This window comes from Lathyrus oleraceus, chromosome 2, assembly GCF_024323335.1.
Source record: "Lathyrus oleraceus cultivar Zhongwan6 chromosome 2, CAAS_Psat_ZW6_1.0, whole genome shotgun sequence".
NCBI classification, from domain to species: domain Eukaryota; kingdom Viridiplantae; phylum Streptophyta; class Magnoliopsida; order Fabales; family Fabaceae; genus Lathyrus; species Lathyrus oleraceus.
The window spans coordinates 260,575,417-260,647,505 of record NC_066580.1 but is presented as its reverse complement, the minus strand read 5'-3'; positions in this window follow the sequence as shown (position 1 = coordinate 260,647,505).

Sequence of the window (72,089 nt, the reverse complement as noted above, 5' to 3'; positions counted from 1 at the left end):
CGACATTTCCCTCAATTGGTCCCTGTCTAGAGCCATATCCACATTATATTTGTACTGCTTTACATAGGCCTCTCTTAGATCGTTGACAGTGCGGATGCTTGCACTCTCCAACCCCATATACCACCGGAGCGCAACACCTGTCAAGTTATCCTGAAAGTAGTGAATCAGCAATTAGTCGTTGTCAGTCTGTGTTGACATATTGCGAGCATACATCATAAGATGGATGAGCGGACATGTATTTCCCTTATACTTCTCAAAGTCAGGTACTTTGAATTTAACAGGGATTTTAACGTTGGGCTCCAGGCACAACTCAGCAGCATTTTTCCCAAAGAGGTCCTTACCTCTCAAAGTCTTTAGTTCCTTGCGCAACTCAAGGAATTGATCTTTCATTTCATCCATTTTTTCATATACATTTGGGCCCTCAGGTGGCTCGGAATGATAAATGGTGTCTTCAATGCATGGGAGAATGTGCACAACAGGAGGTGGCACAGACAGGACCGGGCTAGATGTCGGCATAGAAGCAAGAGTAGGAGCAAAACCCTCTGGCATGAAATTGGATGGCATTCCCCATGGGAACCCAACTGGCATAGTCGGAGCGAAATGGACTGTTGCAGTAGGCACCGTTGAAGTAGGTATTTCAGATATGACCGTCCTTGCGGGAGGAGTTGAAGGAGTTGGTGAAGCCTGACTTTGTGTGGCCAGAACTGACTCCATCATGGCAGTCAGCCTAACAATCTCTTCCTTTAAGTCCTTGTTCTCTTGCTCGAGATGTTCCATTATCTTCGGATGATTGGCTCTGGTATTAAACTAGTGTGTCAGTTTGTCTTCAAAATAAATGTGGAGCAAAGAGTTCGACCACTGATCAAGAGCTTGGAACAAAATCTTCTTATGCATATGATGCATGCAATGTTTGTGCATATGGTTTATTTTTTGTTAGAGGAACTTTATAGAGATCTATTTGCAAATATTTGAAAATATTTAACTTTTAAGACATATATGGAATACTCATAGCAATAATATTTGGAAACTTTTTACACCAAAGAAGTAATACAGTTTTGGTAACCAAATACAATACAAGAGAAAAGGAGAATGAACATCCTATGGAGCCCTAGAAACAATCGTCCAAAGCCTTCGAGATCGGAAGATAAGTTGCACGAAGCCTTTTCACCTCTCTCTGATAAGCTTCTTCCATATCGGCCTTCTCCTTAACGAGCTGATCATACTTCCTCTTACAAAACCTAGATGAGTGAGGAAGAAGAGAAGTAACCACATCATCAGGCTCATCAATAACCTGATGCTCTAGAAACTCTATCACTGCATCCTTATCTTTGAGCTGCTGAAGAATTTCCTCACGCTCACGAACCCATGCACGCGGCCGGTCTTCATCTCTCAACTCCCCTACTCCTTGCCTAGGGAGGGTTGAAGGCCCAACCATAACCATATGGGTAGGTCTCGGGTATTCGTACGGCATACGGTACTCAAGATCTCTCTTCCTCGCCCTAGAGGTGTAGGGTTTCAAAGCAATGCAATTCTTTGGACCAAGCTCATTCCTCCCTTTCCTATGAACTCTGCACCAGGCGCGAACCCTCATATCCTTCAAGTTCTGGGGATATTTACCCTCTTGAAAGAACAAGCCTTCCAACAAAATATTGTTAGGTTTATCCTTTAATGGGAACCCAAGCTGACGGCGAGCCCCTGGTACGAAAGTTTGGCAAGAGTGGATTTTGGCAATACATTGAGTGATGATCTTGTGTCCACTAACACATTGGACAAGGCATCATCCTTACAGTTCATAGATATATCTAAAGCCAAATTGTGGTCTTTTCCCTCCTCGAGAATATCAGCATCACAGAAGGTCAAATTGTTGCAGGCAGTTATATTTGCAACAATGCTATCAAACTGCTTGATTGTGACATCGTGATCCACATATGCCATGTCCAACACCCTCTGCAAAGCTTCATGGTGTGGCTCGGAATTCATCAACAAAGATAAGACAGATATCTCTGATGGAGTTTGAAGCAATTGATCAACAACATTATATTCACTCCTTTTAATGAGCCTCATCATCTCATCACCATCCTCTTTCACAATGCCAGACTGGCCAACCGGGATAGGAGTATTATTATTTTTAACAGTAATAGGGTCACCACCCTTAACAGCAGGAAAAAAATTATTTGGGGAAGAAGTCCCCACGTGACCGGCAGGATTAACAACAATTCTTTTCACAATGTCTTCATGGGATTTCGGCTGAGCCGAGAAAACACGACCATTACGGGTGACTCCACTGACATCTGAAAGGCTCACCACAGAAGTTAAGGGCAACAACACCTCCTTTCCATCCTCCAGCATGACTGCGTTATATCGGTAGGGAACAACTTTGTCTGATACATAAGGGATAGGGCCTGTTGGCTTAATCACAAGAGCTGGCGATACCTTCTTCTTGCTGCCATCATACTTGATAATGACAGGCTCAGGAATTTGAAACACGAGGGTGATAACATCAAATTCGTCCTCATTACGATTCTGAAGTATCTCAATCATCCCTTGATCTATCATCTCTTGGATGTCCATTCTCACTTGACGGCATCCTCTCTCATTGATGGTGCATACCTGGCACCTATCATGGTCATGCTCGTAGTGGCTGTGTTCACACAATAGCTTATGCATCTCGACTAAGGATTGCCATATGTCATTCACATAAAGGACTTTGTATTTGTCAGGGCATCCCTGGACCATGTTAACAACTACTTTCCCATGCTCGGGCAATGGGTTCTTCTTTACATTTGGACCTACGTCCTCAAAAAAAAAATATCCCACTTCTCACAAGGTCTTACACCTTGGTCTTCAATTGATTACAATTCTCCACATCATGTCCGGGAGCCCCAGAATGATACACACAATGATGTTCAGGATTATACCACCATTGAGGATTGGTTGGTACAGCGGGAGGATCTCGTGGAGTTATCAGCTTCCTACCAATCAAGGAAGGATAAAGCTAAGCATACATCATCGGAATCGGGTCAAAAGTTACCCTCTTCCTCTCGTAGTTGCTGGTGCTGGTGTTATTGTTGTTGCGAGGCTGGTGGGTTTGTTGTTGTTGGCGATGTTGTTGTTGTTGTTGATGATGAACTTCTCGGAAAGCAGATGCTATATGAGCCACCTGGTGTTGGTTGATAGTCGGACGGACTTCCTTCCTCCTTACAGAGGGCCTTCTTTTGACATGAGAGGACACATCATGAGTCTCTTCCTCTTTCTTCCTAGCAAAGCCTCCATACTTCTTTGCTGTGGAACCGTCATCTCGAGATAAACGTCCTTCACGAACCCCCTCTTCTAGTCTCATCTCCATATTCACCATTTTGGTGAAGTCTGAGGGGGTGCTAGCAATCATTCTCTCATAATAGAAAGAGCTCAAAGTCTTCAGGAAGATCTTTGTCATCTCCTTCTCCTCCAGGAGTGGCACTACCTGAGTTGCCAGTTCTCGCCATCTCTAGGCGTACTCCTTGAAGGTCTCCTTATCCTTCTACGACATTTCCCTCAATTGGTCCCTGTCTAGAGCCATATCCACATTATATTTGTACTGCTTTACATAGGCCTCTCTTAGATCGTTGACAGTGCGGATGCTTGCACTCTCCAACCCCATATACCACCGGAGCGCAACACCTGTCAAGTTATCCTGAAAGTAGTGAATCAGCAATTAGTCGTTGTCAGTCTGTGTTGACATATTGCGAGCATACATCATAAGATGGATGAGCGGACATGTATTTCCCTTATACTTCTCAAAGTCAGGTACTTTGAATTTAACAGGGATTTTAACGTTGGGCTCCAGGCACAACTCAGCAGCATTTTTCCCAAAGAGGTCCTTACCTCTCAAAGTCTTTAGTTCCTTGCGCAACTCAAGGAATTGATCTTTCATTTCATCCATTTTTTCATATACATTTGGGCCCTCAGGTGGCTCGGAATGATAAATGGTGTCTTCAATGCATGGGAGAATGTGCACAACAGGAGGTGGCACAGACAGGACCGGGCTAGATGTCGGCATAAAAGCAAGAGTAGGAGCAAAACCCTCTGGCATGAAATTGGATGGCATTCCCCATGGGAACCCAACTGGCATAGTCGGAGCGAAATGGACTGTTGCAGTAGGCACCGTTGAAGTAGGTATTTCAGATATGACCGTCCTTGCGGGAGGAGTTGAAGGAGTTGGTGAAGCCTGACTTTGTGTGGCCAGAACTGACTCCATCATGGCAGTCAGCCTAACAATCTCTTCCTTTAAGTCCTTGTTCTCTTGCTCGAGATGTTCCATTATCTTCGGATGATTGGCTCTGGTATTAAACTGGTGTGTCAGTTTGTCTTCAAAATAAATGTGGAGCAAAGAGTTCGACCACTGATCAAGAGCTTGGAACAAAATCTTCTTATGCATATGATGCATGCAATGTTTGTGCATATGGTTTATTTTTTGTTAGAGGAACTTTATAGAGATCTATTTGCAAATATTTGAAAATATTTAACTTTTAAGACATATATGGAATACTCATAGCAATAATATTTGGAAACTTTTTACACCAAAGAAGTAATACAGTTTTGGTAACCAAATACAATACAAGAGAAAAGGAGAATGAACATCCTATGGAGCCCTAGAAACAATCGTCCAAAGCCTTCGAGATCGGAAGATAAGTTGCACGAAGCCTTTTCACCTCTCTCTGATAAGCTTCTTCCATATCGGCCTTCTCCTTAACGAGCTGATCATACTTCCTCTTACAAAACCTAGATGAGTGAGGAAGAAGAGAAGTAACCACATCATCAGGCTCATCAATAACCTGATGCTCTAGAAACTCTATCACTGCATCCTTATCTTTGAGCTGCTGAAGAATTTCCTCACGCTCACGAACCCATGCACGCGGCCGGTCTTCATCTCTCAACTCCCCTACTCCTTGCTTAGGGAGGGTTGAAGGCCCAACCATAACCATATGGGTAGGTCTCGGGTATTCGTACGGCATACGGTACTCAAGATCTCTCTTCCTCGCCCTAGAGGTGTAGGGTTTCAAAGCAATGCAATTCTTTGGACCAAGCTCATTCCTCCCTTTCCTATGAACTCTGCACCAGGCGCGAACCCTCATATCCTTCAAGTTCTGGGGATATTTACCCTCTTGAAAGAACAAGCCTTCCAACAAAATATTGTTAGGTTTATCCTTTAATGGGAACCCAAGCTGACGGCGAGCCCCTGGTACGAAAGTTTGGCAAGAGTGGATTTTGGCAATACATTGAGTGATGATCTTGTGTCCACTAACACATTGGACAAGGCATCATCCTTACAGTTCATAGATATATGTAAAGCCAAATTGTGGTCTTTTCCCTCCTCGAGAATATCAGCATCACAGAAGGTCAAATTGTTGCAGGCAGTTATATTTGCAACAATGCTATCAAACTGCTTGATTGTGACATCGTGATCCACATATGCCATGTCCAACACCCTCTGCAAAGCTTCATGGTGTGGCTCGGAATTCATCAACAAAGATAAGACAGATATCTTTGATGGAGTTTGAAGCAATTGATCAACAACATTATATTCACTCCTTTTAATGAGCCTCATCATCTCATCACCATCCTCTTTCACAATGCCAGACTGGCCAACCGGGATAGGAGTATTATTATTTTTAACAGTAATAGGGTCACCACCCTTAACAGCAGGAAAAAAATTATTTGGGGAAGAAGTCCCCACGTGACCGGCAGGATTAACAACAATTCTTTTCACAATGTCTTCATGGGATTTCGGCTGAGCCGAGAAAACACGACCATTACGGGTGACTCCACTGACATCTGAAAGGCTCACCACAGAAGTTAAGGGCAACAACACCTCCTTTCCATCCTCCAGCATGACTGCGTTATATCGGTAGGGAACAACTTTGTCTGATACATAAGGGATAGGGCCTGCTGGCTTAATCACAAGAGCTGGCGATACCTTCTTCTTGCTGCCATCATACTTGATAATGACAGGCTCAGGAATTTGAAACACGAGGGTGATAACATCAAATTCGTCCTCATTACGATTCTGAAGTATCTCAATCATCCCTTGATCTATCATCTCTTGGATGTCCATTCTCACTTGACGGCATCCTCTCTCATTGATGGTGCATACCTGGCACCTATCATGGTCATGCTCGTAGTGGCTGTGTTCACACAATAGCTTATGCATCTCGACTAAGGATTGCCATATGTCATTCACATAAAGGACTTTGTATTTGTCAGGGCATCCCTGGACCATGTTAACAACTACTTTCCCATGCTCGGGCAATGGGTTCTTCTTTACATTTGGACCTACGTCCTCAAAAAAAAAAATATCCCACTTCTCACAAGGTCTTGCACCTTGGTCTTCAATTGATTACAATTCTCCACATCATGTCCGGGAGCCCCAGAATGATACACACAATGATGTTCGGGATTATACCACCATTGAGGATTGGTTGGTACAGCGGGAGGATCTCGTGGAGTTATCAGCTTCCTACCAATAAGAGAAGGATAAAGCTAAGCATACGTCATCGGAATCGGGTCAAAAGTTACCCTCTTCCTCTCGTAGTTGCTGGTGCTGGTGTTATTGTTGTTGCGAGGCTGGTGGGTTTGTTGTTGTTGGCGATGTTGTTGTTGTTGTTGATGATGAACTTCTCGGAAAGCAGATGCTATATGAGCCACCTGGTGTTGGTTGATAGTCGGACGGACTTCCTTCCTCCTTACAGAGGGCCTTCTTTTGACATGAGAGGACACATCATGAGTCTCTTCCTCTTTCTTCCTAGCAAAGCCTCCATACTTCTTTGCTGTGGAAACCTCATCTCGAGATAAACGTCCTTCACGAACCCCCTCTTCTAGTCTCATCTCCATATTCACCATTTTGGTGAAGTCTGAGGGGGTGCTAGCAATCATTCTCTTATAATAGAAAGAGGTCAAAGTCTTCAGGAAGATCTTTGTCATCTCCTTCTCCTCCAGGGGTGGCACTACCTGAGCTGCCAGTTCTCGCCATCTCTAGGCGTACTCCTTGAAGGTCTCCTTATCCTTCTACGACATTTCCCTCAATTGGTCCCTGTCTAGAGCCATATCCACATTATATTTGTACTGCTTTACATAGGCCTCTCTTAGATCGTTGACAGTGCGGATGCTTGCACTCTCCAACCCCATATACCACCGGAGCGCAACACCTGTCAAGTTATCCTGAAAGTAGTGAATCAGCAATTAGTCGTTGTCAGTCTGTGTTGACATATTGCGAGCATACATCACAAGATGGATGAGCGGACATGTATTTCCCTTATACTTCTCAAAGTCAGGTACTTTGAATTTAACAGGGATTTTAACGTTGGGCTCCAGGCACAACTCAGCAGCATTTTTCCCAAAGAGGTCCTTACCCCTCAAAGTCTTCAGTCCCTTGCGCAACTCAAGGAATTGATCTTCCATTTCATCCATTTTTTCATATACATTTGGGCCCTCAGATGGCTCGGAATGATAAATGGTGTCTTCAACGCATGGGAGAATGTGCACAACAGGAGGTGGCACAGACATGACCGGGCTAGATGTCGGCATAGAAGCAAGAGTAGGAGCAAAACCCTCTGGCATGAAATTGGATGGCATTCCCCATGGGAACCCAACTGGCATAGTCGGAGCGAAGTGGACTGTTGCAGTAGGCACCGTTGAAGTAGGTATTTCAGATATGACCGTCCTTGCGGGAGGAGTTGAAGGAGTTGGTGAAGCCTGACTTTGTGTGGCCAGAACTGACTCCATCATCGCAGTCAGCCTAACAATCTCTTCCTTTAAGTCCTTGTTCTCTTGCTCGAGATGTTCCATTATCTTCGGATGATTGGCTCTGGTATTAAACTGGTGTGTCAGTTTGTCTTCAAAATAAATGTGGAGCAAAGAGTTCGACCACTGATCAAGAGCTTGGAACAAAATCTTCTTATGCATATGATGCATGCAATGTTTGTGCATATGGTTTATTTTTTGTTAGAGGAACTTTATAGAGATCTATTTGCAAATATTTGAAAATATTTAACTTTTAAGACATATATGGAATACTCATAGCAATAATATTTGGAAACTTTTTACACCAAAGAAGTAATACAGTTTTGGTAACCAAATACAATACAAGATAAAAGGAGAATGAACATCCTATGGAGCCCTAGAAACAATCGTCCAAAGCCTTCGAGATCGGAAGATAAGTTGCACGAAGCCTTTTCACCTTTCTCTGATAAGCTTCTTCCATATCGGCCTTCTCCTTAACGAGTTGATCATACTTCCTCTTACAAAACCTAGATGAGTGAGGAAGAAGAGAAGTAACCACATCATCAGGCTCATCAATAACCTGATGCTCTAGAAACTCTATCACTGCATCCTCATCTTTGAGCTGCTGAAGAATTTCCTCACGCTCACGAACCCATGCACGCGGCCGGTCTTCATCTCTCAACTCCCCTACTCCTTGCTTAGGGAGGGTTGAAGGCCCAACCATAACCATATGGGTAGGTCTCGGGTATTCGTACGGCATACGGTACTCAAGAGCTCTCTTCCTCGCCCCAGAGGTGTAGGGTTTCAAAGCAATGCAATTCTTTGGACCAAGCTCATTCCTCCCTTTCCTATGAAAGAACAAGCCTCATATCCTTCAAGTTCTGGGGATATTTACCCTCTTGAAAAAACAAGCCTTCCAACAAAATATTGTTAGGTTTATCCTTTAATGGGAACCCAAGCTGACGGCGAGCCAAAGCAGGATTGCAGTTAATTCCACCGCATGTACCAAGAAGAGGCACATTGGAGAATTCACCACAAGAGTCAATAATCTGAACGCCATCATAAACACGGTTATACCAAGAGATATCATCATTAGTGAGAGACATGAGTCTCGTGGACCACCGTATACATCCCTTGTTTTCCTTGAAGGCAAGCGTCTGAGGCAAGTGTGAAATAAACGACTTGTACAACAGAGGCAGACAACACACAATGGAACCACCACCCTTTGCATTTCTCATATGCAAAGAGAAATAAGTGTCACCCAATAGATTCAGAACGGGATTAAGAGAAGAGAAAATCCTAATAGCGTTCACATCCATGAAATTGTCGATGTTGGGAAATAACACTAGGCCATATATGAGGAGTACAAATATGGCTTCAAAAGCTTCCTCACTCATGGCCTTCCCAAATAAAGTAGCTTTGGCTACGAGAAAATCAGATGGGAGACCTTGAATTCCACCTTTGGTAGTCATATTAGCAAAAATGTCAAATACATCCACATGAAGCATATCAGGAATCTCTTGAGAAGACGGAATCTTCTCTAAGCCACTAAACGGAAACTGGTCAAGAATAGGTATACCCACATGATAGGCATACTCCTCAAGCGTAGGCAAAAGCTGGAAATCCGGAAAAGTGAAGCACTGATACAAGGGATTGTAGAACTGTACCAACACACTCATCAGACCTTCATCCACCTTGGTAGAAAGAATAGACAGAAGCTTCCCATGGCGAGCTTTGAACTCCAAGGGCTCTAATACATAAGATGTCAAACTCCTTAACTCTTTTAAGTCGGGTTGTCTGAAACTGTACTTCTTCGTATTCCTTCTTTCCTTATCCATGTCTGAAAATTTGTAAATAGACCTCTTAAGTTCCTTGAAATTTTTTATTGTTGATGGTATGGATGCATATGAATGCATGAATGCATGGATGAAACAATCACACTCAAGTATCAAGCAAGTCACACCACACAAAAGTCACGGGATGGCTCACGTCATCGTCAATATCAATCATCCATTTTGGTGGATTATGGTTTACACCTTATCAACACCCAAGTTCCATTGATATTGAGGATATACGAGAATGGATCAATCGCGAATCAAGGGTTTGTTGTAAGTCACGAGCATGGAGTCTCGGTTAAGAACCACCCAAAGGGAGTGTAGTATGGTTAAACCTGATAATCATGTTCTAAAAGGGTCCCCATAGTCATTATCCCATCTTTCGGATATTATCGGATAAAACGACTACTCGTCCTCCAAAAATATTCTCAAGAGAGATTCTTATGAGTGTAGTATCGCGTAACAATCGCCTCAAGTCTTACACTTGAACGACTTTCGCAGTACGTCCTAAAATAAGCCAAGATGGGCTAGGTATCTAAGTTCCTTGGCTTCTAAGGTTTATATTGGAAAGAGTAATGCCTAACCACGACTACTCGTGTGACATTATTGATCCCAATAAAACCTCCACCAAGTGAATTCACTTCCAAGTTAACTTGTAAAAGAATAACTCCACACAAGTCAACAAGACTATGCCATTCTCCTATCATAAATGCACTCGAGTTCGGGTATAGAACTCATCTCACAAGAAACCACCAAGAATACAAGCAATTAATATATCAAGCAATTCATACATTACAAATAATACAGTCATCCCAAATTTGCACAAAAATATGTCACCAATAAATATAAACATACAACACACATAAGCAAAAAGTAGGCTAAACCCACTAGGAATGCTATAGAATCTCCCCAGCAGAGTCGCCACTTTTCTATAGCGGGGTTTTCGTTACCTTTAGGTTTATTGACTAAACCAAAAGTAAACATATAATTCGAGTCACCACCGCACTTTTATTTGTCCAAAGGAAAGGCTAAAAAGCGAACAAAAGCCAAGGTAAGAAGTTTTTCAAATCAAAAACTAATAAAAATGTCAAAGATCTAGGTAAGGGGGTTGGTTATGAGATGGGAAGGTTTTACGCACCCAAAACATCCTTAGTACTCTAAGGGAACCCTTTTTGAAAATATGTGTTGTAGGTAGGTATTTGTGAAAATATCTGCAAAAGATTGGAGGGATGAGAAGAGAATAGATTATATTTATAAATTTTGTTTTTTGAATGGATGAACCCATTGCCTACGTACCATCACAAAGGAGGATCAAAACCTCGTAGTTCGGGGTAAAAATCACAAAGATTGGTGAATTGATTTGATCAAAAGCCTTAAGGTCTTTTGTTATCAAAGGGAGAAAATTCAACCTAAACCATCAATCCACCATGTGAGAAAAGCTTCAACATACTAGTGAGGGGTTAACCCTATAATAAGTATGGAAGACTTATAATTCAATCACTAAGGATAAGGTGAGACTTACATCAACCACTATGATAACTCAAACCTATGACTAATGTCTTATAAAAAGGTTTTAGCAAAGGTGGCCATTGGAACCACAAAAACAACTTGAAATGAGTTATATTTACAAGTTAATTTATTTACAAAATGAAGTCAAAGTTGGATTAAGATTTATTCACAATGAGTATTTATGAAAAGAATTTGAAAGGTCAAAGGCATAAGGCCTAGGTTTCTAGTTTGAAACAAGGTCAAAGTTTGCAAAAAAAGATTTTGGCTTGGTTAGAGTGAGGAGAAGAAGAGAAGGGTTGGTCCTAAAGCATACATAGATGAGAGAGAAAAGATAAACCCTTGGAGTTCCTTTTCTTGAAATCAAAGAGATGATTCAAGATGCTCCTTTCCTTTGGACTTAGCAAACAAACAAGTAATCAAACAACTTGGATTCAAGCTCCTAGGATCTCCATTTGGCTTGTCTCTCTTAACTTGTCTACTTATGACAATGGTCCTCTTTACTATCTCAAGATGGAATCCCTATCACACAAGAGCAAACATCAAAAAGTTCACAACACAATAAGAGGAATGGACAAAGAATAAGTTTAGATGAGAACTCATTTAAAGTCAACTTTGAAATTTAACATTCTAAAGGCATGAGACCTAGTTGCTCTTGAACTCCTTTAAGCATGGGTATGTCCTAATTCTAAGTCCTTTCTCTTTTTTGCATTAGGTTCACACAAAACAAAGACAAAGCAATCACAAGACAACAATATATATAATAATGAGCTCAAATGAGCAAAAGAAAAATGACATAAACATAAAATATGTGCTCAAGTGAGAAAAATGAAAAGTAATATGAATAAATGAGCAAGAAATCAATTTCACTAAAGTAAGTTGCAAGAAATTAAATGCTCAAATTAAAGTTAGTAATTAGTATGGTTATGTTAGTTTGTCATAAGACAATGTAGCGCTATGTTAAGCAATCGTAAGTGGACTAATGTAGTAGTTGAAGGTGAGAAAAACAAGAAAGGGGGGTTTGAATTGTTTTTGGAAAATAAGCGCTTTTTCAAATAAAAACCACACAAGGAATTTATACTGGTTCGCTTATAACACAAAGCTACTCCAGTCCACCCGGCCAAGGTGATTTCGCCTTCAACAAGGACTTAATCCACTAATCTTGAAAGATAGTTTACAACCAACGTCTAAGAGAAGGATCTCTTAGTCCTCTCAAGTATACAGACTGCGCAGAGTCACTTGAGGAAATAAAACAATAGATAAAAAGACAATGTAATCTAGAGTGCTTCTAGGATAAGCAAATATTACAACAGTAAGATCAAAAGAATGTTTCATGTTCTAAGCAAAAGCTTCGTGAAAGATTGAGAGAGAGAGAGAGTAAGACGTTTATGTGCGTTGGTGTGTCTCTCAATGCTGTTTGCTGTCCTTTATATAGGGGTGAAAGGAACGTTGAAATTGATGGCAGATGATTTGTCTTGAATAGGAATTAATGCCATAACTTCTGTTGTTTCTTGCCAAAACAACTTTGTCTCCCTGAATAACTTCTTTCCAATAATAGTTTCTTTCCATTTGAGATTGAAGTTGCCGTTACTCTTTCTATAAGGAAGTCCAATATCAGAGTCTGCGTGGCTCTGGGAATCTTGGAATCTTGCTATGAGGATTAGGAGCTTGATGTTGATCTTTAAGAGTTCTGATGATGTCTTCAGATGACGCTGAGAGCTTCTGGAATGATATACCGTTGTTCAGAGTCAGAACTTCTAGAGTGCACTCCTTCTTCAGATGCTTCTGATATTCTGCTGTTTTGCTCAGAGTTAGAACTTCTTGAGCGTGTTTCTACTTCAGATGCTTCTGATCTTCTGGTAATTTGTATCTGATATGATTTTGTATCTGATGACGCAATTAGATTCCTTTCTTTTTGTTTAGAGTCCTGCACACTTAGAAACTTTTCGTTAGAATGCCATTTTTGGTTTCATCCTTTGTTATCATCAAAATCTTGGAATCTGTTGTAGAACAGTTTTTGTTCTTACAATCTCCCCCTTTTTGATGATGACAAAACAAACTCAATTAGCAGATGAAACATTAAAAGAATCAGATCAGATAGAAGTGAGCTCCCCCTGAGATGGGCTAGGGAGTTCAGAAGTTCTTACCAGAGCTTCCAAGCAATGAAGTTTCGATACCTTCTGCAATTTCTTAAGTCCAATGTTAGAAATTTATTTTTAAGAAAAGTATGTTGCAGAGTGCTTAAGGAATTAGGCAATTTTTCATCAGAGCTATATTTGATTTCTCCCCCTTTTTGTCAGAATCAAAAAGACTTAAACAAAAATAATCAAGAAAAAGCATTTTATATATCCAGATAACAGACAACAGAGATAAGGACAAGAAAAACAAACATCAGAAACAAGGAAAACAAGGCAACAAACAAAAGATCCTAAGTGCCTAAGGGTTGGGAGGAGGAGGCATTCTCTGAAGCAGTTGAGCCAGCATGTTCTGAATATTATCGTTGACGGTGTCCTGTTTATCCATTCTGGCTCTGAGTTCCTTCTGGTCTTTCTGAAGTTCTTCAAGTGTCTTGAGAACCATAGGAATGACAAAAGAGGACTCCCCCTGAGTCAAGGCATTCTGTGCTTCAGCAGCAGCTTGTGCTTCAGCTTCAGCGGCAGCTAGTGCTTCAGCTTCAGCAGCAGTAGCAGCAGCAGCAAGTGCTTTGGCTTCAACTTCCTTGGCCCTTAGGATTTCTGCTTGTCGAGCTCTTTCTTCTTCTTGCCTTCTGGCTTCTTCTTCAGCTTGAGCAAAGGTTTCATTGTAGTCAATACCTTCTTGTTGACTGTAACCTTGAGCTACCAGTCGAGCTTTGTTTCTGACGACTTCTCCTTTCTCATTCAGCTTGTTTCTGAATACCCATCTGGTTCCAATGACGTGAGTGCCTCTGGGCTTGGGAACAAGATCCCAGACATCATTCTTTGTGAATTGATCTAGTTCTTCTTGCATGGCTGAAACCCAGTCGTTATCTTGAAGTGCTTCATCACAAGACGTAGGCTCGATCAGAGACACTAGTCCTAGAGGAGTATCTTCAGAGGTCCTGAAGGTAGATCTGGTTCTGACAGGTTCGTCCTTGTTACCCAGAATCAATTCTTCAGATACGTTGATACGACTTTTAGCTTTCTTGGGGATTATTGGGGAAATAATTTCCTCAGAGTTCTGAGTGGCAGTTGCTTCTGGAGCTTTATCAGATCCTGCAAGAGTGATTTCTAAATCTGCAAAAATTTCAACTAGCTTTGACTTTTCAGGGTCAAGCTTATCATCAAATCTGACATGAATTGATTCTTCCACAATTTTGGTTTCTGTGTTGTATACTCTGTAGCCTTTAGAGCGTTTTGAGTATCCTAACATAATACCTTTCTGTGCTTTGGAATCAAACTTGTTCAAATGTTCCTTAGTGTTTAAAATAAAGCAAGAGCATCCAAAAGGATGGAAATATGAAATGTTTGGTTTCCTTCCTTTACACAGTTCATAGGGAGTCTTTTCCAGAATAGGTCTTATAGAGATTCTATTCTGAATGTAACACGCTGTATTTACAGCTTCGGCCCAAAAGTGCTTAGCCACATTAGTTTCGTTGATCATAGTTCTGGCCATCTCTTTGAGTGTTCTATTCTTCCTCTCTACAACTCCATTTTGTTGTGGAGTTCTAGGGCAGGAGAAATCATGGGATATTCCATTAGAGTCAAATAATTCCTCAAAGGATTTATTTTCGAATTCCCCACCATGATCACTTCTGACTCTGATGATTTTAGAGTCAAATTCTTTTTGCACTTTGGAGTAGAAACTAGTGAATACAGAGTGAGACTCACTCTTGTGTTTGAGGAATTTCACCCATGTCCAGCGACTGAAATCATCAACAATAACTAGTCCGTACTTCTTTCCATTGACTGATGCTGTTTTCACAGGACCAAATAAATCAATTTGAAGAAGTTGCAGAGGCTTAGAGGTAGTAACAATAGTTTTCTTTTTGAAAGATGTTTTTGAAAATTTTCCTTTCTAACATGCTTCACATAGAGCATCTGAAGAGAACTTCAGTTTAGGTAGACCTCTGACTAACTCGAGTTTATTTAGCTGAGATAGTTTTCTCATGCTAATGTGGCCCAAGCGTCTATGCCATATCCATTGCTCTTCGTGAACAGACATCAGACATTTTACATTTTGTTCTTTTAAATCAGAAAGATTAATTTTATAAATATTGTTTTTCCTCTTGCTTGTGAATAGGACAGAACCATTGTTTTGATTTATGGCTTTACATGTTTTTTGATTAAAGATTACATCATATTCGTTATCACTTAATTGAGTTATGGATAAAAAATTATGCATTAATCCTTCTACATAAAGGACATCAGATATAGAGGGAAGAGTACCATTACCAATAGTTCCGGAGCCTCTGATCCTACCTTTCTGATCTCCTCCGAAGCCTATGAATCCAGCGTCTTTAAGTTCCAGGCTTTGGAACATAGACTTTCTTCCCGTCATGTGTCGCGAGCAACCAGAGTCCAGGTACCATGACTGGTGTTTGAACTTTGTTGCATAGGATATCTGCAACATAAACAATCTTATCTTTTGGTACCCAGATTCTTTTGGGTCCTTTCTGATTAGTTTTCCCAGAGTTTCTCATAACTTTGGGTTTTCTAGCATTTTCAAATTTTTGTTCATGTGTGTGTATAGTGATATGAAATTGGAGATTTAAGTTGGTCACTAGTAGAAGTTTTATCTTCCGTAGGATCAAACCCAATTCCCTTTTTATTGTTCTGACTAACTCCATAAATCATGGATGCCATAACACTCCTTCCTATCCCATTTTTCAAAAATTCTTGAAAGGCTTCTTCGTATTTATAAATTATTGTATTTGAAGTTTGTGGCACTTGAGACAATGCTTCTTCCAATTCTAAACATTTTTTATTTGCTCCATCTCTTTGTAATGTTAAAGATCTGATTTCATCTTCTCGTGCTAGAATTGTCATCTCAAGTTTGCCACATTCTTCAAATGTTTCTTCAAGACAGCCTTTTATATTTTTAAACTTTTGTTTTAATTTCTGATATGAGCTAAGAGTTTCTGACAAGCATGATTCTAGATCAGATCGAGAGAGTTCAGAAAATACCTCTTCAGATTCTTCATCTGAACTGTTCCTGGATGTGGTAGCCATGAATGCTATATTGGCCTGTTCATCAGAGTCAGATTCTGATGAGTCAGATTCGCTATCATCACAGGTAGCCATTAATCCTTTCTTTGTCCTGAAGGTATTTTTCTTGAAACTTTCTTTTCTGGAATTGTCTTTCTTTAGCTTGGGGCATTCATTCCTGTAGTGACCTGTTGTTCCTCTTTTTCCAGAGTTGTTTAACTCTTCTGGTCAGGTGGGACAATTCTTCTTCATCATCAGAATCTTCCGGTTCAGAGTCATCAGCATCTTCTGTTTCGGCCTGGAATGCTTTGGTTCTGTCAGATTTGCGTCTTTCAGATCTGGACTTTAATGCTACAGACTTGTTCTTCTTCTGAGGTTCATCTTCCTCTAGTTCTATCTCATGGCTTCTGAGGGAACTGACAAGCTCTTCAAGGCTGATGTTGTTCAGATTTTTAGACAGCTTCAGAGCAGTGACCATAGGTCTCCGCTTCTTTGGCAAGCTTCTGACTATCTTTTTGACGTGGTCTGCAGTTGTGTACCCTTTGTCTAGAACTTTGAGACCTGCAATAAGAGTTTGGAATCTAGAGAACATTACCTCTATGGCTTCGTCATCCTCCATTTTGAAGGCTTCATATTTCTGGATAAGCGCCAGAGCCTTTGTCTCTTTGACCTGAGAGTTTCCTTCATGAGTCATCCTCAGAGAGTCAAGTATTTCTTTGGCTGTTTCTCTGTTGGTGATCTTTTCATACTCGTTGTAAGATATAGCATTGAGAAGTATGGTTCTGGCCTTATGATGATTTTTGAAAATACGCTTTTGATCATCTGACATCTTACTTCTGGGAATTTCAACTCCATCCTCTGTGACAGGAGGTTGGTATCCATCTGTGACAATGTCCCAGAGATCAGCATCATAGCCTAGAAAGAAGCTCTCAATCCTATCTTTCCAGTAGTCGAATTTTTTCCATCAAAAACAGGAGGCTTAGCATTGTAACTGTCTCTTTCATTTGTGTGGGTCATGGTTTTTCTCGTTTTGGATCTCTCTACACTGTTAAGTGTTTGATTAGAAAATCAATAACAGAGTCGAAGCTCTGATACCAACTGAAGGTGAGAAAAACAAGAAAGGGGGGTTTGAATTGTTTTTGGAAAATAAGCGCTTTTTCAAATAAAAACCACACAAGGAATTTATACTGGTTCGCTTATAACACAAAGCTACTCCAGTCCACCCGACCAAGGTGATTTCGCCTTCAACAAGGACTTAATCCACTAATCTTGAAAGATAGTTTACAACCAACGTCTAAGAGAAGGATCTCTTAGTCCTCTCAAGTATACAGACTGCGCAGAGTCACTTGAGGAAATAAAACAATAGATAAAAAGACAATGTAATCTAGAGTGCTTCTAGGATAAGCAAATATTACAACAGTAAGATCAAAAGAATGTTTCACGTTCTAAGCAAAAGCTTCGTGAAAGATTGAGAGAGAGAGAGAGAGAGTAAGACGTTTATGTGCGTTGGTGTGTCTCTCAATGCTGTTTGCTGTCCTTTATATAGGGGTGAAAGGACCGTTGAAATTGACGGCAGATGATTTGTCTTGAATAGGAATTAATGCCATAACTTCTGTTGTTTCTTGCCAAAACAACTTTGTCTCCCTGAATAACTTCTTTCCAATAATAGTTTCTTTCCATTTGAGATTGAAGTTGCCGTTACTCTTTCTATAAGGAAGTCCAATATCAGAGTCTGCGTGGCTCTGGGAATCTTAGAATCTTGCTATGAGGATTCGGAGCTTGATGTTGATCTTTAAGAGTTCTGATGATGTCTTCAGATGACGCCGAGAGCTTCTGGAATGATATACCATTGTTCAGAGTCAGAAATTCTAGAATGCACTCCTTCTTCAGATGCTTCTGATATTCTGCTGTTTTGCTCAAAGTTAGAACTTCTTGAGCGTGTTTCTACTTCAGATGCTTCTGATCTTCTGGTAATTTGTATCTGATATGATTCTGTATCTGATGACGCAATCAGATTCCTTTCTTTTTGTTTAGAGTCCTGCACACTTAGAAACTTTTCGTTAGAGTGCCATTTTTGGTTTCATCCTTTGTTATCATCAAAATCTTGGAATCTGTTGTAGAACAGTTTTTGTTCTTACAGTAGTCACAAAAAATATTAATGGAAGTCACAAAAATAATTAAAAATCAAAATATGAAACTAGATTTTCAAGATTTTTTTTGGAATTGGTCTCATATTTTTGTGACTTCAAATAAATTTTCTATGAATTTTTTAAAATAAAAGGAATTAACTGAAATTAAAAGAAAATAGGAATAACAGAAAAAAGCGCAGCCACCAGATCAAACTCATTAACTGACGTGGCATAGATCAAAGGCTCAGAGGCGATGACGCATGGTAGACTTAAGTAAAGCGCGAAACATAATGCATTAAATCAAGTAATCACAATGGATGCTTAGGATTATAACATTGAGACACGATCCAAGGGCTGGGAAACACACACGTGGGGATGGTGGTGGAAACCAACATTTTCTCCGGTGAGATACCAGATTCCAGCCACCACGCACAGGGAAAGAATTTGTAACGAAAATAAAAAGTAAGGACATCAAAATGAAGCTCAGGTGATGTACATCACCACTGTATCCATGGATCTTCCTCACTCTTCCTATTTAGAGAGAAATGTGGGATGTAAGATCATGGTGTGTCAACTGGAAATGCATGAAATGAACAATTGAGACCACCACTGGCCTGCCTCAAGTGTGAGGACTTCAGAAAACCACATAAACCAAAGAAAATCACATTGAATAGCAAGATATAGATCCAAAAAGTTTGAAGTTCTACCTCTGAAATGGAGCTTCTAAGGCCACGAAATCTTCATGATGTTGATATGCTTTTGCTCTGGAGATGTAATGGAGATGATAGGTTGAGGAATTGAGCTTTGAAAATCAACTAATGATGTTAAATTTCAAGCTTGAAAAAAAGAGAAAAATCTGAAAATTCCTTTGGTAATGGTTGGGATTTCAATTCTGCAACACTTCAGGTCTCCACCAGGTTTTTGAAATGAATGAGATTGAGCTCTTATTTATAGCTGAAGAGGGTTGTGAAGCATGGTTCCCTCGTGTGCATGAAATTTGAACTTTGCTTGCATGGGCCTGTGCAAGGGTGTAGCAGGCCCAAAAATGAGTGAAACACCTTGCTGATACCTCATGGAATGGATTTGGAAGTCTAATTGAAATGGAATTGGCTTGCACATCAAGTTTCAACATGAAATGCAAAAATGAACATAAAGAAAGACCTCTTCGAAACTCACCAATGGAAAGTCCAAAAAAGTAATGTTAGTAATGGTTGGAAAGCCCTTGAAATAAGGAACAAAAGTCATGTTCGGAAAAAATTAATTTGGCATTTGGAAATTAGTGAAAACTGGTTGTGAATGTTTGGGCATAAAACATGTCTAAGTCACCCTTTGAAAATTTTCACCAAAACCAAGCCTCTTAAAGCCCCTCTGTTTCCATGATGAAAGCTTCAAATGGAAAAACCTCCAACATAAAAGTTGTAGATCTTTTTAATATGCTCAATGTAGACTTATATTTTGAATCATTTGAATTTTTCCTGAAAAATTTATGGGCATTTGAAGTTAGGCACTTTTTCAAATTCAATGACTTAGGTCCAAGGTGACCTATAATGTTTTGTATTATCACATGTATTTATTTTAGGATTATGAAATTTTGTCCAACATAACATTTGAATTAGACATCTTAAAATTTCCAATTCATTTGGTATCACCTCAAAATAATAAAAATTAAGGAAGTTAGGTCCTTGGGAAGTTGACCCAAAATTAGGGTTTTAGTCAAAATGACCTATAATGTTTTGAAATGAATGATGATCTTAAAAGTTTCAAATGGATTTTTGATGAACATGAAAGTTGTTCATATGGTTCTTAAGAACATTTTTTCTCTTGGGGTAATCTTCATTTGAGAAACACATCACAAGTTGTATCTCAGTGATTGTCAGTTTCATCAGATGACTTGACTGGTCAACTTTTCAAGGCCAAACTTCCAATCTTGATGAATAAATGATTGAGGGGCCTCACATAGGCTAATATATACATAAAATAATGAATTAAAGAACTTACCTTGATTAAATTTGATCATAGGTTGAGGTTGCTTCATGAGCAAGGCACAATCAAGGCACAGTTGAATTAGGGTTTCCTTGGGAAACAATCCTCAAGCCCCTTGGGTTATCTCGATCAAATTGGCAAATTGAGATACTTGGGAACATATATGATGATTAGGAACTTTGTGGATCATTGTCATGCTTTTTCTCATCTTCCTCTAGCTATTGCATTGAGCTTAGGAGCCTCATAGGAGCATGAGAGTGTCGCATAGCGAAAAACAACCCGCGGGAAAAAGCAAACAAACAGAGCCGCCACCGTGCGTTATTTATCCCAAAGGAGGGAAAGGAAATGCTCGAAGTAAACCTGGAAAGGAAATGGTCTTACGACCGGAGATTGCAAGGATCGGGAGTCGGTTACGCAAGGGGAAGGTATTAGCACCCCTCACGTCCGTCGTATTCGACGGGATCCACGCTCAAAAGAATAAAATAAGGTTGCTAAAAAAAACTGCTCAAAGAATGCACACACACTGGAATAAACAGATGAAAGAAGACGGAGGAAGGTGACTCGGCAGGATGTCGTATCCTGGGCCTACGTAGCTTGTCAGAAACAAACATCAGAGTCGACGTAGTTAGGGGAAATGGGAAACGGGCTCGCTAGGATATCGCATCCTATGCCTACGTATCTCATCTGGAATGAGAACCAGAGCTACCGTAGTTCGGCTAACGCACGCCGAAACAAAACACACGCAAAGACGCTGAGACGTCGAAAGAAACTCGCAAATGGAAACAGACTGCCAATCAATGGACTTACATCCGACTCCAAACAAACAAACACAAACAGGAAACTGAATGCCAATCGCTGGACTTACATCAGACTCCAAACACACCACAAACAGGAAATCGAATTCCAATCGCTAGACTTACATCAGAATCCAAGCACATAACAAATAGGAAACCGAATGCCAATCGCTGGGCTTACATCAGACTCCAAGCACACCACAAAAAGGTTATCAAACAGACAAGCTAATAGGGAGTCTGGAACTCGAGCCTAATAGCTGTACAGCAAACACCAAGAAGATGCTGAGACGTCAAAAGAAAAAAAAAAGGTTGAACACACAGACTAAAAGGGAGTCGGGAACTCGGACCTAATAGATGTCAAGCAAAACACACGCAAAAAACAAAAGGGTGCCCGGAGAGATCTCACACGATCTCCTGCCTACGTACCTCATCTGGTATGAGGATCAGGGCGACGTAGATCCCCTTAACAGGGAAGAAACTTTCTCTTAACCAGAGACCGGGAAATAACAACTAAAAGGGAGACTACGACTCGAGCCTAGAAGTTATCATGCAATCCACAATAGTCCTAGGTTGAGGTTTCTGACAAAAGTTTGACTCACACAGGCAGTGAGTCAACTCCAGTCTATCTCTACGTACATTCAACTTCCTTGAAAGTTGATCATACGACTCCTACAGAAAGGAGATGAGAAGCAAAACAGATAAACATCTAAAGCAATCGGCACACACTATACACAACCAAGGAGCTCAAGCAAGGTTCGGCTTTAGTCAAGGGGTCATATCGACCTTGACAAACAAGCCAGATACTAAAAGGGGTGGTCAGGCTCTTAACCTCTAACATTGAGAGTTAGGGTGAGCAGATGAAATGGAGATGAGGGTTATGCCTCATAGCTCTTAACCCAGGCCTAGGTGAGCTTGAATCAAAGAATGTGTGGGAGTCCAGAATGTGGGACTCTATTCCACATGACAGACACAACAAGATTTTGGGTATTTACTCAAAATGCATCAACACATGGTGTGAGCAAGATGAAAGACTCAACTGAATAGCAGGGGATGGATTGCACATCCCTTCTATCTGCCAATGCCTCTTCACTTAGGAGGTCTTTACATGTACAAGGCACAAAGATAAACAAGCACAAACATTGCCTCTTAAGGAGGGCTTCAGACAGGTGCCTGCCAAAATAACATGACAGGTCTTCCAGATTACATGGAGAATAGAAAGTTACCTAAGTGGTATGCCAACCATAAGCAAAACAAAGCAACTCAAATAATGAGTTAAAGCGGCTAAAGTACCTGTAAGAAAATCTAAACCATCAGTATTCTATTCAGACAAATCAAATAATCAACAAACTAACAACCAATATACACAATGCAACTTTACAACTCAAGTGAGTTAGCCACCCAAGGACCTACAACACAATCAACATTAGTTAAACAAAGCAAAATCAAAAGCTCAAATGAAGAAGCAACATCAACCATGGGGCTAAAGGCTTGATCCTGAAAGGCAAAACTCAAATTGTGAGTACAAACCCCTAGGGTAAAGCCTAGGGTCAAAAGTGAATCAAAAAGTCAAAACAGCAACCAATATTCAGCACAATGCAACTTTAAACACATGAGAACATGTCCTAAAAAGGACCAAATCAAAATCATCAAGCAAAGTCATTAATTGCACAAGATAAGGCAAAAGGTATACAAGGTGATCACACTTGGACATGAAGAATCAAAATTCCATATTAAAACAGAAATGACTCAAACAATTCTGGAAGTTTTCATGAGCACACAACATGTCAAATATAATCATCATGCAAAAAATCAGAATCAACAGAACTCAATTGACCTAGAAATAAAAATGCATAAGTAGGACATCAAATTGTGTGACACACATTGTCACACCATATTAGCACATGACTAAAACATCAATGGAAAATGAGAAAAATACACAACCAAGCCTCAAAAATCCATCAACATGTTAGGAATTAGCATGTAAAATTTCATGTCAATTGGATCATTATTGAGCATTTCACAAAAGAAAGAATGAAGTATGTCACAATTTGCACACATGATCAATCAACCAGTCACAATTCAAATTCCAGAGATGATAAAATCATGAAACCACCACCAAAAAATAATAGACAAACACATGAACATTTTGCAAAAAATTGGGAATTAATTGGATCATTTTTCAATTTGATATGAATTTTTGAAGTTGGTAAAAAAAATATGAATAAATGAAGAAACATGTACATATCAAGTTGGAGGGAAAAGAAAAATGTGAAGTGAATTTGAAAAAAATGTCTCATGCTGGAATCGAAGTGAGGAGCGCGTTCTGGCCAAAACACAGTCGTTACATTAATGCGTTGGCGTGCCAACGCAGTAGTCCAAGTACATGTGGACTCGGTCAAACGCATGAGAGCCTATCGCTCTGCCACTGGACGCTCGCGTGGACGTGACTGGACCAAGCCCTAACATAAAACCAGAGGGCGGCGCACACTGTACACGCACGGTGGAAACCACCGTCTTCTTCATGAAGACGGTGGATGAACAGTGTTCGTTCAAATTTTTTTCCAGAATTCCAAAATAATTATATCATTTGAAAGCTTATGCAACGTACATCAAGAATCCAGTATCAATTCATGCTAATTCATCACATACATTGTAAATCGAATCAAAACAGTTTGATGCATAAAACTTCAATCAAGCATATCTTAGTCAATAGGCCACCATTTCACACGAAATTTCCATCAGATTAATCAGCATGATAAGAACTACAAGATCATGGCAAAAGATTTGAGAATTAAGAGGTTCAAAAAACCTACCTCTTGAAGATCAACTTTTGGATTCAGCAATTTCCAGGCCTGGCAAGCTTCAAATCCACTCCTCTATCACTGTTATGAAGCTTTATGAAGAAATTGGAGCTTGTAGTGGCTTAGATCTTGCTCAAATCTGAACTTCCATACTTGTGTTCTTGAGCTTGCACCACACGAATCTTGGCCAAATGCTGCAATTAAGAGCTTGATCTACACCAAATCAATGTCACAGAACAAGAATATGCAAGAAAATAGTAAGGTTATGTGGAAGAAATTTGAATTTGGATTGAGAGAAGAATTTGGAGGGAAGAAGATTTTAGATCTAGAAATGGTGAATAATGAAAAATTCTGTTAGGATTTAGTATTTATATCATCTCCTAATCATGCTGAAACACTTAATTAAGCTTGGTTAATGGTAATTAGCAAAAATAAGGTGTGTGACCAAAAAATGAAAATTGGAGGTGTATGGAGCATGCATACGTGAACAGTACTAAATGCATGGTCAAATTCACTCAAAATCATTTTATCAACACAATGGTAATGGAAAATAGTTCATGTAATGCACCAATTTTGAATTTAGCATTTTCCCTCCAAAATAAGCATGAAAGAACAAATGATCATATGATGCAATTTCAAGCAATGTAATGAATGGTTTGGAAAGTTCATGTCATGACAAGCAAAATGCAAGAAGAGCCACTCAATTTGAAGTTATGAGTCAAAAGACATGGCCTTTTGAAGTTTCAAGCACACTTGGCAATGATTTGATCATATCTCCTCAACCATTCATCATAAATTCATGATCTTGGACTTTTTGGAAATGGGAGAGAAAGATATTCAACTTTCATGTTGGACAAAATTTCATTTGAAATTTCTTTGATGATGTAAGTTCAAGTTGAATTTGAACCAAAAACTTTCCATTTTTGGAAACTTTCAATTACAGGTCACTTTCCATTTTTGGAAACTTTTGCACTGACCTCAAATTCTTCAAGATATACATTTGACATGATGAATAAGCCTCTTTGGGATCTGAATGAGATGTTGAAACTCATTTCTCCACCTCCTAGCCCTCAGTTGACCTTCTGTTGACTTTCTGGTTGACAAATGACTTAGAAGTGCTCTGATCAGCTTGAGCCTCAACCACTTGAGGAATTGGCTCCAAAATGAAACCCTAGCTCTTGTAAGCTTCACATAATAATCATATGGTCCTCATCCAAGCAAATAACCTCATCTCCTTGAAAAAACCCTGACTGGTAGAATGGCACTGATTAGGGTTGACCAGAGGTCAAAACCCTAATCCCAAATAATCTGAGCATGAACAATGAGACCCTTGAGGATGACATAACCATGATGATGATGATGTACCCTTGCAATCAATATAATACTCAACCTTTTGAAGGATCAAGAAAACCCTAATTGAAGCACAAACCTCAGATGATTGATCATCAATTCAATAAGACCCTCAGGCATGAATCTCTTAACCTCTCTATCTTCTGAGAAAGACTTAGGAGGATGACTTATTTCTTTTCACATGATATGCAATATGCAAATGCCTAATGTCCTAAAAAAATGAAATGCAATATGCTAAGCTAGTCCCAAGAAAGGAGGGCAAATTTTGAGGTGTTACAGAGAGCACATGATCACTTAAGCTTCAAAACAAAAAGAGTTAGTGACATATTTTTGTGCTTTTGGTTAGTAATCAAAATAATAAAAGCAATAATATACAATACAAGCATGCTTGGTGGTCTCAAACCACTCACACAAGTCCCAACCCTAGGGTTAAGGAACCAAACATGATATGATCCTCGAGGCAATGCACTGAGCAATGATATGATGCCATGAGAAATATTAGGGTCAAAATTAGGGTCTTACAGATCCCAGTACATATCCTTAGTGTAAATAAAACCAAAAGAGGTACCTGCAAAAGGGTTAGAATAACCAGGTGCAGTGTGCGCAGATGGGTGAGGGGAATCATGAATGGGAGACATGTGTCTCTGCTCATACTCCTCATCGGTCCCATCATCCTCGACATTGACATTCTGAGGAATATCCATCAGCATCGGGCCGTTGTAAGGTGGGGCTTGCAAATCAAGTTTTCAGTTGGCCCTTTGATGTACATTTGTATCGGCGGGCCATGGAAAAACAATACTTATAATTCCATGGTTTCAGACCATGAGATGGTACCTTCATTCTCTACTTACTTGGGAAAGCCTCATATGCCTCATAAGATTGAGGTCCAAAGTACGAGGCAATAAGGGTTCTAGCTAAGCTAGCTCAGCATTAAGCCCTATAGCACGAGTGATGGAGGTAATCAATCCTACAAAAGAGATAGTCCCCTTATTTTTCACAATAGAACACATGTGAGCTATCATGAAAGGCACTGAATTCAGTTGCCGTTGTGTTAGAGCTGCCTACAGGTAAAGAAATTATTTTCCATTTAATTTATTAGAACTCTCCTGGCCGAATATAGTATCTGTCAACAGTTGACGGAAGATACGTATGGTCGGGTTATGGATATCAGAAGCCAGATTTCCTTTAAAGGAATCGGTGGTGAGACCTGTCCGATCTCTCCACAACTGGTATGCCTCAACTTCCCAGGTATTATCTAATGGTGCCTCACATAAAACACCTTCCCCGTGAGGAAATCCTAACAAACCTGCAAGTTGGTGGGTGGTAAATTCATATTCCACATTGAACATGTGGAACTTAATCGTGCCTACGGTGCCCACAGTGTTTGGTCTAATAGAAAACATGAGGGAACTCAAAAATTCCCTAGTCAGGTTCTCATAAGTGTTGTCTCTATGGTTAAACAGGTGTGGAGACTTAAGTTCTCTAACAAATAGTAAACACAATGGTAAATTCCTAAACTATATAAGCAGTTATTGTCGATATACCTTGTGGAGAAAACTTCTCGGGTCAGCAAATCTTGATATTTCTGCCTCTTCCTGTTTCCATCCCTTCCCTCCCAAAGGATAATTCCTCCGTCTCCCATGGCTGCCATTCTTGTGAAGAAATTAGGGTATTTTGGTGAAAATGGAAGAATGAGAGTTTTGAGGGTTTTGAGTGAAAATGAGGTATTTAAGAATGAGGAGTGGATGGATCGGTGGGGAACATAATGGGTATTAGAGTTTTTGTGATTGAATATGGGTAAGTGGGATTTGATATGGGTTAAAGATGAGAGAAAATGAGTTATATAAGGTTGAAGATGAGTTGAAATTAGGAAAAATGCGGTCTTTTTGGTTTTGTCCCGTGTTTTCACCCTTTAAACCCCATGGCGGACACCACATGGGGATGGAGAACGCCATCTTCATAAATTGGGCTTTTAGGCTTTGGCTGCAGATTTATGCTTCTCAGGGGTGTTTTTCCATTTCGATCTAAATGGTTGATTGATTAGCATAGATTGACCTTGAAATAGACATATTAAAAATAATATGATACATAATATAATAATAAAGAATAAAAATATGTTAAATGATGCATAATGGTAAAAATAATTTCTAGTAACAAAAAAAACTGAAAAGAAAATAAGTCTGAATAACATTAATAGTAATGATAACGGTAGAAATAAATTTTTCTTCCATCAGTGAATGCTACTCGTGAGACTAAAGTGGGTGTCTCGGGATCTGGGGTGGCCTGGAAGCTTGAGCTGTGTAACGTTTCCTCTCGCATGGATTGGGCCTTCCGTAGACCTAGTAACACCTTCAAGGTTGGCTATTAGGAAAGTTCCATATTCAACTGGTTCCGACTCGGCGATACGACATAGAAACAATAATTCTTCTGCACTAATAGGCTCGCTACCCTCACTCCTACCCCAGAAGGTTTGGGCTAAAATAATTTGGAAATACATAAGTGATAGGTTGTGGATGTATGCGGAGAACTGGGTGGATAGGTCGGGATCACCTTCTGTGGTAATAGATCCCTAGAAAGTATCTAGCTTATCTTGTGTATCCTTATCATAGGATACTTCGGCTACAACGGCTGGGCCATACTGGAATCCTAACAGTTTTGCAAACTCCCTATGGTTATAGGTATATTCATGTCCTAATAATCTGAATGTGATGTTTCCTCTGTTAAATCCATGACCTCTATAAGGATCGTAGGTAAGTGAACTCAGGAACTCAATAATAAGGTTCTGGTACGTAACATTTTTGCTCTCTGAATACTCATCCCAATCTAACTGGCTACACATGGATCTGATGTTAGGCTCGATCCCTAAGGTCTCTAGGCAGTGATGTTATACCCCAAAATTTACCCACTTATTTTCAACTCTAATTGGTTTATGTTTTATCATCATATACATTCATGCATGTCATTGGTTCTATGGTTATGGGATCAAGGTCTCTCTCTTTTGGCCTTCTTCAGGTTTTAGAAGAGAGGGAGGTGACAATCAGTGCAAGGAGGGTGAGATATCCTCAACTTCATGACTACTAAAGCTACAAGGGGTTTCTTATGCCCTAAGAAATATCAAATGCTCCATTACTTCTTCAGTTGATTGAGAGTTGCAAGAGAATAGAACTTGATCACACTCTCCTATCTTTTGGTCCCTGATTTAGGAGTGTTGATTATCTCAGTGTGGCATACACATGGACACAATTTTGAATCATATTTATCATATCATTATACAAGACATATTTGTTCAAAAGTTTCTCCACTTTCCTCAGACGAATCAGGGTTGTGAAGTTATGCACGCATCTCTTATCTTTTTGGACTGAAGTTAGGGTTTGTGATAAAATCAGTTTATTTCTGATTTGTTGATCAAGACTTGATTTCATAGTATTCTATGTGTCCCTAAGTGTTTATGTGTGAATAGTTGGCCATCAATTTTAATCAGAAAATGTTTAATTACTCAGATCATCAATAATTTGATTCATTTGGGGAAAAGGTCAACTAAGCAGATCAAAAAGTCAACTTTTGATTTTTTGGTCAAAATTGCGTTCTACAAGTCAAATTTGGTCTATGATTGAAATTTGAGCAAGAAAAGTCAATAGATTCATCAAAAATCAAAGATTATGAAATGTTGCCAAAAATGGAAATTAAGATTTTGAAGGAAAGTTACAATTTTTTGCTAGTTTAAAACTAATTTCAGTCAACTTCATGGTAATTTTTCACCTAGATTCAAGCTTTATTTCAAGACAACTTCAACATGAAAATTGTAGTGCAAAGTTTTCTCTTTCCAATGGTTCCAGGAACTCCTCATTTGGTTTAATATAACTCAAGATATTCTCCTTCCAAAGTCGAAGACGATAAAGTTGTAATTGGGCTTGTATTTAGTGAAATTTTGCTATGTGTTTAATCATCTTTAAGTAACTACTTTCGAGGCCACTTTTGAGCTTCTTTTTGGCTTCATTTCAAAACAACTTCAACATGAAAGTTGTAGATAAAATTCCCCTCTTCATTTTAGCTTCTGAAAGTTTCTCATTTGGTAGTTTAATGAGTAAGTTATAGAGCTGCAAAGTTAGGTCCTCAACGTTGTTAAAGGACCAATAACTTACATGCATGCATGCAGTTTCAAGTTGTTACTTTCGTGGGTATTTTTAATGGACTTCTAGGCCTTGTCTCAAATTTCCTCCAACATGAAACTTGTTCATCTCCTTTACCTCTTTCCAAAAATCCCAAGATTAACTAGCTTGAGCATGGTTGATCATTAGTTTTCATTATCATGAGTTTTGTTGGTTTTTTATGCATGTTGTCACCAATTTCTTGCAGCATGGTCAATATTGCACGCATACCTCACCTTTTCTTTGCCTCTTATGACCAAACCATGTGCATATATCATGCATGCACACCATGCATCAAAGTTTTCAAATAGGGAATATGTTCCCTTTTTCCAATCTTACTTCATCCACTCTCTCCAAAGTCCCACGTGCTGACTCTTTTCCACTACTTTTCAGCCTCCAAAACAACATAAAAACCCACCACAATATCATTCAAAATGCATCACACAATCACATGCTCTCTCACTTTGATTTTTTCTAAATTGGAGTAACAAACTTTGTGGCATGAACTAACTTTTCTACCCTCACGTACAACCTCTATAAAACTCACTCTCACTCTCTAAACCTAAAAAAAAAGGAGGATACTTTGGAAGGAAGAAAACAAATATGAAGCTTCTCTATCTCTCATTATTTTTCTCTCTATTTGAAGCTTCCTTTTGAGCATTTATTTTTCTCATCCTTATTCATTATCTTCCTCAGATCCTGCCCTCCTTCCTTCTCAAAGAACCAAAGGTTCAGTGGACACTCTCCACTAGGTAAACACTCTTCACCTCATCCCTTTTCATGCTTAGCTATTAATCATGTTTAGGCTCATGCATTTGCATCTGGAAGATCTACTGATGAGTAGATCATGAAGCTAGCCTCAAACTTCTGTTCATAGTTTTAAATGAATGATGTTTAACATCTCTAAACCCGTATTTTTTTCCTTACTTTTCTCCATGATCCATTATTCATTTGTGAAAACTAAGGATACCATGTTGTTCTACTAAATCTACAAGTTTGATTCAATTTTTCTAATATTTGGTGGAGAGATGAGAGAGAAATCTGAGGGAGAAGTATGCATGGTAGGATCGGGTTTAAGGTTTTGTTGTGCATGGCTGAAGGTTGAAGATGGAGAGGTGGCGAGACGTCATTGGTTGTTGTTGTTGTTGTCTTTTTGTGTTTAAAAAATGGGACCGATTGATATTGTTGTGTACCACATAGAAAAAACGTGACACCTTTTACTTTATTTCTTTTTTCTGTTGGTATTTGGACTGGGCCGCGCTCCATTTGCCCCCCCCCCCTCCTTGTTCTGGCCCATTTTCCTTTTAACTGATTGTCTTTTATGCAAATTACTAGCACGCACCCCCTTTGTTTCTCTTCTTTAATATTTGTTTCTTTTTCTTTTAAATTTTTATTTACATATTTCCTTTTATTCAATAATCCCAAAAATCTTCATGACTAATCTTTTGCATGTTATTTAAGTTTTCATATTTTTTAATTTCATTTTTGATTTATTTTAATATTTATTTTTTATTTTTATAATCAAATGTGCTTAATTGACCTAGTTTTAAATGTTAGAGTTTAATTCTTGATCTTCCCTTTTTGATTTTGATCCAAAATTTTGTACATATGTAGACATGTGTATATAGGACTTTTGAGCACTCATGTGCTGTTTTGGTTATCAATTTTGAATCATATTTGAACCTATTTTTGAAGATTGCTTTGTGTGATCATTTGTTTGTGCATTGCTCAAATGTTTGGATTGTTTGAACATATTTTGCATATAACTTTAAGCACATTTTTTGGAAACAGTGGTCTCCTGACTTCATATTTCTATGTCTAATTTTTCATAATTTTTTCATACTTCTAACTATTTTTCTTGAATTATTCAAAGTACGTTTGTTTCCTATGGCACTATTGTACATAGTTGTTTGTTTTGGTATGCACTTGTGCAACCATTTGGGATCTCTTTCCCATTATTCCTTGACCTCTTTATCATCATTTAGGAGTCCTAGATTCACTCATGTGGACCACTTTAGGTACCTCCAATTGATGCGTCTTTGCTTGTTTGTCTTGAGTACTATTTGCTTGCTTTTGAGACCTTAGTTTGGCTTTTGTCTTGTGCATTCCAACTTGAGTACTATGGGTCTAAGTGGATTTTATTCTTATTGTTTTTTCTTATGACTTCCTTGGTTTTGGCATCCTTATGAATTGATCCTATGATGCTTTGAATGGTATTCCATTGCCACTTCGTCATGATGACACATTAGGAGCTAAATTCTTCTTTTCTTGACCTAGTTTTGAGTTTAATGGATGGTGAAGCTCTTAGGAGTCTGGGATCCATATTTGTGTAGTGTGATGTTGTTCCCATTTCATTTCTTTATGTCTCAACTTCATTTTACATTTCTCATTTACTTTGATTGGACAAAGGACTCCTTACTTGGATGATGTCCACCTTTTGAATTGCTAGTTGTACATGAACTTTGAGTTTGTTTGCTTGTTGATACCTCTTGAAGTTTGGAGGTTGTATTTGATGCTTTGAATAGTAATTTTATATTGTACCATGACCTATAAGCACCTCTCTTTGGATCTTTGGATCTTTGTTTATCTTGTTGAATTTTGATAAAGGATTCCTTTTCTAGGATGACATCTTTACTTATTTATCAAGTTACTTGACTTTGATTTGTGTGTGATGTTTTGATGACTTCTCTTGTTTCTCTTGAACCTTATTTTGAGCTTAATTATTTCACAATTCACACATCCCTTGATGTCATGTGTGTGCCTTTACTGTTTGATTACTTCTTGCTTAAGCTTCTTTGAACTTGTGTGATTGTTTGCCTATCTTTTGGCCTATCTTTGAACATAGTTTGTGTGATTCATTCATGATGCTTGAGTGACTTATATGTTGATTTTAATATGTCATCTAATTCTGACTTATGTGGTTTGATACCATTTTCCATAATTCTACTTCATTTATACTTGCTTGGAGTGCATTTTCCTTTAGGAGCATGACTAGGGCTTGATTTTGATCATTACTTGTCTCAACCTTTGAGTGTGCTTTTGTATGATGCCTTTGTGATGTCTTGAGTTTTTTATGTGTATTGACACCATGTCTATGCTTCTGATCTCATCCATTTTTATGTACTTGGACATGTCTAATTGTTCACACACTTGTGTTCACTTCCCTTTACAACATTGAATGATGTTTGTGTACTTTGGTGCTTGTACCATGGATTCAATGCCTATTTGAACTTATTATTTATCTTGAGACTTTTGTTAATTGAATAACATGTCTACTTTTGTATCTTCCTCCTTTCACACATCCATTCTCTTTAATTGTTTTGCTTATTAACATTGTATGAGAACTTATGTTCATGTGGTTGTCTTTCCTTGTATGATTTGATTGGGAATCTTTCTCAAGTATGCTTAGGTGATGATGACAACTCTTTGATTGTTTGCTACTGCCTTGTATGACTTCTCATCTCTTTCCCTTCACTTTACTCTTCTCATGCCATATTTGTTTAGATACTTGACACATTAGGACCATTGCTTGCTAGTATGCTTATTTGTGTGCTTTCCTTGAACCCTTTGATGCTTAAACCATGTATGCTGCCCATTTTTGTTTGAAAACTTGTTGCTTGCTTTAGTTGTACTCATAACTTGTTTGAGCTTTGTCTCCCTCTTTTAAGACTAGTTTGATTGAGTAGTTGCTATTTGTTAACATGTGACATTTTGGTGATAGTTTGTGATGTCTTAAAGCATGTTTAGACTTGAGTTCACCTTTTTATCTATTTCTTGCTTGATTTTTTTTCATCTTCTCTTCCATTACTTGATATGGATTGTTTCAATTTTTCTTCCATGACTTGATATGGATTACTATTACTTTATTTTTCATCCATGACTTGATATGGATTACTTTGTATTTTGATTCTTTCATATTTTCTTCTGTGACTTGATATATATTATTTAACCTTATCTTCCATGACTTGATATGGGATTGTTCATTTTTTGTTTCATATTTCCTTTGTGGCAATATTGTTTCCCACAACGATTATTTTAACATTCATATCATATGAATCATGAGGTCTCTTAGGGACCAAAATTTGTTTTTAGGGGTTGTTATTTAAGTCCATCCTAATGAGTTGATACAAAGATTTTAACCTTTCACATCCTCAGTTAGAATATCCTTAAATAGGGGAAACTATAAGAACCTAATTTTGACTCTAAGATCCATCATGATATCTCATCATTTGCATTGGCTTTGGGATTACACCTTGGCATCCTCCTTACCCCTCATTCAATGGGTTTGCATTGGGAGAGATCACCAAGCACATTTGATTGTATCATACTTTGTTTTTTTTCTTTGTTTACTAACCAAAATACCAAAAATATGTCCATATATATCTTTATTTAGTTTGTAGGCAGTGTGTGCATTCACCCATGCTCTATCAAGCTCACATCTAGGGTTTGAGACTCTCATGACCAGAGATCAATCAAGGAAAGATTAAAAATGGTTCTAAACATCATATATGGATCCCCATGATCTTCATTTATCATTCTGAACAAGAATTCATCAAGAGTTTGAAGTTTGTTTTCCTTGGAAGCCCTAATTCATTTGGGTATCTTGTGTGATTTCCTCAACAAGTTTCTTCAACAATTGGTAAAATATATGAAGGGATACTTCATTATACATCATCTTATGAATATAAAATCCCCCATGAGTCCCAAAGATCAAGATAACTTGAAGTCTTCAAGTTGGTTCAAAGAGGTTGACCAGAGAAAGTCAACTAGTCAAAACTAGGGTTCCCTAGACCCTATCTCCTACAGTATTTGTCATATGAAAATGATTCCAAGAGAAACGTTAGTATTTATGACATTCTAAACAACTTTAAAGTTGACATCAAGATTATAGGTGAAAGATTATAGGTCATTTTGTATGTGCCCTAGTTAGGAGCTGAACTTCCAAGGACCATAAATTGCTAAATATTTATGATATGAATTCCATATAAGTTTCATGATCAATTTAAAGATGTCTTATCCAACTTTTATTCTTTGAGAAATGTCAAATTCAACTCTCAAGGGCATGTGCAAAGAGGAAACATTATAGGTCATTTTGGGCCATCACCATTGAACAAGCAATTTTCCTTAACTTCTTAAATGAATAACTCCCTCATGCCAAATCTAAATGATGTAAAATTTGGGACCAAATTGAATAAGGATGAAATAGCTACAAATTTGGTGAATAAAACATTTTCATTTGGAGCTCATAGCAAATCTCATAACAACTTCTGTTTGATTTCTCAAACTTCCACCTTAAAATTCATCATGATCCAAGATTCAAATGGAAAAGTGTTTAACATCAAAGTTGTTCCCCTTGAAGTTACCTTTCCAAAAAGTCCAATGTCACTTCATTTGGACAAGAATTGAGGGACTTTTGCATGGTTCCTTTGTTGGGTTTGTTTTGGCCAGTTTTGGATTCAAGTGATCATTTATCTTTGCATGCTTACATGTGATGATTTCAGTACTCATTGTGCATGAAATAGAGTGAGATTGCATCATGGTTTAGGCCTAAACTAATGCCCATGCATCCATGCATCAATGTTACTATTTTTGGGCCTATAAATACATGACCACTGTGATCAGAACGGGGATCCCCTCTTGCCCAAGCTTTGAACCATTACCACCCTAACCACCATTAAAGGATAAACTTGAAGATTTCACTTAAAATCGAGTTTCAATTCTACTTCTATTTTGAGATTGAAACTCCAAGAATACAAGCCTTTCATTGATCCATTTCACTTCCTGCAAGCACCTAGAGTCTAGCCAAGGCAAATTGGAAGCAAGATCAACCCAAATTGAAGCTACCCGAAGGTGATTTTTCTCAAACTTCTCTTCTTCGATTCTCTCTCATTTCTCAACTATTTTGATTGATTATTGGTTGTTTGAAGATCTACCAATGTAGGCAACAAGATTGAGTTGCTTTGAGGTCAAATTGAAGCAACTCAGATCATGCACCTCAAATTTCAAATCCATGTATCTTTCAATATACTTGGAATTGGATGAAATGGAGGTTAGATTCGAGCTCTTCGGCATTTTTCCTTTAAAATAGTGTCCTTATTTTTCATTTTCCATTTTCCATTTGGTTGAGGGTGGACCAGTCCAATGAGGTCCACCGGAGAAGATGACCGGAGAAGATGACTGGAACATCCCAGGCCATTTAATCTCATATCTACGTTTTAATCATGGCCCCCTTCCTGATTACCACGTGCGTACACGCGTTGACTGCAGAACATGATGGAAGCGTGCGCTTGGCCATCAGATTTGTCACCTCAATTAATAAGGGAGATCTGATGGCCCTTGTTTTTTTGATTTTTTTTTTATTTTCTGATTTTTCATTTAATCCCTTTATTTTGTTTAACTCATATTAATTTCATTTTTAATCCAAAAAATATGGGACTTTCACCAAAAATCTTTAAATATTTTTCTCTTCCATATTTTGAATTAAAATTATTTTTTTGATTAATTTTGAAAATTTTCATGAATTAAATGTTTTTGTGCATATTTTTAATTGTTTTAAAATACTTCTGACTTTCAAAAAATAATGAAGTTTTTTGTCTAAGGTCCTTTGACCTTGTTTGACCTAGGATAAATCCCTTGGCCATTTATTTGGTGTTTTGAAGGGATTTGAGGTTTTGACCAAATTAAAGTGCATTTTAATTCATTTTTAAATTTATTTTTTAATCGAATAATTGCTTGAAAATTATGTTGATCTATTTTTATGGTCTTGTGATGTTTCACTTTCTGATTGGTCTTGATCATGGTTGATTTGACTTTTGTTTGACCAATACTATTGGACTTAGGGGATTAATGAAATGTACATTTCATCTTCCAAAATGAATGGATAGTATTGATCTGATGAATTTCCTCTTGTGATCAATTTGGATTCTATTTCCCATTCCCTCTTTATCTCTATCTTTAGTCTTCCCTAATATATCATTGACCAATGAAATCTCTTCATGTCTAATGCTAGTTGATTCATGAATGACCTTGTGTCAGATGAATCAACATGAGTCAGATTGAGATAAGTCATTCCCTCATTTCTTTTAGTGTGTGGTATGTTTTAGGAGTTTGATTCTTTGTACCAAATCTCTAACATGCATTAACACTTATATTTTTATTGCCCGGCCTCCGATAGTTGTGACTTCTACATAAGTCCAATTATGATTGCTTAACATAGAGCTAAATTTGATCAAGAAGGCATGTCATTATAGTAAGTGAGATTGTAAGTATCCAATTTCTTCATGGAATTGTGTGGAGACTTGGCCTTTTTTCCTTTCATGAGAGCTAGTGGCATACTTGTTGAATTATCCAATTTGGAGCCCTTCTCATGGATGATGTCTTGGTTCAAGGATTCATACTTGTGAATAAATGGTTGAGTGTTCTCCAAAGAATGACTTAAGAAAATTAAAACTCTTCACTAACATTTGACACACACTTGACTAACTCTTATTCATTATGCTTTTACTTTCAAGTCATTTACTTAATGCAATTTAAATTTCAGTATATTTACCATTCATCTTCCATTTACATTTTCATGCAACTTGTTTATTTTCAGTTCTTTTCACTTTGCTCACTTGAGCCATATCCTGTGAGTATATATATTGTTTTCTTGTTTTTGGTCTTAGGACCTTAAAATACATAATAACAACAAAAAACCTTAAAAAATATATTGGTGGACTGTTGGACTTGATCTGAACTTTTTGACTTAGAATAGGCAACCTCCATATGCTTTTAGGACTTAGCCAATGCCACTATCTGAGACTGAGCCATCCTTGCTTGTGTCTTTCATCTGATACCAACCTTGAGTGGACTTCGACTCATCTGTCACTTTGACTTTGCGCTTACTTGTTATAATGTTATTATTGTTGATGTCTGATTATTGTTCTGAGTTGACAAAGGAATATTTCATATGATGCATTGGAAGAAGTTGAAGAATGCTTGCTATTGGCGTTGCTTGCTTGGATATTGTGGCCATCTTTATTTGATGCCTTGATCTTCATATGATGATTGGATATTGCTTATTGCTTATTGCTTATTGCTTATTGCTTATCAAAGTCCCAAGGAAAATGGGTTTCTATATGACATTCTTGTCTGTTGGATTGCATCCCATTGGTCAGACCTTTCCAACCCTTAACTTTTAATTTTTTCCTAGGGTAGTCTCTTCATCTTCTCCCACTTCGTAAATTTCAAAATCTCTCCCTCTTTTCAAAACCTTCTTTGTTTGTGAATTTCAAACTTATACATGTTTTAATGATTAGAAACTTTGGCCTTATGCCATTGAACTTTTAAAAAACTTATTTTCTTAAATCAAACTTTTGAATAAACTTAACCATATTGACTTAAATTTCAAAGAGACAAAAAAAGAACTAACAACCTCATTAAAAAATTTGGCCTTTTGTGCCCCTTTCTTGTTAAACTTTTTGTTAAAATCAATTCACCAACTTCTTTAAATATTTTACCACGAACTACGGGGTTTTGATCCCTCATTTCTATGTTGGTACGTAGGCATAAGACTGAAGGTCTTGTCAAACACAAAAATATAATCAATGAATTCTTTTCTCATCCCTTCATTCTATATCTTATCAAACATATTTTATACCCCAAAAACATATGCACACAAAAAGGGCTCTTGTCGCGACGCGAAAAATACCCGAGCGTAAGGAACGCTCGAGATATAAACAAAACAGAGTCGCCACCAAACTTTATTTATTCCCAAAGAGGGAAAGGGAAAATATCGATAAAACCCACGAAAAACAAAAGAAATGGTCGTCGCAACCAAATCGGGTTCGGGAGTCGGTTATGCAAGGGGAAGGTATTAGCACCCCTCACATCCATCGTACTCGATGGGACCCATTTAGTTAGTTACATGTTAGAGTGTTAGCGTGATATCATGTACGATCTTCTACTTATCGGGTGAGGAAATAGAAATAAAGAAAGGAAAGACTTAGGGGTGTTTTAATATTAATGTGCATGACAAGATTTCGCAATCCTGCTCCTACGTATCTCCAGGTGCTATGAAGAACTCAAGGCATACGTAGTTCTACACAAAGAGAACTACTGGATGGATTGCTTTTAAAGAGAGTGATGCTTGGATCACATTTGAGCGATTAAACCTTTACTTGCTGCTCACTCTTGGAGGCTGAAGCCTTTGTTTGTTTCACATCAAAATAGATATTGCATACTCTTTTCTGAAAATGTTTCTCGGAGTCGCACAAGTGCGAAAAACAAGTTTGATGAGTTTTAAGTTGATTTTTAGTGGAGACAAACATCCAAGCAGGGAGCTCTACTGCAGTACTCAGATGCTCGAAAAGGAAGGGGCCTAAGCCCAATCACTCTCTTTTCATCCAAAAATTTGTTATAAAAATGTGTGGCAAATTAGGTCAAAGTTCATTAACGGAAGACGATTAATCAGACAGAGAGCTCTACAGCAGTGTCCAAATAATCGGGAAAGAGAAGGTCGATACCCAATCAATCTTTTTCTTCTATAAGAGAAATGACCTAATTCTAGTAATTATTGTATTTTAATATGGAAGACGAATGTTTGAACATTGAGCTCTACAGCAGTATCCTAACATTCGAAACAGAGAAAGTCTAAACTTAATCAGTTTCTTCCATTTTTATTGTGAAATGCTTTTGAAAATAGGGGGACGACTTGACGATGGATCAAGCGTCTGAAGTTGACTTATGAAAATAATTTGGATGTGGCGGGGGCGGATGTTTTTTTTTAATGGATGACAATTGCTCGAATGGCCGAGTAAGGCTACTCGTATCCAACTAATTGAGGAGAGAAATCGAAGGCTCGAGACCATCTCCATTTTCATCTTTTTTGAAATAATGTTTAAATATAATTAAGTATTTTTTAATGCGAAAAACCAAGGTATTCAAGAGGCGTGCACCAACAGTTACTTTGTCTTTCAATTTTATAAAAATATTTTCCGCATTAACAACTTGACATTGGATCAAGTATTTTAGAAAGGAGACAAGTTCCTTCTTGTTATGAAAAGGAGTTTTTGTTTTACAAAGATATAAAATAAGCATATCACAAGTGTGAAAACTTAAAATCAAGGTAAATGCAAGTATGTTTTATACAACACCAAAGTGCATCGGACCAAAATACCATTCACGGAGAAAATTAATTAACTATTTAATAGAAGGACTAAATACTTAATTAACCAATTTGTAAAACACAACAGTTAATCAAGAAACTAATTAATAAGCAACTATCTCATTAACTCATAATGATAGGAAAAAATAGAAGCAACTTAAGATGGGTACATAATTAGTTGGTAGTGTGATAATTAGCATATATAATTCACATGTTAGTATGTATATATGGTAAACTTTAGAATAGAAAATCTATATACCTACCTAAATAACTCATATGTCCGTATATAAAAACCTTAGAATAGAAAATCAATATATATACTTACATAACATTAAGAACGAATATATATATATATATATATATATATATATATATATATATATATATATATATATATATATATATATATATATATATAAACTCAAAAAACAGTCAATAAATACATATAAAAACAACTTTCTATAAGCTCAAAAATTGAAAACTTAAACCTATATATAACTAATTGAACATAAATCTTAATGACAACATCATATAAAACCAAAACAATATTTTTAATGTTAAAAATGAAAAGGCAAAGAGAGGGAGAAGGAAAGAACCGTCAGAGTCGGAAAGCAAATGAAGGACGATGTGGTGAACTAAGGCTTAACGACGACGAGGATGAATGCAACCGCGTCAAAACTTAGTGATGTCTCGCCGGAGCTAGGTTCAGCGATGGTCATCATGCATTCCTTGGCTGAACCGTTTTCGGAAGTGCACAGTTTTATTGTGGTGTGCAACAATATTGTTCACGTGAGGAGTGGTGTTTTTATGGAAATATTTCTTTTGTTGTTAAGAGTGAAAATGATGAAATATTATGTTGGAATTCATCGGAGGTTATGGTTGTCATGAGTAGAGTTGAGTGAAAGAGAGATAAGAGGTTTATGTGCTAAGTGATGAACGGATGATGTTTTGGAGAAGATAATCTTAGTCTTTCATGAGGAGGAAGAAGGTGTTTTTTTCTATGCTTTTCTACATCAAGTCTCATGTGGTTTAAAGAAGAAGAAATGATACTTAAAGAAACATGTGGATCGATCACATGCCACGAACCTTCCACAACCATGCACCAAGTGTCTCCTTCTTAAAGGAGAAATTTGAAGATATTTTGCATTCTTTCTAATTCTTAAATTAAATGATAATAAAAATTAAAATTCACTAATTAAAATAAAAATAATAAAAATTGAATTGAATTTAACACACAAATAATTTTAATTAATTTTACTAACTAAATTGGCTAAAACATAAAAAATAAATCGGAAAAAAAATAATAATAGCAAAAATCAGGCGTAAAATGTTCAAAAAATAAATTGAATTCACTTAATTGATCGGCACAAAATAAACTTCTCGGAAATATACAGGTTTTGATAAAATTTTGAAATAAAAATTGTCTAGTTAAAGGGCTCAGATTGATTGAAATGCGACAGAAAAAGTAGTCGAAAAAATAAAAGGAGTGCGCCAGATTAAACTACGCGGATCATAGATTAATAAAATTGACGTTTGCAAGCTCAGTTTTGAAAGTTTTCGCCCGCTAATTCGACATACAGTTGAGAAACAGTGCGACCGGTTTGTCTGTAGATCCGAAAAATTAACCTAGCTGAAATTCCAAGCACTATGCAAAATAAAATGCATGTGGTGACAAGTATAAAATGCAAACATCTAGTGAATGCACTGATTCACTGACTGAATAAATACGAACAGACAATTAGACGCAGATGAATCTCCCTTGGACCATTTGCTTCTCATTCTCAAACACAAACAAAACCTATACATATATTCAGACAATGACAACGCTCTTGATTCTCACCTTCTGACCCTCTGAAACAAGATGTAATTGAATGAATGATGCACTGAGATCGAGAAATCAAGTCTTTCGACTTCTTAATCAACATATGATGAATGAAGGTTATTAAGATAAGATAAAATGCCAAAACTTCTGACTTTTTATCTAAAATCTTGATAAATTCTTTTTAACTGATGAAATGCATGACAAAATGGATCGATTCATGCTATGTTGATACGAGTGAAAAACTCAGGGTAAAATTTAGGGTATGACAGCTCTCTACGAGTACCTAGGACACTTTGGGTGCTAACACCTTCCCTCTGTGTAACCAACCCCCTTACTTGTAATCTCTAGAATTTTATTAGTTTTGATTTGAAAACGTCTTATCTTTGGGGTTTGTTCGTACTTTTCCCTTTTCCTTTAGAAACAATAAAAGCGCAGTGGCGACTCTGGTTTTACTGACATCAAGTTTATCCATAGCTTGATGGTCACTAATTTACCGCTACAGGAACCAATGAGACTTTGAAATGGTCCAAAAGGTTGATGGGGCTTACTTCCAATGATTTGGTGTGGCATAACCTAAGATTGGATAGGATGGAGAAATCTGAAGTCATTGTGAGTTGTGGAGAGTTTCCAAATGTCCCCCTCATGGGCATTAGGGGAGGTATAAACTATAATCTCGTGCTTTATCAGAGACAATTGGGTTATGCTTTGAAAGGACCTCCAGGGGATAGGAGCATACAAGAGTCTTTGTTCTATAATGTGGTTGATGATGTTGAGATGATGAAGAAAGTTGTTAAGGCCTAGACTCATATTTTGTGTAAAAGGAAAGTTTTTTTTGGGAAAAACAATTGTATCGCTTATCCTCTGTACATATAATGGATCAAAGATAGAGTCCAAACTATCTTGTTGCCATTTCCGGTAGAGAAGCCATTGTATCCTTAAGAGCCAAATCACACTGATTTTGTGCCTAGAGAGTACTTCAATGAAACTTTGCTTTTGAACAAGAAGCTGAAGCTTGAGAAAGAGGAACTAAACATGCAAGTTTATGGATTTAGGAAAGAAAAGATGAAATTTGCTTACAAGCTTAAAGAAGAGATGAATTGCTTGGTGAATATGGTCTTGTTGTGAATGGAAGGATCATAAAAAAGAGAAAAGTTAATAGAGTTAGAAGGAGTACTTCTACAGTTGATGAGGAACAAAGGAAAGCTCTCGAACAAGTTGAAGAAGAGATCAAGCAAAAGCACCGAGACTCTGAATCTCTTAAAGCCTCTAAATCCAGGATGAAGAGAAAATACAAGGCCAGGATTAGAGAGTTGGAGAAGCAACTTCAGGTTAAGAAGGCCCAATTCGAGGAGGAAAATACCTAGAGGCTAGGAATGGAGACCCAACTCAAAGGAATCAATATTCAGTTAGGGAAGGCTGGGGAGGAAGTTGCAAACCTCAAAGCTCAGTTGAAAGAGAGAGATTATGTTCCAATATAGATCTCACTTCCAGAGTGCAACGAGTGTGACAAGTTGATTGATGAATGTCGGTATCTGGACGGTATGATTTTTCAAAAAGATGTGGTTATCTGAAGTCTTGTCCAGAGGCGCGGTCAAGAGGAGACAAGGAAGTTGTTCAAAGAGTTCAAATCTTGGAGCCTGAATTATCTCAAAAGTGGAGGGCCTCTGACCTACGTGGAGTGGGAAGATTAAATTTATCTTTTACATGTAGTGACCACCATAGTATTGTTGATGGGGTCTTTTGATTTTCATTCTTGCTTTTGGTTGCTTGTTTCTCTTGTAAAAGCTACCAGTGTTACTCTAGGTTTTTAGTTTAATCAAATAGATGTTTGGCCTATTAAGTGTTCATTGTATATACTTTATTTCTTTTTCTTATATAACTTGAATCAAAATTTTAGAACCCTAGAAATACATAAACATGTCATTACATACATTACATCCATTCATGCACTCATACTGCATTTATAACAGGTTTTCTGGCCGGCCCTCTCATATTGATTCTACTTTTCTTAGTAGAGATTGCAAATCCAGTCATTCACCGGTACGCCACGAGAAGCAACTGGAGACATTAGATGAATCATATTCAGGATAATATAGAGGAAATGAGGAACCAGATGGATGCTAGGATGGCACAAATTTTGGAGGCCATTACTAATGTGACTCGCAATCAGGAAGAACTAAGGGATTTCGTGGAGAGACCTCATGTTGAGACTAAACGACCTGAGTTGATGTTCGAATATGTTTCTGTGGGGCAACCTCGTCCTAAAGTTGCTATGAATTTTGATGGTCCAAATTTTAATGATCAACATGCTAATGTTTATCATCTTCGTAACCAGGGTCTGCATGGAAACTTTCCACCACCACCACCACCATACAATCATGGAGGACCGCATCTTATTATTCGGGATATGCTGGGGCATCCCAATGCGAGGGGGAATCCTCAAGTACAAGAGTTGGAGGTAGATCGTAATGAGGATATGTATTCAATGCATAACAGTAACTTGAGTGCTCATGTGGATGATAGAAAGTACTGTCTGTTGGAGGAAAGATTGAAAGATATGGAAGGGAAAGGTGTTTTAGGAATGGACATTACTGGCTTGGGGATGGTACCAGGGGTTAGAGTTCCACCTAAGTTCAAGGTTCTCGTCTTCGATAAATATATTGGCACAACTTGTCCAAAGACGCATGTTAGAGCTTATTACCGAAAGATGTTTGCTAATTCCGAGGATGAGAGGCTGCTAATGCACTTTTTCCAGGATAACTTAGCTGGGGCATCTCGGGAATGGTATATGCATTTGGAGAGAACATATATTAGAAAATGGAGGTATTTAGTGGAAGCGTTAGTGAAACACTACCAATACAATATTGATATGGCTCCAAATAGGACCCAGTTGCAAAGCTTGACCCAGGGTCAAACTGAATCATTCAAAGAATATGCCCAGAAGTGGCGTGAGCTAGCTGCTAGGGTTCAACCTCCAATTATGGAGAGAGAACGGGTGGACATGTTCATGGGTACCCTACAAGGTCCATACTATGACAGAATGGTGTGTAGCATTTCTACGGGTTTTTCTGAGTTGGTAATGACTGGAGAGAGGATTTAAGTTGGTCTCAAAATGGCTAAAATTCAGTTGGCCAATGCTGGTAATTCTACAAGTGGGGCTGGTAAGAAGTCGTTTAGTGGATACCCTAAGAAGAAGGAGGGTGAATCAAGTGTTGTTTATGCTCATATGAGTAGAGGAATACCACAATATCAACAACAACATCAACAATAACAAGTGAATGATGTGGCCATTCCGGTCGCCGCAACTCCTCAATCGCAACAACCACAATATCAACAACAACGGCAGCAGAACACTCCTCATCGCAATTATAACAACCAAGACATCCCAAATTTGAGAAATTATTTGATCCGCTCATGATGTCTTATTCTCAAGTGCTTCAACATTTATTACAATTGAAGTTGGTTACTTTGAGGGCCATGCCACCTCCTCCAAAGATGCTTCCTACAGGTTATAATCGTAATGCCCAATGCAAGTTTCATTCTGGCGGTATAGGCCATGATATGGAGAATTGTCGGGCTCTTAAGTACGAAGTGCAAGAGTTGTTAGATTCTAAGGTCATTCAGTTCACTCTGGACAATTGACCAACATTATCCAAAACCCGATGCCTACTCATGCCGGACCTACTGTCAATATTGTGGAAGATGGTGAGAACTTGAATTTGATAATGGATGTGAACCTATTGTCTACTTCATTGTCGTGTGTTAAAATTTATCTGATCAATAATGATATTTTTCCTGGATTCTTTCCAGAATGTTGTGAGTGCTAGAATTAACTAGAGGGTTATGTTAATCTACAAATGTGATTCAGAGTTTGATTGATGAAGGTTTCCTACTTGTGTGATAGATTTGTTAAATATGAGAAAGTTTAACAGAAAGATGTGTCGGTAATTTCTATTCTATAGACTCCAGCAAATATTCCAGCGTCTGCTAGGCCTACTTCCTTGACAATCACGTTGTCTGGTCCTATTCCTTACTCTAGCGAGAGTGTTGTGCCATGGAATTATGGATCGGATGTCTATTATCATGGAGTGAAGCAAGAGGGGAATCCTTTTGAGAAAAATCCAAGTGAAGATGAAAGTTTGAATGTTGACAATTTTGCTGGTACGAGAAGAATTACAAGAAGTGAAAGGATATATTCTCCAAAAAAAATTCAAATCAAAATGAGGGGATGAGAAAAGAATTCATTTAATGAATTACAAGAAGTGAAAGGATTACAAAATGAATTACAAAATAAGGGGATGAACGTGTCAACGTGTTTTAGTTGAAAATATGTTTGCTAAAAAATTAAAATGAGGGGATGAGAAAAGAATTCATTTATTTACAATTTTGTGTTTGACAAGACCTTAGGTCTTATGCCTACGTACCAAAATAAGAATGAGGGATCAAAACCTCGTAGTTCGTGGTAAAAATTTCAAAGGTGGATGGATTAATTTTAACAAAAGCTTAAAGATCTTTTGTTATCAATGGGAGAATACTCAACCAAACATCCACCGATAATGAGTGCTTTACATCATTTAAGAGGGAGGGCTCCAACTTGGATTTAATCAACAAGTATAACACTAACCCCTAATAAATGGAAAGTCTTACAATCAATATGTCATGGAATGGGAGAATTATATCTCAACCAAATATAACTCAAATCTAAATGCTCTTTTTTGAAAAGGTTAAAAGGAAAAGGCACCAAGTGGCCAAAAGGATTAGATGAGGTTATTAGTTATTTTTGTCTTTTCGAAAATAAGGTCAATATGATTAAGTTCATTTACAAATTTGATTAAGAAAATATTTTGAAAATCAATGCCATAACACCAAGGTTTCTACTCATTAAAACAAGTCTAAGTTGAAAAACACAAGCAAAGAAGTTTTAAAACTGAGAGAGATTTTGAAATTAAAGAAGGAGGAGGAGATGAAGGGACTATCATATACAAGATTTAAAAGTTTAGAGTTGAAAAGATCTAACTAATGGGAAGCATCCACAAGACAATAATGTCAGATAGAAACCCATTTCCTTTGGATTATCAAGCAAGCAAGCAAAGCAAAATCATCGAAGCAATTAATAAGAAGACCAATGGTATCAAATAAATATAACCAAACATCCAAGCTAACACTCCAAAGCAAGTTGTCTTCAATGTCCTTTAGATGTATTAGATGAAATATCCCTTGAAACATACTCAAAGAGAAAGCATTAAATGATATAAATAAGATCAAAATAATAATTCAGACAAGAGAGAATGAATATAATAGATAAACCAAATGCGTCTCTCTAGCTTGTATTAGATGAATCACATTGGCCAAGAAATCGTCTCAAAATAATGGCATTGGCCAAGTCTCTTCCATAGCTCAGGGATGTTGCCTACTCTAAGTCCATAAATACAAATCTAGTCACAGACAGAGGTCCAATAGTCCACCAATGTATTTTTTAGGATTTTTATTTTTATCAGGTATTTTAAGGTCCTAAGACCTCAAACAAAACAAAATCACAAGCACAAAATATATCACAAGCACAAATACAATGGCTCAAGTGAGCAAAGTGAAAATGACTGAAACATAAACAATTTGCATGAATGTAAATGACAATGAAAGATAAAATGCAAGAATTTAAATTGCATTAAAGTAAATGACATTAAAAATAAAGTAATTACAAAGAAATGTTAGTGAATGTTAGTGAATGTTAGTGAAGGAAATAATTGTTTAAGTCATTTTTCGGATAACACTCAACCATCCACTCATAATCATGAAGATATGAACCTAGACATCATTCATGAGAAGGGCTCCAACTTGGATAAAATCAACAAGTATGCCACTATCTCTCACAAATGGAAAAGAGGTAAAATCTTCACACAATACCATTAGGAATGGGAGACTTACAATCTCACTTACAAAAATGTTATTGCTTTTGGGACAAATTTAGTACTATGTTAAGCAATCGTGATTGGATTTATGATGAAGTCATAACTATCTGAGGTCGGGAAAAAATAATATTGGTGTTAATGCATGCTAGAGACAAGGTATAAAGACCAAGCTCCTAAAGCATACCACAAAAAATAAATAAGAGGGGATGATCCTATCTCAATCAATCTCATGTTGATTCATCTAACATAAGGTCATTGATGAATCAACTAGCATTTTAATCTATGAGAAATCATTGGCCATGAATGGATTGGGAAAGAAGTGAGATGAAGATTAGAAGATGAAATGAAAGAGATCCAAAATTGGTCAAGGGATGAATCTCACTTGATCAATACCATTCATCCATCTTGAGGGACGAAGTTCAAAGTTCATCAACCCCCTAAATCCAATGGAATTGACCAAGTTAAAGTCCAATTCAACCTAGACCAAAGCTAAACAAAAGTTGAGTCAACACAAAGTCAATAAAATGGCTCAACAAAATATTAAAGCAATTAAAACAATTTAAATTAATTTTTAAAATGAATAAAAATACATTTTAAAAGGTCAAATACCTCAAATCCCTTCAAATCACCAAAGAAATGGCCAAGGGATTTATCATAGGTCAAACAAGGTCAAAGGACCATTGAATTATTTTTTTGGCATTTTTTAAAAGTCAGAAGTATTTAAAATCAATTAAAAACAAGTCAAAAATCAAAAGATTCACTAAAAATATCAAACTCAATCCAAAATTTAATTTTAGTTCAGAAATGGGAAAAGGAAATTATTTGTGAAATTTTGGTGGTAGTCCCGTATTTTTTTGATTAAAATTGAAATTATAGTGAATTTAGTAAAAAAATGCTAATTAAAAAATTAATTTGGAAAATAGAATTAATCAGAAAAAACAAGGGTCATCAGATCTCCCTCATTAATTGAGGTAGCAGCTTTGATGGCCACGCGCGTATCATCAACCATATGCCTTAGTCAACACACGCGTACAAGTGGTAATCACATTGGACGAACCAGATTAGAATGGGCATGGGATTAGATGGTCTGGATTGCACCAACACACCACCAGAGCCCTAACTCCGGTCATCTTCTTCGGAAAGCTCATCAGACTGGTTTAGATGAAATGTTCACAAAATTAAATGGATCATACACTATTTTGAAGAGAAAATCACGAGGATTCCAAATATGACCTCCAAATTTTCCAATTCTCAATCTATAATGAGAAATGTGGAGTTGAAAATTATGGTATGCAAATTGAATTGCTTAGATTCATCCTTAAAGCAACTCAGTATCAATGCCTACATTGGTAGGTCTTCAGTCAACTAAAAGTCAAGCCAAAATCTTAAGAAATGAGAGAGAATCGAAGAGTTGAATGTCTAGAAAAATCACCTTCGGGTTGCAGTTTTAAAGCTCGATCTTGATGCAATTCCACTTGGTCTTGCTTCCTATTGCTTGCAGGAGATGATTAGGATCAAAATGGTGAATCTTTGGAGTTCTAGTTCACAAACAGAAGTTGATTCTGAGGCAATGGACTTCAATTTATAGGCAATGCAATTCATTTATACAACATTTCAAATTTTGGCCAAAAATAGTAATTCAGTGTGCATGGGTGCTTGGGCAAGTGTTTAAGCCCAAATGATCATTGCAATCTGTCCAAATTCGTGCACAAATGATGCTGAGATCATAATATGAATCCATGCAAAGGTGTGTAATATTTGAGTTCAAAAGATGCCAAATTATGCCATGCAGAGAAACTATGCGCAAGTCCCTCAATCTTTGTCCAAATGGAATAATCTTGGACTCTTTGGAAAGCTACCATTATGGGGAAAATCTTTTATGTTGGGACTTTTTCCATTTGAAGCTTGTAACATGATTAATTTTGGCCTTGAAGTTGGAAGAATCAAACATACTTGAAAATTTTCTAAGTTAAAAGTCAAATGACCCCTTTTTACACATTGAATAACTTTTGCTATGAGCTTCAAATGACTTTAGTTCCTTCTACAAATTTGTATCTCTTCCAATCATATTAAATTTGGTCACACATTTTACACCATTTGGAGCTATCATGATGTAGTTATGGATTTTAGAAGTTGAGGCAAATTGATTGTTCAATGATAAGGACCTAAATGGACCTATAATGTTTCCTCATGGCACATGATCTTGTAAGTTGAATTTGACCTTTCTCAAAGAATAAAAGTTTAATAAGAAATCTTGAAATTTATCATGAAACTTGGATCATCATCATATCATAAAAATTGAGGAAGTTATAGTTCTTAGAAGTTGGCCTTCTATCCAAGGCACATACAAAATGACCTATAATATTTCATCATAAAACACGACTTTCCAAGCAAAATTAGATCTTTATGCCAACATGAAAGTTGTTTGGAATGTCAAAAAAGAGTAACGTTTATCTTGGAATAATTTTCATATGACAAAAATTGTAGGAGATAGGGTCTAGGGAACCCTAGATTTGACTAGTTGACTTCTATGGTCAACCTCCGTGAACCAACTTGTAAACTTGAAGTTCCTTTGCTCTTTGGGGATCATTGAGAATAATATATTCTTAAGATGATGTACAATGGAATATACCTTGATATATTTGACCAAATGTTGAAGAAACTTGTTGAAGAAGACACACAAGATACCCAAATTCTTTTCCTTTGTGGCATATCAGAATGACAAATAAAGAACATGGGGATCCATATATGACGTTTTGAACCAATGTGGGTGGACCTTTTCTAACTTGATCCCTTGAATTTAGGGTATCAAACCCTAGTTATGAGCTTGATGAGGCACAGGTGGACATACATACTACCTACAAAAGAAACAAAGCTACACTAGACATATTTTTTTATATTTTGGTTAGTAAACAAAGAAAATAAAGTATTATACAATCACAAATGTTTGATGATCTCTCCTATTGCAAATCCAATGAATGATAGGTGAGCAGGATACCAAGGTGTGATCCTAATGCTAATGCCAAGCTATGAGATGGCATGAGGGATCTTAGGGGTCAAAATTAGGGTCTTACAGCTGCCCCTATTTAAGGTCATTCTATCCGAGGATGTGAAGGTTAAAATCTTCGTATCAACACGGTAGAATGGACTTAAATAACAACAACAAGAAACAAATTTTGGTCCCTAAGAGACCTCTGATGCATATGATACAAATGCAAAAATAATTTTTGTGGGGAATATATGCCACAAAGGAAAAGAATACGGGAGAGACTGAAAGTCCATGGGAGCACAATGTATCCCATAAGGACAACTCACTGATGTGACAAAGACTCTTGGGAATAAAAGTTATGCGTAGGTCAGGCTACGACTTAAAAACCTGATGGAGACACGAGGGTATTTCCATGAAAATAATTAAATGGAATGACTCGGACTAGGAAAAAGAATCGGCATGTATTGGGATAACACAAACACAGCAAGAAACAATCCACTTGGGAAAGGCATAAATCAGAATAAAGCTGAAATACCCATACAATTAAAAGGAAATTTGATTTCACAAAGAAATATGAATCCAGACTCAATTGGGGAAGAAAAGCTTCGACACAGGAGTAAAAGAGATATATTATCCACCACCTGTTACTGGGTACAAAGATAATATATTCGGATAGAGGAACATTCGATATCGGTTAAGGTAAATATATTAAGGATGAATCACTGAGGACAATGAGGAATAATCATTACTGGTCACTGGGTAAGAATAACTTACTGGGAAAAAAATGAAGAAATAGGATTTACAACTACCAGTTACTGGGCAGAAGACCAAAGGAAGAATATCCGCTACCGATTAAGGTAAACATATCAAGGATAGACTGTCGGGGAAAGTCACCAACTACCGGCTAAAGGGAATCTTAACAAAGGTGATCGACTACAAAAAAAACATAGGATTTATATCTACCAGTTACTGGGTAGAATACCGAAGGAAAGCATATTTGTTACCGGTTAAGGTAAACATATCAAGGATAAACTTGGCGCAAAGAGTATCCGCTACCGATTAAGATAAACATATCAAGGATAAACTCGCAAATAAATAGGATTTACAACTACCGGTTACTGGGCAGAAAACGAAAGAAGAATATTCGTTACCGGTTAAGGTAAACATATCAAGGAGAGACTTGCTGGGAAAGAAGGATTTACAACTACCTGTTACTGGGTAGAAGACCAAATAGAGAATATTCGTCACCGGTTAAGGTGAACATATCAAGGATAGACTCAGAAGGAAGAATATCCACCACCAGTTAAGATGAACATATCAAGGATAGACTTGCTGGAAAAGAAGGATTTACAACTACCTGTTACTGGGCAGAAAACCAAAGAGAGAATATTCGTCATTGGTTAAGGTGAACATATCAAGGATAAACTCTGAAGGAAGAATATATGTCATCAGTTAAGATAAACATATCAAGGATATACTTGCTAGGAAAGAAGGATTTATAACTACCTGTTACTAGGAATAAAAACAAACATTGACGAAAATCCATTACCGGTTAAGGTAAACGTATCAAGGATAAACTCATGGGGAAATGAAAGCGAATCCGCTGGAGAAAATAAAGAAGTAAATTACCTTTTACCGATTACTGGGTAAATTAACACGGGTAAGTACTCATCATCAAGAAGGATATTACCAGTTACTGGGTAATAAACTCTTGGGGACCAAAAGATCTATCTAGGTAAGAACTAGAAAGAAACGGTCAAACAAGACTCAACCCAATGAGGACATAACTCAAGAGGAGTGGTTCCATCTAGATAATGAACTGGGGAGGAAACAAAAATGGGAGCAACACAATAGACAAGTATGTCAATAGAAACCCAGAATTCCCTTGGACTTTTAGAATCAAGCAACAAACAAATGCACAATTATATCAATCTTGAAGAGCAAAGGTATCAAATAAAGATGGCCTCATCCTAGCTTATCCACTTCATGATCTTCTTCAAGATAGCCTATGTAGCAGATGAATTCCATAAGTCACAGGTTCAACATAACTGCTTAACAATGATCAATATTGTAGATGAACTGGAGAGATCTTGAATGATGTATCAGACGAATTCAAATTGCAAGCACTTGGTTCTTCAATAAATTGGAATTGGCCAAGTCTATTAGCAAAGGAATTTTGCCTAAGTTCTAAGTCCAATTGGGCAAGATCAAACCAACAGTCCATTCAAAAGTCTTTTAGGGTTTTTGTTATTATTATGTACATTAATTGTCAAAGACCACACAAGCAAACAAGGTAGCACAAACAAAATAATATCACATAATATGGTCCAACTGGACAAAGTGAAAATTACATTAACATAAACAATTTGAATGATATGTATAATGAACAATGATAGTAGAATACTAAAGTTAAATTGCATTAAAAGTAAAGACTTGAAATTAAAAGTTAATATTTAGTAAGTTAGTAGTTAGTTTTGTTTTAATTTTGATTTCAAGACATTCTTTGGAGAACACTCAACCCACTTGCCATAAGCATGGATCCTTGAACTAAAACATCTTCCAAAGGAAGGAAAGAAGGCCAAGTTTCCACACAATACCATGGAAGAGAGGAGACTTGCAATCTCACTAACTAGAATGCTTATGCCTTTTGTGTCACAAATTTAGTGCTATGTTAAGCAATCGTAATTGGACTTATGTAGAAGTCACAACTATTTGAGGCCGGGCAATAGGCTTTTGGTGTTAATTCATGTTGGAGACATAGTATTATGAACTATGCTCATTAAACATACCACACACAAAAAATATGCAAAGGTGTGGCCTAATCTCATCCATACTCATGTTAATCTTTCAATCAACTAGCATTAGGATTTTGAGATGTCATTGACCAATTGAAAATGAATGGATGAATAAGGGGAATTAGCTGAAGAGGGAAAGGGATGAATGAGATCACAAATTGGTCAAATGAGGACTTTTACCAAATTAATATTATTCATTCATTTTGGGAGATGGAATGTACATTCCATCAATCCCCTAAATCCAATAATATTAACTTGACAAAGTCAAATCAACCTTGACCAAGGCCCAACAACAAATGAGAAACTCAATTAAGTCAATACAAATGGTCAACACAATTAAAATGACATTTATTCAATTAAAAATAATAAAATAATGCATTAAATTTAAATATGTTTTGTCCAAATCCTAAAATCTCATCAAAACACCAAATAAAGGGCCATGATATTTATCATAGGTCAAACAAGGTCAAAGGACCATGGAGAAAAAAATTCATAATTTTTGGACACTTAAAAATGTTTTTAAATAATTAAAAACAAATGAAAAATCAATTAATTAATGAAAAATATTAATAATGATCCAAAAAATAATTTTTTGAAATTTTTTGGTGAAAGTCCCATATTTTTTGGATCAATATTAAATTTAATATGAATTATTGAAGAAAATGGAATTAAAATGAAAATTCAAAAACTCAAAAATACCGGACCATCAGATCTACCTCATTAATTGAGGTGGCAGATTTGATGATCCATAACGCGCGTTCCATGTGTTCCCTAGTCAACAACGCTCTAACATGAGTAATCACAAGGCACGGCTAAGATTAAAACATGGAACATGGATCACACGGTTCAGACTCAAGACACCTCATCATCGGAGCCAGAGCTCCCGTTGTCTTCTCTGGTGAGCTTCACCGGACTGGTCAACATGAACCATCACCAAAATGCAAAACAAGGACATGATTTTGAAGAGAAAACATCACTGAGCACGAATATCACCTTCAATCCATCCAATTCCAACTATATTGAGAGATATGTGGAATTGAAAAATGAGGTTCATGATCTGAGTTGCTTCGATTTGGCCTCAAAGCAACTCAATCTTCTTGCCTACATTGGTAGGACTTCAGACAACTCAAGAATCAATGGAATTGAGCAAGAATCAAGTAGAATCGAAGAGTATAAAATTTCTGCAAATTACCTTCAATGGAGGTCTAAGCTTGCTAGATCTTGATCTGAATCGTGCTTGACTTCACTTCAATTGCTTGCAGAAGAGGAATGGAAAGGCTTAGAAGCAATGGATTCCTAGAGAATTGAATTCCAAAATAGTGGAGATTCAAGCTCAAATTCAAATGAATTTATCAGGGTTATCCTCTTAGAATGAAGGGTTTTCAATGGGGATTCAAAGCTAGCGCAATGTGTGTGTGAATTCTGAGCATAAGGGCCTCAATTTATAGGGAAATCAAATGATATTTGCACACTCTTTCCACTTTCCAAAATTGGTAAAATGATGATGCAATGTTGCATGGGCATGCATAGGCCCATGGAATGATGGTTTGAAAGTCCAAATGAATGATCAGATGCTTTGGAGATGGATTGGATTGCAAGGTACATGTGCATTGTCACTTGAAGATTGATCCATGCCAAATGATATCAGTCTGTTTAAGCCATGTGCATCCTATGCATTTCTCATCCAAAATGCATGAATTTTAGCTCTTTGGAAAGGGGAGATCAAGAGGAACAAGTTTTATGTTGAACAATTTTTCATTTGGAGCTTGGAACTTGGATATAATTGAGGTGGAAGTTTGGAAAAATTTGACATATCAAATATTTTCTAAGTGTCAAGCCATATGTCTCAATATTCCACCTTGCTTAACTTTTTATAGGAGCTTCAAATGAGAAACATGTCTTCATAAATGTTGTAGCTCTCTCAAATACCTTAAAAATGGTCACCAATTTCATGTCATTTGGATTTTAAATGATAGAGTTATGCATTTTTTAAGTTTGGAAAAATCACTTGATCAATGGTATGGGTCAAAAGTGATCTATAACGTAGCCTCATATCACATGTTCAAAGAAGTATAATTAGCTCCCACTCCAAACATAAAAGTTGTATTTGACACATTGAATTTTATTGTGCAACTTGGAAATCTTTAATATCATAAAAATTGAGCAAGTTATGGCCTTGGGAAGTTGACTTTCAGATTAGGGTTTAGACAAAATGACCTATAATGTTTCAACATAGAAAATGATTTTCCATGCAATAATAGATCTAGTTATCAACGTCAAAGTTGTTTATAATGTCATTTAGAGTAAGTTTTATCTTGGAATAATTTTCATATGGTGAAAATTGTAGGAGATAGGGTCGAGGGAGACCCAATTTTGATCAAATGAATTCATCTGGCCAACCACCATCAACAAACTTGCTAATTTCCAATTCTCTTGACTTTCTTGGCTCATTGTAGATCATATATTCATAAGATGATGAAATTTGAAGTGTCCCTTGATAAATTTGATCAATTGGTGAGATAGCTTGTTGGAGAAGTTACTCAAGATACCTAGTCAAACTAGGGTTTCCAAGGCAAATCACCCTCAAACTCTTGAAGAAAACTTGATAAATATAACATGTAGAGATAATTGGGACTAATATATGATGTTCATAACCATTCTTGAATCAATTCTTGGTTGTGCTCTTTGTTCATGAGGGTCTCAAACCCTAGATGTGATCAATGAATCAAGGAAATCATGCCCCTACCTACAAAAGAGTTAGATAGATACAAAGACATATTTTTGGTATTTTGGTTAGTAAAAAAGATAAAATACAAGTATGATATAATCACAAAGTGCTTGATGATCTCTCCCAAAACAAACCCAATGAAAGAGGGGTAAGGAGGATGCCAAGGTATGATCCCCATGCTAATGCTTATGATGAAAATGCATGAGGGATCTTAGGGTCAAAATTGGGGTCTTACATCACCAATTGATCAAATTTCTCAAGGGATACTTCAAAATTCATCATCTTATGCATATATGATATACCATGAGCCTAGAAAGTCAATAGAATTGAAGGTTAGCAAGATGGTTGGTGGTGGTTGGCCAGATGAATTCATCTAATCAAAACTGGGCCTCCCTAGACCCTATCTCCAACAATTTTCACCATATGAAAATGATTCCAAGAGCAATGTTACTCTAAATGACATCCCAAACAACTTTCATGTTGAGACCTAGAGCTAGTGTTGCTTGAAAATCATTTTCTATGTTGAAACATTATAGGTCATTTTGTCTAAACCCTAATTTGAAAGTCAACTTCCCAAGACCATAACTTGCTCAATTTTTATAAGATGAAAGATTTCCAAGTTGCACAATCAAATTAAAGATGTCTACCTCAACTTTTATGTTCGGAGTAAGAGATAATTCAACTTTTATGAGCATGTGATATGAGGATACATTATAGGTCATTTTTTACCTATACCATTGAACAAGTGATTTTCCTCAACTTCAAAAAGGCATAACTCTATCATTCTAAATCCAAATGACATGAAATTGGTGACAATTTTTAAGGTACTTGAAATAGATACAACTTTGATGGAGACACTTTTCTCATTTGAAACTCACATTAAAAGTTAAGCAAGGTGGGATATTGAGATATATGGCATGACACTTAGAAAAAATTTCAATATGTTGAAATTTCCAAACTTCCACCTCAAAATTCACCATGATCCAAGTTCCAAATGAAAAAGTGTCCAACATTAAAGTTTTTCCCCTAGAGATTCATAAAGAGAGGCTAAAACTAATTGGCCTAGAGCGATGTCGCACTCTTGGTGCAGCTAGATTGCCAGGAGAGCAATTTTGTGATCATACAGCTGCCCCTATTTAAGGACATTCTAACTGAAGAGGTGAAGGTTAAAATCTTCGTATCGACTCAGTAGAACGGGCTTAAATAACAACATATAGAAATAAATTTTGGTCCCTAAGAGACCTCATGATGCACATGATATGTATGTAAAAGTCAAAATCTCTATGGGGAAATGTTGCCACAAAGGAAAAGAAATCAGAGAGACCGAAGATCGGCAGGAGCATAACGCTTTCCGTGAGGAAAACTCACTAGGGAGACAAATACTCTGGGGGGATAAAAGGTTATGTGTAGGCCAGGCTACGACTTAAAATGGATGGACGTACTAGAGGAATTCCACAAAATGGAAGACTCAGCCGGGGAAATAAAACATTTATAGGGGATTACAAGTAGATAAGGATAAAACTGAAGTTCTTGAATCAATGCAGGGAAAAGCAATTTCACTAAGGAAAAGCGCACTCAACTCACCTGGGGAAGAAATAAACTTCAACACATGAGGAGCAGAAATTCATCATCTACTACTTGCTATTGGGTAAGGAGATAATAAAAGTCTGACAGAGAGGACACCCATCATCGGTTAGGATAAACATATCAAGGATGACTCGCTGGGAACCACCAGGAGGCAATATTCATTACCTGTTACTGGGTAAGAATAACCTTGCTGGGGAAAACTGTAGAAATAGGATTTACAACTACCAGTTACTGGGCAGAAACCAACTGAACAAAAAGTAGGAATTACATCTATCGAATACTAGATAGAAGACAATCAAAGAGAAAATCTGTCACCGATTAGGATGAACATATCAAGGATAGACTCTGTTAAGGAGAAGAGCAGGATTTACAACTACCAGTTACTGGGTAGAAGACCGCAAAGAGGAGGAAATCCGTCATCGGTTAGGATGAACATATCAAGGATTAACCCTCTAGGGAACAAAATAAGGATTACAACTACCTTCTTACTGGGAAGAATACCAAGGATGAGAATATCCGTCATCGGTTAGGATGAACAAATCAAGGATAGACCCAAGTAAGGGAAGAAAATATCCGTCATCGGTTAGGATGAACATATCAAGGATAAACTTCCGGGGGAAACATGAAAACGAATCCGCTGGGGAGAAAAAGTTGCTCTTGTCGGGTATTGGGAAAAAGTGAAAAACATGAGAAGAATATTACCAGTTACTGGGTAATAGGCTCTTAGGGGACCTGTAATACCCCAAAATTTACCCTTCATTTTTCCTGGAAGCATGGGATTATGTTTTACACTTCATTGGCATCATATTAGGTCATACTCATTGCATACTGCATTAGTGACATGGAAATCAGGTTTTGATCGATCACTCCATAACAGAAGGAGCCCACACAAAGCAAGATTGAGAATTGGACTTCATTTTCTAAGTATACAAGTCTCAAGGGTCTCAGGGGGGTCCAAGTATCTTATTACGGTCCTCAGTTCATCAGCGAAGGATTCAAAGCTATCAGAGTGGTCATCTGGATTTAATCAGAAATTAGGGTTTCATGGCTACCTGCAACAGGAAATGTTTGGTTGGAAGTAGAGGGGCTCATCCATATCATGATTAGAGAGACATCTTGGCCTAGGAAGATTCACAATTATCTAAAAAAGATCCATTGGCAATCAGTGCAATCAGTTCCTGATCTTTTTGCCCTAAAACTAGGGTTTGGTATAAAATCAGTTTATTTCTAATTCCTTGGGTGAAACTCTTTTCCATGGCCCTCCATATGTCCACAAGGGTCTACATACAAAAAATCAGCTCTTTATTTGAGCTAGAAGTGCTTCAATTGATCAATGGAATCGGGAATCAGACAGTTTGGGAAAGGTCAACTGTGGGGCCAGAAAAGTCAACTCCTGACCGTTGCATTCACTTTAAGCCCATTTTTAATCAAGATAAAAGCTCCATTTGAAAATGTCTCCAACATGAAAGTTGTTCCTCTTGTTCCAAGCTTTCTAGAGATATACAGTTTGCTGCATTTGGATTAGAATTGAGAAAGTTATGCTTAGTCAAAGTGAGACATTTTTTTAGGACACTTAGAAAAATTTCTAAGTCCAAAATCTTCAAAATTTGTCAAGAATTCTTGGTCAGTTTTCTTGCACTTCAAGGCATTATTTGAAAATACTTTCTTCACAACAATTGTACCTTTCCATATCCTATTTCATATCCTTTTGTAATCATCTCATTTGGATCCATGGTTTGAGAGATACATTCATTTAAAGTGGGCACCATGACTTGATCTTCTAGGCAGATTTTGGGCCTGGCTGGCCCAATCATATTTTCTAAGCATGTTGCACAAACCAGTCACGTTTTTTACCTCTTTTGGAAAATCATTGGACATCCATTCACTTAAGTTTGGCCCAAAATAACAACATTTTACACCTCACTTCACACTTTTATTCTTACGGATAAATCACTTATTAAAAAGCCCATGAGAACACCTAATCCATCCTATTTAAGAAGCTGAACCCTAACCCTAAATGAGCATTGGAATTTCGTGGCAAGGAGGCAAAGCTTCATCATATATCAGATTCCATTCCACTTCTATTTTCCATTAGGTAATCTTCTCTTCCATGGCCATGTTTTGATATATCTACGCTTGCTTACCATGTTCATCACTATTAATCCTTCCATTTTCATATTTCTTTTTCTTATTTAAAATATTTTCTTCGTCCATAAAATTACCCAAAAATATTTTTCACTTTTCTTAACGTTTTACTTAATTTTTTATAATTTTTATTTTCGTATTTTTTTAATATTAATATTTTATTTTAATTATTTATTCTAAATGGTCCATTTTAACACACTTTTTTTATTGATTTTATTTTTATGACTTAAAATTATTGTTAGCATTTGATTTTTGGGATGAAGGTTGACCACTGTCTCATGATCAACCTGACCTTTTCTTGGAATTTTATTTCACATTTTCAATTTATTTTGGATTTATTTTTTACCATGTGGGGAAATTTAGATGATTGGGATGATTGAGCCCAAAGCTTCGAATGAACATCATTTCATTTTAGTGGCAATTGACTACTTCACAAAATGGGTTGAAGCAGAATCGTACACAAATGTAACCAAGCAAGTTGTTGTGAGGTTTATCAAGAATCAGATTATATGTCTTTATGATGTGCCAAGTAAGATGATTACTGATAATGGATCGAACTTGAATAAAAATATGGTGGAAGCTCTTTGCAAAGACTTCAAGATTGCACACCATAATTCTTCTCCCTACAGACCTAAGACGAATGAGGTTGTTGAAGCCGCGTATAAGAACATCAAGAAGATTATTCAGAAGATGGTTGTGACGTATAAGGATTGGCATGAGATGCTCCCGTTTGCTTTGCACGGGTATCATACATCCATCCGAACTTCAACAGGGGCAACCCCTTTCTCTCTTTTATATGGTATAGAAGTAGTGCTCCCCGTAGAGGTTGAGATTCCTTCGCTGCGTGTGCTCATGGAAACCAAGTTGACTGAGGATGAATGGTGTTAGACCAGGTTTGATCAGTTGAATTTGATTGAAGAGAAGAGATTAACTGCCATGTGTCATGGTCAGTTATATCAGTAGAGGATGAAGAAAGCTTTTGCTAAGAAGGTCACACCTCGTGTATTCAAAGAAGGTGACCTTGTGCTCAAGAATATTTTATCTTTCAAACCAGATTTAAGGGGAAAATGGACTCCTAATTATGAAGGCCCATATGTTGTTAAGAGAGCCTTTTCAGGCGGTGCTTTGATTCTTACAACTATGGATGGTGAATAGTTCACTCGTCCTGTGAACGCAGATGCGGTCAAGAAATACTTCGCCTAAAAAAGAAAAGAACAACTCGCTAAGTTGAAAACCCGGAAGGGCAGCTTAGGCAAAAAAGGAACGTCTCAGTGGATTGAAAACCCGAAATGGCGATCCAGGCAAAAATTAGAGACATAAAACAGAAAAATTTATCCCGATAAATTGAGCACCCCACCTTGGGGCAATTCATGCAAAAATTAGGGATTATGGCAAGTAGTTGCATTCTGCTGATTGTCCGGTATTGGAGAAACTTTGTTGAGCACAAGGGTCGACGGTGATTCATTATCCCCAATGGCGATCAAAAGCACAACGGACATCAAGAGTTGGTGGAAGGATTAGTGGTCATTTGTATTCAATGTAACCCTTTTCCATGTAAATTACCATTTTCAACTTTGTAAAGATCTATGAAGTCTTGTCATTTACAGACTATCATTCTATTAAATAAAGTTGAGCTTTTATCCAATTGTTTATACTCTTATTTATTTCAGCCAAATAGTTTTAAATTTTACTATGATCATTTTTGAAATTAATTTTTTTAATCAAATTCATTTTCTTAAACATATAAAAGAAAGAATCTTTCAGAGGCAGTTTTAAAGCAATATCAACAGCATTTCGAAAAATAGCAAGTCTTAAGTGTGGAGCTCTATGGGTCCCCCAAGTAGATAACCCTTCGGGTATCTGTTAGGGACCAATTAGTACTACTTTTCATATAATTTTATTGGTCCCTTTTACCAATTTTTGATGTAATTACACACTTTTATTCTCACAATTTTGTATAAATGCAATTAGGTTTAATTGATGTTGTCTTGAGTAGTTATTTCACATATTTGTTTGTTTTGTAGAATTTTTTGTACAAGAGAGCGTCGGAATGCATAATCATAATTTGGAAGAAATGTTGAATGCAATTTGGAGGCATAATTTGGAAGATTAAAACTTGGGAGAATCATTGCATGAAGCTTGCAAGGCAAGGAAGCTGAAGTAGCTTCAGTTCACGCCGCGATCAGGGATGGCGCCACGAACCTTGCGAATCCAGCAAGCTGTTTTGGCCAAGTGTTCTGTTTTCAAGCCAGCTGTGTGTGACAGTTTGGTATCTATTTTAAGGTGCTTTTGAGTTTTAGATGAAAATGAACATTTTAGGAAAGGTCAACTCTTTAAGAAAAAAACATAATGGAAAATATTGGGGGATTCATAGTTTGATATTTTGTAAGAGAAAAACAGAGTTTATTCTACCATTGCCTTTTGCTTTCCAAAATGATGACGAGGAGCTAAACCCCGTTTTGTCAAGATTGGAGGTAGTAGCTATTCCTATTTGTTTATGTATTTCATTTGACTCTTATATATGATAAAAGGTTATTGATGTATTGAATGATATTTTTTCCCTAAGTTGAATATTAGATTTGAGTAGTTGTTGAAAGAGATTATTTAAGTCTTGACATAAAATATATTTTCAAGTAGTGAATAAGTTATAGAAATAGATTCATTCACTACTCTTCTTTTGTATGAACCATTAAAGATTGCTATATTGATAGTTAGGTGGAGAAATCGTCTAAAGATTAATATAGTGATTATCACAATATCATTTAGACATAAATAATATTGAGAGGATACTTGAACATCATCAATAATCTTAAATCTTTATAGTTGTCATAAAGAATCATAAGTAATTTGAATAGTAAACTCCAATCTTGCCAAGCCTTTTACATTTGATTAAAACTATTTTATTGTTTTAGTGACATTTTACTCAAAAGATAACTTTTCAAACAAAACAACTTGGTTACATTTTAAACTTATAACAATTGGGATTATAGAACGGCGTTAATAACAACCAATCTCTGTGGATACGATATTAAAATATTTGCCGAAAATATACTTTTCAACAAATTGGCGCCGTTGCCGGGGATTGGTGTTCGATATTACAAGCATTGCAATAATTCATTGTTTTAAGTTTTGTACTTACTATCACTCTTGTGTTTCACTTGGTTTGTTAGTTTTGTAGATTCTAGTGCATGCAAGGAAAAGCTACTGAGGAGCAATTTCAATTCGATCCCGAAATTGAAAGAACACTTCGAAAGATCAGTAGCAAAACACGAAGAAGAAGGAAACTAGCCGAAGAGAGGAACCAGAGAGAGGAAGCATCTACTTCTTCACTTGTTCAAATCGAAGAAGTGGTTATAGAGGCTTGTGAAGGAAACATGGCAGATGACACTCCTACTGAAATGTCCGCTAATAGTCCAAGAAGGAATGCTCAATTTCCTCGTAGAGGAAGGAATACAGAGATGAAGACCGGAATCCTCCAACTTCTTTATGCAAATCCATTCACCGGAATGGATCATGAAGATCCGTATACCCATCTCATCAAATTCTATGAGATTGCGGGTTCTACGGGAATTGATGAAACGGGTGAAGAAGCATTATTCAAGAGGATGTTCCCACACTCCTTAGTGGGAAAGGCAAAAGAGTGGTACCTTGATCAAGCACCATTAGTGATGACGGATTGGAATTTGCTAGAAGAAAAGTTTTTAGAAAGATATTTCCCTCAATCCTGATTCATGGAAGCCAAAACGGCTATTGCGGTATTCATTCAAGGAAGCAACGAGTCTCTAAATGAGGCTTGGGAAAGATTTAAGTCAATGTTGAGAAAATGCAAAGGCCATGGTTTTGATGAGCTCACTCAAATCCATATTTTTCTAAATGGGCTCCAATCAACTCACAAGACACTTTTGGATGCTACCGCGGGTGGCTCTCTTATGTCAAAGAATGCGGAAGAAGCAAAAGTCATTATTGACCGGATGGCGCTCAATGTAACACCCTTCTAAAATACCCCAATAATTAATTAAACACAAAATAGAAATCAGAGTAGATATGCAATTTAAGGGTGTCACACTTGACACTTCACACCATTCACCATAATAACTTGTCATGCTCATTTATTAATCAAAATGAAACATTGCACAATTCGCAGCGGATAGAGATCTAATCAATCATGCAAACCATGTAACACATTACATGTAAAGTTGTTCAACAACCAAAATGAAAACAAAGTAAAACATCCCGTCCCGATGTTACATCTACCAGAGCATGACCCACTAAGGAACTACACTAGACTCCAAGCACTAGCTTCTACTCAATCACTGCTCGTTACCTGAAACATAGCTGTAAGGGTGAGTTCCTCAATCGATATAATAAGCATTATAAAATATCATGTAATGCTAAGTAATTTAACACATTTCATCACCCAAATCAGATCACACATTCAGCAACGACAACATCAAATCAAAATCATAATCATACTCAACCCAACACAAAACACACGTATAATATTGGAATACATCCATTCATATTATACGCCATACATACATTATGCAATGAGACTCCATGCATGCGGTACCGACTATTCGTGAACACATAGTTCAACCTCACCGATCAAATCCAGATACGGCTACCAAGCTCACTAGTCCCACTCATTTGAGACCTAGTGACTCACTCACTAATTCCTCACCATGGGAATTAGCTACCACCCCAAGGGCTATGCTATGCACGCTAAATCACCTAGCATGCAAACATCCACAATAATCCACAATAACTCACTCACTAATTCCTCACCATGGGAATTAGCTACCACCATAAAGGCCATACTATGCACGCTAAATCACCTAGCATGCAACCATCAACAACAATCCACAATGGACATATGCTCACACTCTAAGCCATCAACAGTCCATCCACAATTGCATACATAATAGATATATTCACATCATTATGCATACCATCATACATCAATCAGCATATTTATCACAGAAGCATATCATGTCATTCCAAATAATAAACCACAGTATTAGCACACTCTACTAATACCTATACTGCTCAAAACAACGGGAAATGATCCCTACTATATCATACACCAATATAGGCCAATCATCAAATATGTCCACAATATTTAAATATCAAATTTCCACTTTTCCAACAGTGTTAACCGGTTAACGCCCTGGGTTAACCGGTTAACGCAACACAGAACACGCTTCCTGGCACATTTTAACAGTGTTAACCGGTTAACACCCTGGGTTAACCGGTTAACGCAAGACAGACAACAATTTCTCATAATTCATAACAGTGTTAACCGGTTAACACCCTGGGTTAACCGGTTAACGAAGAACAGAAATTAATTCTTTTAATTATCATAACAGTGTTAACCGGTTAACACCCTGGGTTAACCGGTTAACGCAAGACAGAAAGCTGTTCCTGCGCTAACACGAACAGAATGCAGAATCCCCCGCATTTTTCGCCGTCGGAGGACTTCCGGACCTCCGATTTCGATTCCGTAAAAAGCTACACGTACAGAAATTTATGACTCACCCACATATAGATTCAATTACAGTTTTAACATAACTTATTCATCACCATTTACAGCATTCCTCATCCCAATTAGGGTCAATTCAATGGCTTATTACTACCCATTACATGTTAACCCATAATACCCATTAAACGACGATAAACCCCCTTTACCTGAGTTAATCCGGCAAATCCTTTAGCTTTAAGCTTTTCCTCCTTCAACCCTTGTTCTCTTGCTCTTCCTCTTTGCCCTTTTCTCACTCTCTGGTTTTCACATGAAAAAACCCTTTTTACCAAATGGAACTCTTTATATATATTCCAACTTATTATTCCAATAATAATAATTCCAAATAATATTCCAATAATAATCCAATTATTTAATTAAATTAATAAATATACTATTAACTTAAATTAAATAATTATCATATTTTATCAGGGTGTTACAACTCTCCCCCACTAAAAGAGTTTTCGTCCTCGAAAACATACCTCAAGCGAATAACTCTGGATAAGACTCCTTCATCTGACTCTCAAGTTCCCAAGTCACATTGCCACCTGCTGGTCCTCCCCAAGCTACCTTTACCAAAGCAATCTCTTTACCCCGCAACTACTTCAACTCTCGATCCTCGATCCTCATAGGTGATGTTTCAACAGTCAGGTTATCTCTCACCTGTACATCATCTACTTGGACCACATGCGACGGATCAGGAATGTACCTCCTCAACTGAGACACATGAAACACCTCATGCAAATTCGCAAGTGACGGCGGTAAAGCGATACGATAGGCTACCTCCCCTATCCTCTCCAAAATCTGATAAGGACCAATAAATCGAGGTGTCAACTTCTTCGACTTCAAAGCTCGACCAACCCCAGTTATCGGAGTAACATGAAGAAACACATGATCTCCCTCTTGGAACTCAAGTGACTTCCTCCTCTTGTCGTGATAACTCTTCTGACGACTCTGAGCAATCCTCATCTTCTCCTGAATCATCTTAATATTTTCCGTAGTTTGTTGAACAATCTCCGGTCCAACCACAGCACTCTCACCGGACTCATACCAACATAAAGGTGTCCGACATCTCCTACCATACAAAGCTTCAAACGGTGCCATACCAATGCTCGAATGAAAACTATTGTTGTAGGTAAACTCAATCAAAGGTAAATAACAATCCCAAACACCTCCCTTTTCCAAAACACAAGCCCTCAAAAGATCCTCCAGTGACTGAATCGTCCTCTCAGTCTGACCATCAGTCTGCGGATGATATGCAGAACTCAATCTCAGCTTAGTTCCCAAAGCCCTCTGCAAACCTTCCCAGAACTTCGATGTAAATCTAGGATCTCTGTCCGAAACAATACTCGACGGAATACCATGCAAACTTACAATTTTCTCAATATACAACTCAGCTAATCTCTCTAACGGATAATCCATTCTGATTGGAATGAAATGAGCCGATTTTGTCAATCTGTCAACAATCACCCAAATAGCTTCAAAATTCTTAATTGTCCTCGGTAAACCAGAAACAAAATCCATACCGATACTATCCCACTTCCACTCTGGAATAGCCAACGGTTGCATTAGCCCAGACGACTTCTGATGCTCAATCTTTGACTTCTGACAAGTCAAACAGGAATAAACAAAACTCGCAATTTCCCTTTTCATTCCCGGCCACCAAAATAACTTTTTCAAATCATGATACATCTTCGTAGCCCCAGGATGAATACTCAGGCCACTACGATGTCCTTCCACAAGAATACTCTTCTTAAGTTCGGTAACATCCGGAATACACACCCGATTACCAAAATTCAAAACACCATTCTCATCAACTCTGAATTCACCACCTTGACCTTGATTCACTAGAGTCAACTTATCAACCAAAAGCACATCGGATTACTGACCCTCTCTAATCTCATCCAGAATACCACTCATTAACTTCAACATTCCCAATTTAACACTATTGTGAGTACTCTCACACACCAAACTCAAGTCTCTAAACTGCTCAATTAAATCCAATTCCTTAACCATTAACATAGACATATGCAATGATTTCCGACTCAATGCATCAGCCACTACGTTTGCTTTACCCGGATGGTAATTCAAACCAAAGTCATAATCCTTCAGAAACTCTAACCATCTCCTCTGTCTCATATTCAGCTCTTTCTGATCAAACAAATACTTTAAACTTTTATGGTCACTGAAAACCTCAAATCTTGACCCGTACAAGTAATGCCTCCATAACTTCAGAACAAATACCACACCTGCCAACTCTAAATCGTGTGTCGGATAGTTCCTCTCATGAACCTTCAGTTGTCTCGAAGCATAAGCTACAACCTGCTTATTCTGCATCAAAACACCACCCAAACCCAACAATGAAGCATCACAGTAAACCTCAAATGGTTCCGATGGACCCGGTAATATCAGAATAGGAGCAGTAGTTAACCTTCTCTTTAACTCTTGGAAACCTTCTTCACATTTTGAGTCCCAAACAAACGCTTGCCCCTTTCTAGTCAACATCGTCAACGGTAACGCCAACTTAGAAAATCCCTGAATGAATTTCCTATAATAACCTGCAAGTCCAAGAAAACTCCTTATCTCAGAAACTGACTTCGGAGCTTCCCACTTAGATACCACTTCTATCTTAGAAGGATCAACAGCAACACCACCTCTTGAAATCACATGACCAAGAAAACTAACCTCTTCTAACCAAAATTCACACTTAGACAGTTTAGCAAATAACTTCTTTTCTCGTAGAACTCCTAAAACCACTCTCAAATGTTCAGCATGCTCTTCTTCAGATTTCGAATACACCAAAATATCGTCAATAAACACCACAACAAACTTGTCTAGGTACGGATGAAAAATCCTATTCATATACTCCATAAATACCCCAGGCGCATTAGTCACACCAAAAGGCATTACAGAATACTCATAATGTCCATACCTTGTTCTGAAAGCAGTCTTCTGAATATCCTCAGTTTTCACACGTATCTGATGATACCCCGATCTCAAATCTATTTTGCTGAACACACTCGCACCAACCAACTGATCCATCAAATCATCAATCCTCGGCAAAGGATACCGATTCTTGATCGTCACTTTATTCAGTTGCCTGTAATCCACACACAACCTCATAGTACCTTCTTTCTTCTTAACCAATAACACTGGTGCGCCCCACGGTGACACACTCGGACGAATAAATTTCTTATCCAACAGATCTTCCAACTGACTCTTCAATTCAGTTAACTCAACAGCAGACACGGTACGGAGCCATCGATATCGGCCTAGTACCAGGTACCAAATCAATCGAGAACTCAACTTCACGCTCTGGCGGTAATTCATTCACTTCTTCAGGAAACACATCAGGAAAATCACACGCCACGGCTAGATCGCAAATCACCAGCTTATCTTTAGCCTCCAAAGTTGCTAACAGCATAAACAACTCTGCCCCATCTGCTACTGCCTCATTCACCTGCCTTGCTGATAGAAACAAACTCTTTCCTTCCTCAATCTCAGGAAAGATTACAGTCTTATCAAAACAGTTGATATAAACTCGGTTAAACACCAACCAGTTCATACCCAGGATAACATCAATCTGCACTAGTGGGAGACACACGAGGTCCATCCCAAAGTCTCTACCAAAAATACTCAAAGGGCAATTTAAACAAACTGAAGTAGTAGTCACTGAACCCTTTGCAGGAGTATCAATCACCATACTACCATGCATCTCAGATATCTCTAATTTAAGTTTCACAGCACAATCCAAAGATATAAAGGAATGAGTTGCACCTGTGTCAATAATAGCTACAAGAGGAAAGCCATTAATATAACACGTACCTCGGATCAAACGATCATCTGTAGAAGTCTCAGAACCCGATAAAGCAAAGACCTTGCCTCCCGACTGGTTCTCTTTCTTCGATTTAGGACACTGTGGACTGATATGACCCACTTCTCCACAGTTGACACAAGTCATAGTCTTCAACCGGCACTTTGCAGCCAAGTGACCACCTTTTCCACACTTGAAACACTTCTTCTCAGTACTGGTACACTCATGGAAACGATGTCCAGCCGGACCACATCTGTAACACTTAGCAGGGGCACTGGAGTCTCCCCCACTAGGTCTCCTCATCCCACTCTGTCTCTGGAAACCTTTGCCAGCTGCATACGGTTTCCCACGATCATTCTGATTCTTGCCTTTCCTATCAACCCTCTGCTGATAGCTCTCCGCTCTGGCCTTGGTATCTTGTTCAAAAATCCTGCAACAGTCAACCAAGTCAGAAAACACTCTAATCCGCTGATACCCAATAGCCTGCTTGATCTCGGGACGTAACCCGTTCTCAAACTTCAAACATTTTGAAAATTCCCCAGTAGCCTCATCATAGGGAGTGTAATACTTCGACAGCTCTGTGAACTTAGCAGCATACTCAGTAACAGACCGGTTACCCTGCTTCAATTCTAAGAACTCTATCTCTTTCTTTCCTCTGACATCCTCTGGAAAGTACTTCCTCAGGAATCTCTCTCTGAACACCGCCCAAGTGATCTCAGCATCCCCAACAGCTTCCAACTCAGTGCGGGCAGCAACCCACCAATCATCTGCTTCCTCAGACAGCATATGCGTACCGAACCTGACCTTCTGGTTATCGGCACACTCAGTCACTCGGAAAATCCTCTCGATCTCCTTCAACCACTTCTGAGCACCATCTGGATCGTATGCTCCCTTGAACATTGGAGGATTGTTCTTCTGGAACTCACTCAGTTGACGAGCAGCTCCCAGTCCCACAACATTCGGATTCCCTCCAAGTACTCCAGCTAGCATACCCAGAGCCTCAGCAATCGCAGCATCGTCTCTACCTCTTCCAGCCATCTCTATTCTGAGAACCCAACAAGCTAAAACAATAAGTACTGATAGGGTTACACAACACCTATCACATACAGGGAAACAGAATAATTACGACTCGACTCGACCGACTATGCTCTGATACCACTAATGTAACACCCTTCTAAAATACCCCAATAATTAATTAAACACAAAATAGAAATCAGAGTAGATATCCAATTTAAGGGTGTCACACTTGACACTTCACACCATTCACCATAATAACTTGTCATGCTCATTTATTAATCAAAATAAAACATTGCACAATTCGCAGCGGATAGAGATCTAATCAATCATGCAAACCATGTAACACATTACATGTAAAGTTGTTCAACAACCAAAATGAAAACAAAGTAAAACATCCCGTCCCGATGTTACGTCTACCAGAGCATGACCCACTAAGGAACTACACTAGACTCCAAGCACTAGCTTCTACTCAATCACTGCTCGTTACCTGAAACATAGTTGTAAGGGTGAGTTCCTCAATCGATATAATAAGCATTATAAAATATCATGTAATGCTAAGTAATTTAACATATTTCATCACCCAAATCAGATCACACATTCAGCAACGGCAACATTAACTCAAAATCATAATCATACTCAACCCAACACAAAACACACGTATAATATTGGAATACATCCATTCATATTATACGCCATACATACATTATGCAATGAGACTCCATGCATGCGGTACCGACTATTCGTGAACACATAGTTCAACCTCACCGATCAAATCCAGATACGGCTACCAAGCTCACTAGTCCCACTCATTTGAGACCTAGTGACTCACTCACTAATTCCTCACCATGGGAATTAGCTATCACCCCAGGGGCTATGCTATGCACGCTAAATCACCTAGCATGAAAACATCCACAACAATCCACAATAACTCACTCACTAATTCCTCACCATGGGAATTAGCTACCACCATAAAGGCCATACTATGCACGCTAAATCACCTAGCATGCAACCATCAACAACAATCCACAATGGACATATGCTCACACTCTAAGCCATCAACAGTCCATCCACAATTGCATACATAATAGATATATTCACAGCATTATGCATACCATCATACATCAATCAACATATTTATCACAGAAGCATATCATGTCATTCTAAATAATAAACCACAGTATTAGCACACTCTACTAATACCTATACTGCTCAAAACAACGGGAAATGATCCCTACTATATCATACACCAATATAGGCCAATCATCAAATATGTCCACAATATTTAAATATCAAATTTCCACTTTTCCAACAGTGTTAACCGGTTAACGCCCTGGGTTAACCGGTTAACGCAACACAGAACACGCTTCCTGGCACATTTTAACAGTGTTAACCGGTTAACACCCTGGGTTAACCGGTTAACGCAAGACAGACAGCAATTTCTCATAATTCATAACAATGTTAACCGGTTAACACCCTGGGTTAACCGGTTAACGCAGAACAGAAATTAATTCTTTTAATTATCATAACAGTATTAACCGGTTAACACCCTGGGTTAACCGGTTAACGCAAGACAGAAAGTTGTTCCTGCGCTAACACGAACAGAATGCAGAATCCCCCGCATTTTTCGCCGTCGGAGGACTTCCGGACCTCCGATTTCGATTCCGTAAAAAGCTACACGTACAGAAATTTACGACTCACCCACATATAGATTCAATTACAGTTTTAACATAACTTATTCATCACCATTTACAGCATTCCTCATCCCAATTAGGGTCAATTCAATGGCTTATTACTACCCATTACATGTTAACCCATAATACCCATTAAACGACGATAAACCCCCTTTACCTGAGTTAATCCGGCAAATCGTTTAGCTTCAAGCTTTTCCTCCTTCAACCCTTGTTCTCTTGCTCTTCCTCTTTGCCCTTTTCTCACTTTCTGTCGCTTCTCTGGTTTTCACGTGAAAAAACCCTTTTTACCAAATGGAACTCTTTATATATATTCCAACATATTATTCCAATAATAATAATTCCAAAAAATATTCCAATAATAATCCAATTATTTAATTAAATTAATAAATATACTATTAACTTAAATTAAATAATTATCATATTTTATCGGGGTGTTACACTCAATGATCGTCAAAGTCAACATG